The sequence below is a fragment of the Mytilus californianus genome, unplaced genomic scaffold (assembly GCF_021869535.1).
Source record: "Mytilus californianus isolate M0D057914Y unplaced genomic scaffold, xbMytCali1.0.p SCAF_9, whole genome shotgun sequence".
NCBI classification, from domain to species: domain Eukaryota; kingdom Metazoa; phylum Mollusca; class Bivalvia; order Mytilida; family Mytilidae; genus Mytilus; species Mytilus californianus.
Genome location: NW_026262745.1, coordinates 470,936 through 543,024, shown reverse-complemented (window position 1 = coordinate 543,024; position 72,089 = coordinate 470,936). Strand labels below are relative to the sequence as shown.

At 32.9% G+C, this 72,089-nt stretch overlaps 1 protein-coding gene and 6 long non-coding RNA genes across 10 annotated transcripts; 4 read left to right on the top strand and 3 right to left on the bottom strand.

The window, feature by feature from the left end:
- Positions 1–3,205: 3,205 nt before the first annotated feature.
- Positions 3,206–5,767, top strand: LOC127714907 (uncharacterized). Its single transcript, XR_007987994.1, has 2 exons — positions 3,206–3,477; positions 5,045–5,767. It is a non-coding gene; the product is annotated as an uncharacterized LOC127714907 (long non-coding RNA).
- LOC127714906 (uncharacterized) lies at positions 3,906–7,458 on the bottom strand. Its single transcript, XM_052220931.1, has 3 exons — positions 7,160–7,458; positions 5,745–5,948; positions 3,906–4,578 (listed from the first exon to the last, which is right to left on the bottom strand). Exons 1-3 carry the CDS (start codon positions 7,413–7,415, stop codon positions 4,394–4,396), a joined length of 645 nt encoding a protein of 214 aa, XP_052076891.1. The 5' UTR covers positions 7,416–7,458; the 3' UTR covers positions 3,906–4,393.
- A 10,640-nt stretch (positions 7,459–18,098) lies between these two features.
- On the bottom strand, positions 18,099–67,723 carry LOC127715825 (uncharacterized). Of its 2 annotated transcripts, none has more exons than XR_007988651.1 (6): positions 67,552–67,723; positions 59,276–65,042; positions 52,769–53,027; positions 47,597–47,663; positions 26,576–27,500; positions 18,099–18,198 (listed from the first exon to the last, which is right to left on the bottom strand). It is a non-coding gene; the product is annotated as an uncharacterized LOC127715825 (long non-coding RNA). The 2 variants fall into 2 exon arrangements; XR_007988650.1 differs by having other exon boundaries at positions 59,276–65,053; positions 67,563–67,723.
- LOC127715824 (uncharacterized) lies at positions 18,184–69,590 on the top strand. Of its 2 annotated transcripts, XR_007988649.1 has the most exons (7): positions 18,184–18,245; positions 28,636–29,292; positions 43,153–43,594; positions 47,756–48,056; positions 59,410–64,877; positions 67,387–67,527; positions 69,521–69,590. It is a non-coding gene; the product is annotated as an uncharacterized LOC127715824 (long non-coding RNA). The 2 variants fall into 2 exon arrangements; XR_007988648.1 differs by lacking the exon at positions 69,521–69,590 and having other exon boundaries at positions 67,387–67,545.
- LOC127715828 (uncharacterized) lies at positions 31,251–41,714 on the bottom strand. The gene is made up of 2 exons (XR_007988656.1): positions 40,937–41,714; positions 31,251–31,343 (listed from the first exon to the last, which is right to left on the bottom strand). It is a non-coding gene; the product is annotated as an uncharacterized LOC127715828 (long non-coding RNA).
- Positions 31,883–40,929, top strand: LOC127715827 (uncharacterized). 2 transcript variants are annotated; one of them, XR_007988655.1, is made up of 3 exons: positions 31,925–32,274; positions 34,367–36,501; positions 40,498–40,929. It is a non-coding gene; the product is annotated as an uncharacterized LOC127715827 (long non-coding RNA). The 2 variants fall into 2 exon arrangements; XR_007988653.1 differs by lacking the exon at positions 40,498–40,929 and having other exon boundaries at positions 31,883–32,274; positions 34,367–35,655.
- LOC127715826 (uncharacterized) lies at positions 53,252–56,508 on the top strand. The gene is made up of 2 exons (XR_007988652.1): positions 53,252–53,834; positions 55,909–56,508. It is a non-coding gene; the product is annotated as an uncharacterized LOC127715826 (long non-coding RNA).
- Positions 69,591–72,089: the final 2,499 nt, after the last annotated feature.

The window sequence follows — 72,089 nt, the reverse complement described above, 5'->3', positions numbered from 1 at the left end:
GGAAAGTGTGAAACTGAATACTAAAGAGTGAAAATCATAGCTGTATCAAATATAATAAGCAAAGTAACTAAATATATGACTAAAACTATATTAACTAATACTAATCATATTTGATTACCAATCAAATATGACTCTGGCACATTAATATTGAAAATGATCCACCCTTTTTCTTAAATTCCATATGCGATAACTGTCGGCCTTAACTATTAAGATCGAAAAAGACATAAATAGGAAAAATAGACTAAAATCAACATTGAACGACTGACTCTATTCAGTAGCGTACAGCAGCCGAATGTAACGAGTGAACTATTCGGGTTACTTCGTACGTATAAACGACAACAACTGGTCTATTCGTAATTTTCCGGGAACACGACAATGACCGAAAAGTGCCAGTGATTTGATCTATCACATGCCGGGAGTCAATTACCATGCCATATATTAAACCAATTAATGAGTTATCGAAAGATGGGCGGTAACGCAGATGAAATCTTTGAAGTGACGACGTTGTTATTACTTTCAATATTACTTCCATGGCATAAGTGACCTATGGTTAGTTGTCTCGTTTGAAATCGCGTGTGCACACCACGTCTTTTTATTTTGTATGACTTTAAAATACAAACTTTAAGTTAAAATATCTAAAACAGGTAAAGATATTTGGTTTTTGTCAGTGGCGGATTTACCCCCCCCCCCCCCCCCCCCTCTTTCCACAAAAAAAAAAAGTGTCATTGTCTAATATATAATCATTAATAAAACTTATTGTATGTTATAAAACATAATCTGGAACTAATACCGTAACGTTTATCTATTAGTCCAAGCATACAGTAATATATGACAGTATATTTTTCCTGTTTCAATTAACACGTACATACATGTATGAGACTAGGAATGGGTCACCATTTATGAGGATATGAATGGGGTCACTGATGGGGTTTACAGAAAGGAGAATAATGGGACCAATATACATAAATAAATATGAATAACAGAATAAAGAGGGGATTGTTGGTTGCTTAACGTCCAGTGACAAATATAATAGTACATGCATGCTTAATACAATTATAATACAGACATATTGGCAGAAGATTAAAGAATAGAGTGAAACGGTAAAAAAATAAAAGATATAGAACTATAGAAACGATGATCTGACACCTCCCCACAATTACCACCCACAATCGCATATATACATCTCTAAATAAATATTTGATTTTGGTCTTATGGTCACCCCCCCCCCCCCCCCCCAAAAAAAAAAAAAACCTCAAGGTTCTGGATCCGCCCCTGTTTGTTGTTGAAAACTACAGGTATATGAGGGTATTGATGGAGGATTCTTCATTTTTGTAAATTGTTTGCTATTTTTCTCTATTGTTTATTTGTGTTTGCCCATTATTCTCTATTATGTAAAACTGAATCACACCCTTGCTATTACATATCATGGTAGAGTTTGATATTTAATGCATAAATTCCAAATTTTATCGAAAAAGAATCACAAATAAATGAATGAATTAAATAACTGAACAATGTTTATGCACGTGCCGGTTTTTCTTTGATTTTGCCGAAAATCCGTGAACCGAATTACATAACTGGTTACACTTTTATCTTAAAAAAAAATGGAAATTTAATGATTTGCATAAGAAATAACCCAGACATTAGATTTGTTTACCATAAAAATACTTAAGGACTTATCATTGTTTTTACATCTTTGTTTTTAATTCAACATCTATAGTTTAAAATCTTAAGTATACATCGGTTAATTTTATGATAAAATATAGAAAATTGTTTATTATAGTGTTTTTTTAGTAAAGAAAAAAATGTTTACCCGAGAGAAAAAAAGGCTCCCCCCCCCCTCCTTATGATTGGTCATTACCTAAGTGGGGGCTAAAATTTGAAGACCGAGGCCTGACTGCTATAAACAACAGACGACGAACAGCAAACAGTGGATACAACATTTGATATGTATGAAAGACGACGACGGACACAAAATGATTGCACTGAATAATTTCAACTACCACATAAGGGAGCTACCCTTTGATTTTTATGGGGGGCTAGGATGAAAAATTTTGTCCTGCCTATTTATTTTTCCCTCTATTCGGTCCTGCCTTTTTATTTTTCACTCTATTCGGTCCTGCCTTTTTTTTTTAGTTTATCCTGACATTTTTTTACATAAATTGTCATCCTGCCTTTTTTTTTACTCCAAACTCCTGTCCTGCCTATTTTTTTTTCAAATTTCATCCTAGGATGGAGAGTTGACTCATTAGCACTCATACCACAACTTCTTATATCTATTTTGAGCATAGAATATAAATTTTTTTTTATTGTCGACATTTTTATTCCTTTTGTCTTGATAACTCTTTTATGTATAAACATTTTAAAAGCTGACCACATTCTAACTTAATAGTTGATGCACATCAAAGCCATGCACGCAAATAACTTTATCGGATGAGAAATAAAACAAAAACAAAATGATTTGTCCTTTTAATCTTTGTGAATAAGAACAAAACATTTGATTACACATATTTAGCACCAGTCTTTACAATTGTTAATTATCTAGAATAAAAAAAGATTATGATTGTTTAACAGTTGTTATTTTAGTTGGCTCGTGTCAATCGGTTCACTGATTTTCGGCAATATCAAAGAAAAACCGGCACGTGCCTATATATTGTTCAATGACTCATTTATTTGTGTTTTTTTTCCTATAAAATTTGGAATTTATATTTTTAATATCAATCTTTACCATAATATGAAAACAATGTACATGTAACAGCACCCCTTCTAGTCCTTAGTGGCATATTTTAAGTCCTTAGTACACAAAGGAGTCCTTAGCAGTATTTAGACGTACAGATAAATTTAGTCATAATAAGTAAAGCAGGCGAGATATTTCAGCAAGTGCACTTTTGTGCATCACATTTAAGAGATAACTGTATTGTATTTGAAGCTTTGCGGACGTCCATCGGTAGTTGTACTGTCGCAAATTGAGTTTACCTGGCGACGCGGAGCGGAGACAGGTAAACGGATATTTGCGACAGTACAACTACCGATGGACGTCCGCAAAGCTTCAAATACAATACGGTTATCTCTATTCTAATGCAAGTTCTCCTAACCTAGTGTAATTGATCCAATTTGAATGTTTACAATGTTCATTTCATCTCTATTTACATTATCCATCCGCCAAGAAATAGTTCCTTTACCTGAAGTCCAAGTTAAGCTTGCGTGAATTAATTTTTTATTTCAAAGTATGAGAGGTTAAAAACTATACTTTCAAGAAAATTCTCAATTTATTAAACAAGAAATAATAAAAGTTTTCTACGTAAATTCCAAGTCCCCTCGGATATTTTTAGAATATGATCAAGTGTCATGACCGATCACGAATTCGGACGAAGGAGATGAACAACAAAGTCTATGGCTGTGCAGCGTTCCCTGTAATGTTGTAATTGAAGACTTGGACGGTTGAATTATGGACCTCAAACTGCTTGTTATACAGAACAGGTAACGACAGTTGATTGTTAATATGTGTGTTGGTCAAATTCAAACAGTGCGCGTTGAAGGAAGGGGCTGGGTTTGGCGGCAACGGCATTGCATTGGGTTGTGTACAAATTGGCACTGGTGCGGTTGAGTCCGATTTATCACTGCAATTTTCGGAATTGCCAAGTAGAATGGCAGAATACTGCCTCTTCTGTTTCTCGGAGGAGTCCTGATAATAGGATTCCAAACTGGCCTCTGACTTGTGTCCTGTTATTTTCATTATATCTGTCTTTGGTACACCTGATTGTGCCAAAACAGTCACAGTTGTTGCCCTGACACAATGGTTGGTGTAAATCTGACTTAGCCCAGCACTTTTTGATATGTCGACCATCATGTTGTTCAAAAGTCTTTCCCCAACAGGCCTTGAGGTATACCACATCTCGTTCTCGTCATTTACTTTTACTCGAGGTTGTTGAAAGAATATACTTGATGTAGGGTTCCTCTTGAATAGATATTTTGTCAAGGCAGCAACAGGACAGTCAGGCTTTTTTGTTTCGTACATCCTAGGTTTTATAATGTTTTGATTGTCATCTAATCCCCCTTTATGATTTTTTGTTGTCTCACTCACTGCCATTTCTACAAAACGACGACCACAATCATCTGATTTAACAACAAAGGTTGTATCAGTGAAAAACCTTTGGTTTTCCCGGCCCCTCCTTCCAAAACTTAAAACTAGGTCAAACCAGATTTTTCTTTGAAGAGTCTTAGGGTTTTGAGTTGATAAGGCATCTGATGACCTCAGTTTATGCAAATCACCTTCAGAAATAGATGGGTGATGCTTGGTCCTGTCCATTCCTTCCCTCTGAACCTTCTTTATCATGGCCAAAAACATTTTATTTGATTTAAGGAAGGCAGAATCATCAGACAGGATGGAATATGTCTAACTAAAAGGTGGTGCCCTAAGGTGTCTATTAATAGATGCCCGGATACCAACTAAAGTACTCTTGGCATAATATTCTCCGTCTGTATTACGGACCTCAGCATAGAATTCAGTCAAGGCACAATTCAATTGTTCAACTGTATAATTTTCAAAGGTTGCATCTTTCTCTCTATCAGTTAACCACTCTGAAATTTAGAATTATGATACATGTATTTGTTATACTTTATATGCATGTGGCAAAAAAATCTAGGCCACACTTGTTTCCTATTTATAATAATTTAAAGCAATTTTTTCCAAATTTTATTAAGTAAAGACTGACAGGTAAACTCATTTTGCGACAGTAAAACTTCGGATGGATGTCCACAAAGCTTCAAATACAATACAGTTATCTCTTCAATTTATGTTTTCAATATTCATCTAAAAACTTGCATTTTTTACCAAAAATGTTTTTTGTTGTTAATGTTTTTCATGCGTTCTTGATTCAAGAAAACACTTTTGTTTACGTTTAACAAGGAAAATTTACATATGACATTGTATGATGTAGCATGTAAATTGTTGAAGAATTAAACATTGTGTAGTGTAATTTTCTTTTCTTTTTTTAATTTAACATAAAAAAATTGACTAAAATTAACTTCTTTATTTATTTTGCAGGTGCTAGATAAAAATGGAAGTCTCGAAAACTCCGTAAAACAAAGCAGCATGCAAATGATGTACATATAACATACAATTACAACACATGATTCAATTGGATGTGGGAAATACAAATAAAAGGCAATATTGGAAGACGAGACAGAAGAAAACATCAAAATGTTTATATCGTTTTTTTGACACAACAAAATCTGTAAATAGAATGGACCAGTTGCTCAAGATAAAGTGTTATGAAACATGTGCATATACATGTTTGCTAATTGCCATTATAATAGAAAGTGAGGAAGTTTTATAATTGGTAGTTGAATTGATTGTGGATTTCAAGGCATCTAATACTATTAGGAAGATACTTGTGCAAACATGATGTTGGGATGTATAACGGTATTTTTAATTCAGCAAATTTCATGAAATTATTAGTGAACAGAAATTTTCATCTTATGCATGCGGAAATATAAGACGAAAACATAATGTAAAATTGTACAATAAACACTCGCAATTGCACCCATTTAGCGTTTGCAATGTAAAAAATTTAGTCTTTTGGACGGGATTCCATGACCAAAATAGACAGTAAGCAGTGAAAGTGGATAGCTGGATAGATTTTGATTATGACTATATTTCATTCCTTTGTCTTATTTTTTTTTGAAGACGAAAAGAAATATAAACAAACTTTATACATCAATTTTTTTTTTATTTTAACACATACGCCTAAATATCTTCACTCCATATTTTGTGTTTTTCTTGGTTGATTTACTAAGCGCCTCATCAAGTATATTTTCTTTGTCATCAGATGATAGTTTCGGGAACCTCCCAGTTGGCTTTTCTTTGTTTTCTTCTGTTGTTATACCTTCAACAACCTCCATCATTTCAATTAAGTCTTGGTCTTTTTCTGGTTCATTCACTAGTTCCACTGTAAAAAAATATGACTAGGGTCAAATTATTAACTGGCTATTTATTTGTCAATTAACGTGTACACTTTTTTAAAAGTAATTTTTTCTATTCAAGAAGCCAGAAAACGCCTGGTTTTTATTTTGACACCGGAAGCATACTTATGACGTCACCTAGTTTAGAGACCAAAGAAAGTAACATCTTTTCACGGAATTTTCTTTAATGAAAATTTTACTCTGAAATAATGATTGAAATTTAATTATGAATTTGTTTTGCATTAGAAAAGAGATAATTGTATTCTAATGTAATTATTTTGTATCAATGGTTCTGATTGGATGACAGTAAGCGTAAAATTCTCTATCTCCCTGTCTGTAACTAAAGAAGCCAACATTTTGAATTGCGGAATGTATTGACATGTAATTTCTACAATAATAAGCAAAAAACTCGCATGTTGCACCTAGAAATCTTCTTTTTTATGAAATTTTATTACATTCTGAAGCGGTCAAGAAGCCAGAAAACGCCCGGTGTTTACGTTTGACGCCGGAAGCATACCTATGACGTCACCTAGTTTAGGGGCCAAAGAAGATAACATCTTTTCGCGGAATTTTCTTTAATGAAAATTTTACACTGAAATAATGATTGAAATTGAGTTATGTACTTGTTTTGCATTAAAATAGAGATAACTGTATTGTATTTGAAGCTTTGCGGACGTCCATTGGTAGTTTTACTGTCGCAAATACCCGTTTACCTGTCTCCGCTACGCGTCGACAGGTAAACTAAATTTGCGACAGTAAAACTACCGATGGACGTCTGCAAAGCTTCAAATACAATAGAGTTATCTCTTAATTTGAAACTTTGCGTTATCTCCTGAATAACCCCTTTAGCACCTCCCCCCTTTTTCCCCCAAAGGCAAACCCCAATTTGATTTGACATAGATCTCCCCCCCCCCTTTTTCCCTAAAGGCAAAGATCATTTTAATTTGACAGAGGAAGTAATAAAAAGGTTGAAACAACTGACAGTGATCAATTTTAGAACATGCATTTTTAAGGGAAAGTGAATTATGAAGTGCAAAAACAAAGAAAGCCTGAATGGTTCCCGTTTATTGTTACGGGATGTTGGTTGTTTAAAAATGATTGACATGCTCAAGGAAGAAATGATGGTGAAGTATAAAAGGGTCAAGGTATAAGCTGTGCAGATTAAAATCTGCTTAGAAATTGTTCATTCGAAACCTACAAGCAACTCCATCAGTTGTATCATCACCAAAAACACCACTTGTGTTTACGTCGTCTGCTGTAAATTCCTCTGGCACTGCCGTAGGTTGTTGATCAGAGTCTGACACTTCCCTATTTTTTTCGTTGGATACATTTAAATCAGTTGACTCTAAACCTTCCAGTATATCTGCTTCCAAGTCAAAATTTGGCATTAACGGTCCCAAAAGATCCAGGTCATCCAGATCTGACATGTGAAAATCGTCATCTGACGTAGCCATTGTTATTGTTGTGCGAAGTATTTATGTCACAAGATTCATACGCAAGGAATTTTGTGATGCGGCTCCGACGGGTACATTGTCATTGTACGCTTGACAAGAGCCAATGAGAAAGCGTGTTACATAAAGATTGCATTAGAATTATTCATAGTTTCTATTATGGTGGGTTGACCTATTGAGACACTAGTTTAAAATACATCTTGGGGGCACATAAAACATCAAAAGGCTTTACTTTCAATAGGGAATATTATTATGTTAGTTTCTTATTATCAAGTTTTCTTATTGGTTACACAGACATGACAGAACAAAATAGCTTGTTTCTTACTTGTGATTATGATTACACAAATAGCTTGTATTTAATTTGTGATTATGATTACACTATGACAGAAAGACACAGGACAAAACATCACAGACAAAATGTCACGGACAAACAGTCACAATACAGTTTTAAGATTATTTTCACCTATATCAAAAAAATTTAATGACGAGAGAGAGAGAGAGAGAGAGAGAGAGAGAGATATTGAGAGAGAGAGGACGACGAAAAATACGCATTTTTTACCGTAAGTGTCGATTTTCAATATTCTGTCCGCAGGACAACGTTTAATATGTTATAGTTATTGAGCAAGCAAATCGGTGTATGTCATTTAATCTGTATGGTTCGGGTGACCCTTTTAACACATGACGCCATCAATCTACATGACCGTTTGGGAAATATGCGGACGATATAATCCATGGCTAGTTCTCTTGTAGGTTAAAGAAAAGGAAAATTATGATTTGAAGTAGTAAAATATTGCTACCTTTCAAATTATTATTTTTATTTTTATATTCAGGCCTTTTTCCTAAAATTTTACATCATTTTGGAGAATTCCGTTCTGATGGCAGATCTTTAATTGTATTGGTTTTATGTATTCACAATTTTTATAGAAATTCATGACAATTTAGAACTTGACATATTGTGGAAACACCTGTTTCTTGTTGAAGACTATATATGCTGCCCTCTTGATGTTCTTATGTTGGTTTTGTTGTTCGATTGCTGTCATATTGACGTGTAACCCACATCTCCAACAGTTTGAGTTCCGTTTGATAATTTTTTAAATCAGTTTATGACAAATCATAACTGTGAATCACAACTGAAAGGGTTATCGAGTTAAATAATTGCTTTCTTTCCCTCAAGCCATGAATATACTTAGTGGAAGATATATATAGGTATAAATGTTGTCTATTATTATATGACAAGACCACAGTAGCAACAACATCCTTTTAATGTAGAATTCATTATAAAAAACTATGCCGACAATGTTCAAGCATCATCGCATACAGGTTTGTTTTATAAGACAGGTGATTGGATAAAAGTGATACATTTCCAAGCCTACATTAATCTGATGTCCAATAAAATGCATCCAGAAACTACTCTGCAAAAATTGATAAGTTATAGATTTGGTTGTGTATTCGATATTTGAAAAAAGTAAGATAGTTTCTATTCGTTCAACATTAAATTGCGAAGAACGTGTCGTGTAACAACCCTCCCCTTTTTTCCCGTTTTCACCTTCTTATTTTAACACGGTCTTTTTAAACGGAGAAATATAAAATATAACCGTACTGCAAGTTTCTGAATTTTGCAAGAATTCTTTGAAGCAACGTGTGATTCACGGAATTGTCATATTTTCAAGATGATACAGACCTCTGAAAGAAGTTAGATCATACAATTTTCATCTACCATGTGCAAAAAAAACTAAAAAACTCCAAATTATATTTGCAAATTGGAAAAGATTAAGAATATTTTTATATCCGTACTTCTGCAATTGTTTGAAATAAAACAAAAAATATGTTTCTCTCTGACTGAATGCAATTGAAAACAAATTTTCATTTTACTCTTTATCTATAATTTGCAAAAGAGGAAAAATGATCAAATTATTAAAAGACAGACTAAGGATAATATTACCATCCAGGTAAATGAGTTTTCCATAAAGTAACTTATCCTTAATTCACAACCGTCAATGTACTTGCAAAACTCTGGATTCATGTTTGATATTTACCTGATAGATAGATCATATAAAATATATCTATAAAGAACTTCGATGGCAAAAACTAAACAATGAACGTGTTGTTTTTTCTTTTGTACATGTAGACGAGTAGCAAATTGAAGAAGGAAATTTTGTTGAAAGAAAATTAAAATATATTTTTATCTTTCTAAGTAAAGTGGCAAAACACACGCATATAGATTTACGTAGATGCAACAAAATACTTATATTAATAGTAATTTATGACTATTTCAAAGATTAAAGGATTATAAGTCGAACACGACATTCGCACAATGTACATAATTTAAAACAGGTTTATTTTTTTTCTAAAGATTGCATTCTGAAGTGCACATGCTTGGCTAAGATAGTTGAATGTCCAGCGAATACTATTACATGATATGCAAATGATATCAATCAAAAGCAAAAGAGAAAGATTTAAGTTTTGAAATCAGAGCATTCCTTAAATTAAACGTTTGAAACAGTTTTTTTTAAGATTCCACTAAAGTCAGAATATAGGACACTTCATCAACATCTAAATTTTGCCTGTATTTTTCAACCTATAATGAGTAAAGTCCTAAACTATGAGAACATATGTTCATTTAAACATACTTAACATATACACACTGTGTAAATTGTAAATAAACTTGAAATTGTTATGTTTTGGCCAAACCGGTTCCTGCGGTGAACACTAAATTTTCAAAAAAATCTGGAGGCCTGCGAGACGACTTAATTTGTTTAAAATTGGTATGGACGAATACTGTTATATCTAATGCAGGGTAAGCTCATGTTGATTTTTCAGAAAATGTATTGATTTTCGAGTTTCAGTTAATTTCATGTATCTAGGTGAACAAATATCGAAGGTACAATACAGAAATTGGACAAATATGCCATTAAAACATATGTATGTGACAAATCAACATGAGCTTGCCCTGCATTAGATATAACAGTATTCGTCCATACCAATGTTAAGCAAATTAAGTCGTCTTCAGATTTTGTTGAAAATTTAGTGTTCACCCCAAGAACCGGTTTGGCCACAGCATAACAATTTCAAGTTTATTTACAATTTAGATTTTGGTATTTTTGATTTATTCAAAAAGACATATATAAATATACAGAATTTATGTATCTTTTTTGAACAGTTAAAAAATTCTAATTACAATTTCATGATCCTCCAGTTAATGATGCTTTCCGAAATAAATAAAATAATTGTTTAAGGTCTATTTTGAACAATTATACATGAATTTTGGTTAAACTGTTTCCCTTTCATAAAGTTTAGATTATTGTAACGTTATTACATTTGGCATCCATCGAAAACCAGTCAATAAACTACATGAACTAGTATTATCTGTGGTACGCATTCTGAATTGCTCTTGCTACAGATGTACAATGTATAATCATAGATATAATAGCCATAGATAAAGTACTCAGAATTTGTCACACTGAGCCCCATGTAGTTTCCTTTGAAATATCAAAAGCACGGCACTGCGCATAGTGGCCTTTGATGTAGATGATATTTGCCGACATCCTCCCAATAGACTAATTACTTATCATAATTATATTTAAATTATCGGGCACTCGTCTTATCAACCGATAATTAATATGCGTTACCTGTCTCAAGTAATAATATGCCGTGACGCGGAAGCAATAAAAAGCGTCTGGTTGTAAAAGTTGTTCGGATTGTAATTTATTTGGAGAAAATCGGTCAACAAATGAGAAGGTTATGCTGTTGTCGAAATAATAAAATAGAGAAATCATGGAAAATGGACTTAACAGGCATGTACAATTAAATTGTCATAGCACTTGCATCGGTTGCACTCGGGAAATAAGACCTGTATGATTGACAAGAGGAGACATGTCGTTTACTGATGGTATACGTGGTTAAGAGGTCGAACCTGGTCGAATTTTTCTATGGCGAGTTAAAGAAATTTCTTTTTTATCGAGATTCAAAATAGTGTAATCATATATTATGCCAGAAAGAAAAAAAGAAAAAAGATCTTTACAAGTGTTGAAACTTTCTGTCGTAACACGAAGTTTTAGAAAATAAAGAGAAAAAAATGAATACATTATAAACTAATTAAACGCCGTTTGGTGAAGAAAACGTATGTAGTGGACACACTGAATACATTAAATAATATAGAAATAGCAAAATCATATCTCTGAACTTGTTTCTTCTATATACTTTTCCGCTTACCATTTTTGTGCTTGTTTTGCTATTAAATAGATGGTGGTATAATCTGATTGTCGATTTCATTTTTGAAGTATAATGGCTATGATAAAATGAAAATATAGGAGTTTTGTCCTGTGTCATTCATGTTTTTTTCCCTTCCTTCTTACAATTGTGTTAGAGGTGTGATTTGTACTATAAATACAGCTATACATCCCTTCCGGCGCGGGACGTTTGCGCTTTTACATAGGACGTTTGTGCTTTTTTAAATGGACATTTGCGCTTCAATTCATAGGACATTTGCGCTTTTGATAAAAGGACATTTGCGCTTTTTATTTAGGACATTTGCGCTTTTACAATATTTACTTCTCATGACTTTCCTCCTATTTTATCCGAGCTTTGGACCAGGCAGAGTTAAAAAAAAAAAGTTGTTTTTTAATATGGTTAAAAGTCATTACGTAGCACATTCGTGTGTTTAAAAGTCTCCCGATTCACAATTTATTAGATATCGATCGACGGCAATTGCCAACGAAGGCTAATTAACACCAAGCGTGACATGTATATAATAAGAGGGTGATAAAATTTCGGCAAATATCATCTGCTTTTGATGTGGGTCCAGTACTTTATTTATGGCTATTATATCTATGGTATAATTATGTCAATTTTTTACTTTTACATTCAAACTGTTCATAGCCGTGATCGTCTAGTCGTTGGTACCGTAGACATAATTGTGATATTAACAGTGCCAAGTTCAAACCTTGTATCCGAATTGAAATTTTTTCATTGTAATTTTTTAAAGGTATTATATACTTCATTTTCATTTAAAGGCAATGATTTTGTTTCTGGTTTTACAATCAAAGAAGTAGTTTTACAGTCGTAGCTAATATATCACACTTTATTCAAATTAGAGTCCGTTCAATGTTGACGTGATGTATATTTGGACCATTTATAATAAAACAAAGAAAACATTATTGATAGTACGATATCATTATAAGACTAAAACCATAAGTAAGCATTTGCTATGATGAAAAGGAAAAGTCCTTGTACGTTAAAAGTGACAAGTGTAATGGGCATATGGATGTTTATTTTATTAAGGAATTGTACTAATTTATACAATTCCTTGACTCTCTAGTGTTTACAACTAGTGTGTAATAGCCACACTCGTATAAAGACCTATCGATTCACTTTAACAATGTTGAAAATCGACCAATGTTCAAATCTGACATCGTGAATAAACTCGTTTTTAAAGATATGTCCATACTGCTATATAACTATACTCAAGAACGTTCAAATGTAGAACATAATCTTCCTTGAAAAATAACGCCCAAAATAAAACAATTTAAACAAATTTAAAAAGAACACTAGTATCTCAATTGTTTGTAAAACAATTGAAAGGTCTTTCCTGTTAAAGTGATGTTTTTGTAATGTACTTTGTACGACCTTTCATTTAATATACGACAAGCATACTTTCTGAAACTTTTCGCTTTTTACACTTATTGACCCCATCCGCCTTAATTTTCGAGATCAGAAGTATGATACATGTAATGTAGAGTTGATGATCTTTCATTTGATATGCGACAACGCAATGTTCTAGAAAGTTTTATTTTTGCACTTAATAACCTCATCCAACTAATTTTTGGAGAACAGGAATTTGATATTTGAAATGAACACGTTATGACCTTTCATTTGATATACAACAACCTTATCTTAAAAGAAAATTCATGTTTTGCACTCAATGACCCCACCCAACTCATTTTTTGGGGACGTCAATTTCATATTTGAAATGTACGCTTTATATACTTTCATTTGATATGCGATAACCTAACCATCTGAGAAGTTTGATTTTTTTGCACTAAATGACCCCACCCTTCCCCATGGGATGAAAAGGGGGTTAAACATTTTCATTTTTGAGTTGAGCTCATTAAGACGTTCAATTTGATATATCAATTGACCCCATTTGGCAAAGTGCCAAAAATGATGCAATATCAATTATAGAAATAGAACTTATGAAAGGAGTATGGCCACGAAGTGCCGATATTGGCCCTGTGAGGTGACAAAAAATAAAAGAGTAATAAGGTGGATCCTTTATAGCTAAAACATATCTACGTATATCGTTATTTGTTTTTATAGTATAAAATCATATTTTTGTGACGTCATTAATGTGACGTAATACCCGGAATCAAACCGGAACGCTCAAAATGTCCAAATTCTTTAAGAATTTCACACTTCCTGGTTAAATTTCGCATTGGCCACAGGCCTCGACCAAAGTAATTTTACTCTTATTTTGATTGTTTGACACTTTGACTCAGTTTGCAACATTATTAAGCGTGGTCGAGGCCTGTGGCCACATCGAAAATTTAACTTTTGCTAACAAGCAAATCCTGATTCAACGCCGCCATTTCCGAGGTACGATAGATTCTGTGACGAAATAACTGTACCAGGATTTTGTACAATTGCTTTAAATAGAATAAATTCTATAATTTATTATTTTCTTTTTCATAACAAAAAAAAGAAGAAAATGGAATAACAAGTCTTTGTTTTTAGCGAAGCTTCGTTAACCGCCGATCCGGCGAGGTTTTTAAACACGGATAGATACGTCCTCATAACTGTTTTTATTAAAAAACAAGACAAATTGTTCGAAATAAAAATTATGAATTTGAAAATTATTTTAAAGTTCAATTCCACGTTATTTTGTAATAATTATCCCGGTCTGTGCTATGCAAACAAAAATATGACAGTTTAAATTAGAGTCGTAGTTTTTTTTCCGTAAAATTCTACTCATCCAGCAGATCGATATGGGTGTCAACATAAAAATTTGATACAAATTTCCTTTTAGATACACGTTTTTTGTATTTTAAAGACGAAATCGTCGAAATGTAACCTCCGCAGAATGTAATCTCATGTTGACGCTTTGATGAAGTGCTTTCTTTCACGTCCGCATTTTCTATCATGTATGGCATGCCAAGTTAACATTTTAAATAATTACTATGGATGGTGTAAATAAATTACAGAACTATGAACAAAAACATACATAGAAAATCGTAGGACATAAGAAGAAGCCACTTGAGAATTTTGATATCATATTGCACAGTGGTTAAATAAGCTTTTCAATATTTCTTTAATTAAAATAAAAATTACGACGCCATGAGAGGGCATGGTGTATACTGTCCGTGACATTCAACCAGAAGAAATATTTGTTTTCAATGAAAACTGAAATAAAGATGAAACAAAACTATCCGACACAATCATATAGCTTGGGTGACTTCAAATACATATCTGATATTCACGCGGGATAGCGTGCATAATTGGTCAGCATGCATACAAGGAGCAATTGTTTATTTTGTCCCTCTTTGGTGGTCTCTTTTAAATTTGAGTGAGACTATGTCACAAGCGACCAACAAAAAATGGCTGCTTACTATGAATAAATTATCTATGATATATCTTTATATTTCTGATTTTTTCGTTTCTTGTGGTGGCCCGAAGTTCGTGTTCAATCTGTAGTTACTTGTTTTTATCTTTTTGTATTGCTGTTTTTTTTGTCGCCTCTATATGTTCATGGTGTTGTATGATTTTATTGGTCTAATGATTCTTTATTGCCCCCACCCCCCTCCTTTTGGAGATTTTTCTCTTATGTTCAATAATAACACATGCAGTTTCTTGTTTCCTGTTTGAAATAGATTCTCTAAATTGCTCTCCGTCATAAATATGCATGAAGTATTTGCCACTGGACGTTCGTCAAACAACTATCAATCAGATCTCCTCTAAAGTTACAGTACGATAATGACTTTTAACATAATTAAATAAATTGATTAAAGTTTTTAAAATCTTTTGAGAAGATATTTACTTCACTTTTTGGGAAAAAAGAAAAAAAAAAGAATATTGAATATCAAATACACACACCATTTTACTACATGAGTTGTTTGTCTCATGATGATGGATGACTGTTTAACGTCCGGCGGCAAGTCAAATGCATATTCCGGACGAGAACATGTTAATTTGCGCACATTACCTCTAGACTTTGGTATCTAGGGTATACAAGACATAATCTGGACATCACACATGGAGTCCAGAATTGAGGAGCTTCTCTTGAAGCATTTATCCCACATGCCATGGATGAAAGTGGCAGTGAGCAGAGTGTAGATGAAGAATAGAATATTAATGTTATCATTGTTAGGTACCTGTGACATTGACGTTTATCTCAGCATTCCTCTTGCTCTTCTTTTTGAAACCTATTTGTTTATATCGTACTTTTTGCAACTAAGCAAACTTTTTGAAAACTCTTAACACATTTTTACAGGTTAATATAACCATGGAAGTATTATATTTTTACTTCCATGATATAACATATCCACGAGAAATAGTTCACAATTCATTTCATTTTAAAGAAAACAAACATTGTGGAGAGTTGTCTTATTGGCAATCATACCATATCTCCTTTTTATATATACTGTGAATTCATTTATTTTCGTGGATACCAATTTTCGTGGATTAAGGAAAACTTACATTTTCGTGGATATCTAATTTCGTGGTATTTGACAATGTCTGCAATCAAGCCTATAGTAAATTTGCAATTCGTTGAACATTTAATTTCGTGGTAAACCTATAACCACGAAATCCACGAAAATTGGTATCCAACGAATAATAATGAATCCAAAGTAGACGAAAATAATTGATCTTGTATATTAATTATAGTTATAGATAATCCATTACTTGGATGGACGCAGCTTACATACACTTATATCGTTACAATCAATGCCAAATAAAAAAACTGATATTCATGGATTTCTATTAGTTTTAAAATGAATCCATGCACGTCATTCGGTATCTGGTTGAAAGTTGTCTTCTTTGCAATAATATCACACATCTGCTTTTTTTCATACGGATTAAGGCATGAATCTGTTAAATTTGACCAAATGATAATAAAAATAATAAAGTACACTCGAACTTTTTTCGAGATAAGAATGATAGTTGTATGTGGAACATCGGGACACTTTAACCACGAGCAAGACTAGGTAAGATTACAAGATAAAAGCTAATTAAGAATAAATTGACAATTGTGAAAACCTTTAAAAATAATTTCAGTTTAAAACTTAAAGGGGCATTAGCCGTCAAATTCATGTTCACCGATTTGACTCAAATTCTAATATTCGACTTATAACATACTAAAACGTATATCCAAATGAAAAAAAAGTATAAAATAAACAATTTACGATGCATAGACTCGATATTATGTATCAGCATTTTGTGTGTATTTTAGTCTAGACGCCATCTAATTAACCATCGAGGTGACCATCTGAAGACTGCCGACGGTCATCTTACCCGATGTAAACATAAACAAAGATATAAAAATAGATAGCAAACTCGTGCAATTGGATTTTTCTAGGTCTGTTTGATTTGATATTACAGGTTAAAGTAATATGTTAATAATCATTTTTACCTGTATAAGAATGAGTTTTTGTAGATCGAATCAGTCAACCAAATGGTTTACCCTTATTTCACTTCCAATGTTGACATACTTTTTCTTTTAATACCTGAACACGCCTAGTTCATGCGTATACCCATCTCTAGCTAAGGGGTTCAATTGAACTTCACATGAATACGGATTTAATAAGGTCGAATTATCCACTTGCAAGTGAATAATTCATTAGCGATGTTTCTTTGCTTATTTTGACAAAACTGAACCAAAATGGCTGCTAAAAGCGAATTATTATTTCATTATTTTACTTTCATTAATGATTGAACAAAAATAAATCTCCTTTTTTTTTCTATATCTCGTAGCTAATGCCCCTTTAACGAGAACACGAATCATAAAATAATAAAAGTATTTGTACTTTTAAAACTTTGCAAAATTCGTATAGATTTAATTGAATATAGCTAAATCACTAAATGAAAAAGTCAATGCAAAACATGAAAATTTCAAATCGATTTTTTTGGGTTGTTTTTCATTGAATGTTTTTAGTATTTAGTCAAACATATAACCATGTTAAACTCTTCAATTTCTGAAAATTTCAGATTGTTTCCTGTTGTTGATTCAGAAATACATGCCGCCGCTCGCAAAATTTCAAACTGCATTATCTCCAAAACAACAACAGATATCTCAAATCTGTTAAAAGTAAAATGATCTACAGTAAAAGAACAATATTGTAAAAAGAAATTTGGGACAATTCTGAAGTTCATCAAGGTCACAATGAAACGTCAAATATATGATGCAATACCACCATTCAACTCAAGACCATATTGACCTTTCAAAAATTACAAGGTCAAGGTCATAGTAGATTTTGAAGGTCAAGGTAAAATTTCATCATGACCTGACATTGACCTCAAATTGAAGGTCTTGAATTACTGATCATCTTTGCAGTTTATAGTAGGTTGATATCTGTTACCTTTTAAAAGATATACATATGTTACTATAGTTTTAAGAATTATGTTAATGTAACTTTTGAACAGACGGTCGGACATTATTGAGCTTAGGAATAAAATGTAGAGCTTGTCGAGAGGAACATTTTATACACAGTATGTATGCAGCAAACTCTTATCGTTTTCTTAATATGCAAGCTTGAAATTGCAGCGTAATTTTTTTTTGCACTCGGTGACCTTTGACCTTGGGTGCAAATTGAAGGTCACATGAACTTAAGATTATTGGTGTAGGTCCCAAGTCTCTACGACTTCCGGTTCTCGAAATACAATTTTTCAAAAATTGTGTATATTTTTTCAAGAGAAATAACTCCTTATAACGGTAATAACAAAATTATTTTGTATGTTCATTAACATTGCTATCTGTTCTTGTACCTGTTGCTGTTTTCAAATCGATTCTATCCCTAAGACTTTCTGAGAAAAATGCAATTGAAAGAAATTGCTTTAAGGGGATATAACTTGCATAGGGGATGATGAAATCCTAATCAGCCTCATATGGTAGTACATCATGATGAGATCTACCTATTGTCCAAATAAGGTCATGATATTCTAAAAAACAACGAGTTGGGGCCATGTCGAAAAAATCCAATAAAAAGGAGATAACTTCTACAGGGGATGATGAAATCCTTAACAGTATCATCTGGTAATACTTCATGATGAGGTCTATCGATGGTCCATATTTGGTCTTGATAACTTCAACAAAAACGGGGGGAGGGCATTCCCAAAAAAATGTTGGAAGAAAAAAAAGAAAAAACTAGTATCTCAATTGTTTGTAAAACAATTGAAAGGTCTTTCCTGTTAAAGTGATGTTTTCGTAATGTACTTTGTACGACCTTTCATTTGATATACGACAAGTATACCTTCTGAAACTTTTCGCATTTTACACTTAATGACCCCATCCGCCTTAATTTTCGAGATCGGAAGTATGATATATGTGATGTAGACTTGATGATCTTTCATTTGATATGCGACAACGCCATGTTCTAGAAAGATTGATTTTAGCACTTAATAACCCCATCCAACTCATTTTTTGAGGACAGGAATCTGATATTTGAAATGTACACGTTACGACCTTTCATTTGATATACAACAACCTTACCTTAAAAGAAAATTTTATTTTTTGCACTCAATGACCCCACCCAACTCATTTTTTGGGGACGTCAATTTGATATTTGAAATGTACGCTTCATGGACTTTCATTTGATATGCGACAACCTAACCATCTGAGGAGTTTGAATTTTTTGCACTAAATGACCCTACCCTTCCCACTGGAATGAAAAAAGGGTTTAGAATTTTCATTTTTGAGTAGAGCTTATTAAGACCTTCAATTTGATATATCAAATGACCCCATTTGGCAAAGTGCCAAAAATGATGCAATATCAATTGTATAAATAGAACTTATGAAACTCACAAAGTCAATGCAAAACATAAAAATTTCAAATTGATTTTTTGGGTTTTTTTTGCGTTGAATGTTTTTGGTATTTGGTCAAACATATTACCATGTTAAACTCTTTACTTTCTGAAAATTTCAGGTGGTTACCTGTTGTTAATTCAGAAATACATGCCTCCGCTTGCAAAATTTCAAACTGCATTATCTCTAAAACGACAATAGATATCTCAAATCTGTTAAATGATAAATGATCTGCAGTTAAAGGGCAACATTGTATAAAAAAATTTGGACAATTCCAAAGTTCACCAAGGTCACAAGGAATCATCAAATATATGATGCAATACTAAACTTAAGAACCGGAAGACGTAGGGACATGGGACTACTACCATTCAACTCAGAATCACTTGACCTTTCAAATTTCATAAGGTCAAGGTCATAGTTCACTTTGAAGGTCAAAGTAAAATTTCATCATGACCTGACCTTGACCTCAAATTGAAGGTCTTGGATTACTGATCATATTTGCAGTTAATAGTAGGTTGCTATATGTTACCATTTAAAAGATATTCACACAATACTATACTTTTAAGAATTATCTTGATGTAACTTTTGAACAAACGGTCCGACATGTTTGAGCTTAATGTATAAAATGTAGAGCTTGTCGAGAGGAACATTTTATACACAGTATGTATGCAGCAAACTCTTATCGTTTTCTTAATATGCAAGCTTGAAATTGCAGCGTAAATTTTTTTTGCACTCGGTGACCTTTGACCTTGAAAGCAAATTAAAGGTCACATGAATTAAAGATTAGTGGTGAATGTTCCAAGTCTCTACGACTTCCGGTTCTTGAAATAGAATTTGTTTTAAATTGTGTAATTTTTTTAAAGGGAAATAGCTCCTTATAAGGGTTGATATCAAAATAATTGTTTATGTTTATTAACATTGCCATCTGTTCTTGTACATGCTGCAATTTTCAATTCAATTCTATCCCTTATACTTTTTAAGGAAAATGCAAATAAAAGAAATTGCTTCAAGGGGATATCACTCTCAAAGGGGATGATGAAATTCTACGCAGCCTCATATGGTAATACATCATGATGAGATCTACCTATTGTACAAATAAGGACATGATATCTTTAAAAACAACGAGGGGCGGCCATGTTGAAAAAAACCAATAAAAGGGAGATAACTTCTGAAGTGGATGATGAAATCCGTAACAGGGTCATCTGGTAATACTTCATGATGAGGTCTATCGATGGTCCATATTTGGTCTTGATAACCCTAATAGAAACGAGGGGAGGGCAGATCAAATAAATGTTGGAAGAAAAAAAAGAAAAAACTAGTATCTCAATTGTTTGTAAAACAATTGAAAGGTCTTTCCCGTAAAAGTGATGTTTTTGTAATGTACTCTTTAAGACCTTTCATTTGATATACGACAAGCATACCTTCTGAAAATTTTCACTTTTTACACTTAATGACCCCATCCGCCTACATTTTTGATATCGGAACTATGATATATGTAATGTAGACTTGATGATCTTTCATATGATATGCGACAACGCCATGTTCTAGAAAGTTTGATTTTTGCACTTAATAACCCCATCCACCTCATTTTTGGAGGACAGGAATTTGATATTTGAAATGTACACATTATGACCTTTCATTTGATATACAACAACCTTACCTTAGAACACAATTTATTTTCTGCACTCAATGACCCCACCCAACCCATTTTTTGGGGACGCCAATTTGATATTTGAAATGTACGCTTTTTGGACTTTCATTTGATATGCGACAACCTAACCATCTGAGAAGTTTGAATTTTTTGCACTAAATGACCCCACCCTTCCCACTGGGATGAAAAAGGGGTTTGAAATTTTCATTTTTGAGTAGAGCTCATTTAGACGTTCAATTTTATATACATAATGACCGCATTTGGCAAAGTGCCAAAAATGATGCAATATCAATTATATAAATAGAACTTATGAAACTCACAAAGTCAATATAAAAGATGAAAATTTCAAATTGATTTTTCTGAGGGGTTTTTCATTGAATGTTTTTGGTAATTAGTCAAACAAATCACCATGTTGAATTCTTTAATTTCTGTAAATTTCAGGTGGTAAACTGTTGTTGATTTAGAAATACATGCCTCCGCTCGAAAAATTTTAAACTGCATTATCTCTAAAACGACAACAGATATCTCAAATCTGTTAAATGATAAATGATCTGCAGTTAGAAGGCAACATTGTATAAGAAAATTTGGGACAATTTCATAGTTCATCAAGGTCACAATGAATAATCAAATATATGATGCAATATCAAACTTCAGAACCGGAAGTCGTAGAGACATAAGACTACCACTATTCAACTCAGGACCACTTGACCTTTCAAATGTCACAATGTCAAGGTCATAGCACACTCTGAAGGTCAAGGTTAAATTTCATCATGACCCGACATTAACCTCAAATTAAAGGTTTTAAAATACTGATCATTTTTTCAATTTATAGTAGGTTGATATCTGTTACCTTTAAAAAGATATACACACAATACTATACTTTTAAGAATTATCACGTCGTAACTTGTGAACAGACGGTCGGACAGTTTTCAGCTTAATGTAAAAAAGGTAGAGCTCGTCGAGAGGAACATTTTATACACAGTATGTATGCAGCAAACTCTTATCGTTTTCTTAATATGCAAGCTTGAAATTGCAGCGTAAATTTTTTTTGCACTCGGTGACCTTTGACATTGAGTGCAAATTGAATGTCACATGAACTTAAGATTATTGGTGAAGGTCCCAAGTCTCTACGACTTCCGGTTCTCGAAATACAATTTTTAAAAAATTGTGTATATTTTTTCAAAAGAAATAACTCCTTATAAGGGTCAATAACAAAATTATGTTATATGTTCATTAACATTGCCATCTGTTCTTGTACATGTTGCCGTTTTCAAATCGATTCTATCCCTAATACTTTTTGAGAAAAATGCAAAAGAAAGAAATTTCTTCAAAGGGATATAACTCGCATAGAAGATGATGAAATCCTATGCAGCCTCATATGGTAGTACATCATGATGAGATCTACCTATTGTCCAAATAAGGTCATGATATCTTTACAAACAACGAGTATGGGCTATGTCGAAAAAATCCAATAAAAGGGAGATAACTTTTACAGGGGATGGTGATATCCTTAACAGGGTCATCTGGTAATACTTCATGATGAGGTCTATCGATGGCCCATATTTGGTCTTGATAACTTCAACAGAAACGGGGGGAGGGCATTCCCAAAAAATGTTTTTTTTTTTTTTTTTTTCTTTTTTTTCTTCCAACATTTTTTTGGGAATGCCCTCCCCCCGTTTCTGTTAAAGTAATCAAGACCAAATATGGACCATCGATAGACATCATCATGAAGTATTACCACATGACCCTGTTAAGGATTTCATCATCCCCTGTAGAAGTTATCCCCCTTTTATTGGATTTTTTCAACATGGCCCCCCTTCGTTGTTTTTGAAGATATCATGACCTTATTTTGACAATAGGTTGATATCATCATGATGTACTACCATATGAGGCTGCATAGGATTTCATCATCCCCTATGCGAGTTATATCCCCTTGAAGCGATTTCTTTCCTTTGCATTTTTCTCAAAAAGTATTAGAGATAGAATCGATTTGAAAACGGCAACATATACAGTAACTGATGGCAATGTTAATGAACATATAAAATAATTTTGTTATTGACCCTTAAAGTACATTACGAAACTAGTATCTCAATTGTTTGTAAAACAATTGAAAGGTCTTTCCTGTTAAAGTGATGTTTTCGTAATGTACTTTGTACGACCTTTCATTTGATATACGACAAGCATACCTTCTGAAACTTTTCGCTTTTTACACTTAATGACCCCATCCGCCTTAATTTTCGAGATCGGAAGTATGATATATGTAATCTAGACTTTATGATCTTTCATTTTATATGCGACAACGCCATGTTCTAGAAAGTTTGATTTTTGCACTAAATAACCCCATCCAACTCATTTTTTGAGGACAGGAATCTGATATTTGAAATGTACATGTTACGACCTTTCATTTGAAATACAACAAACTTGCCTTAAAAGAAAATTATATTTTTTGCACTCAATGACCCCACCCAACCCATTTTTTGGGGACGTCAATTTGATATTTGAAATGTACGCTTTATGGACTTTCATTTGATATGCGACAACCTAACCATCTGAGAAGTTTGAATTTTTTGCACTAAATGATCCCACCCTTCCCCCTAGGATGAAAAAGGGGTTTAACATTTTCATTTTTGAGTAGAGCTCGTTAAGACCTTCAATTTGATATATCAAATGACCCCATTTGGCAAAGTGCCAAAAATGATGCAATATCAATTATATAAATAGAACTTATGAAACTTACAAAGTAAATGCAAAACATGGAAACTTCAAATTGATTATTTGGGTTTTTTTTTCATTGAATGTTTTTGGTATTTTGTCAAACATATAACCATGTTAAACTCTTCAATTTCTGAAAATATCAGGTGGTTACCTGTTGTTGATTCAGAAATACATGCCGCCGCTCGCAAAATTTCAAAGTGCATTATCTCTAAAACGACAACAGTTATCTCAAATATGTTAAAAGTAAAATGATCTACAGTAAAAGGACAACATTACAGAAAAAAGTTGGGACAATTCCGAAGTTCATCAAGGTCATAATGAATCATCAAATATATGATGCAATACCAAACTTGAGAACCGGAAGTCGTAGAGACATGGGACTACCACCATTCAACTCAGGACCATTTGACCTTTCAAATATCACAAGATCAAGGTCATATTACACTTTGAAGGTCAAGGTAATATTTCATCATGACCTGACATTGACCTCAAATTGAAGGTCTGAAAATACTGATCATTTTTCCAATTTATAGTAGGTAGATATCTGTTACCTTTAAAAAGATATAAACACAATATTATACTTTTAAGAATTATCTCGTTGCAACTTTTGAACAGACGGTCGGACAGTTTTGAGCTTTATGTATAAAATGTAGAGCTCGTCGAGAGGAACATTTTATACGCAGTATGTATGCAGCAAACTCTTATCGTTTTCTTAATATGTAAGCTTGAAATTGCAGCGTAAATTTGTTTTGCACTCAGTGACCTTTGACCTTGAATGCAAATTAAAGGTCACACAAATTAAAGATTATTGGTGAAGGTCCCAAGTCTCTACGACTTCCGGTTCTCGAAATAGAATTTTTCAAAAATTGTGTATAATTTTGAAAGGGAAATAACTCCTTATAAGGGTTGATAACAAACTAATTGTTCATGTTTATTAACATTGCCATTTGTTCTTGTTGATGCTGCCACTTTCAATTTGATTCTATGTCTAATACTTTTTAAGAAAAATGCAAATAAAAGAAATTGCTTCAAGGGGATATAACTCTCAAAGGGGATGATGAAATATTTTGCCGCCTCATATGGTAATATATCATGATGAGATCTACCTATTGTACAAATAAGGACATGATATCTTTAAAAACAACGAGGGGGGGCCATGTTGAAAAAAACCAATAAAAGGGAGATAACTTCTAAAGGGGATGATGAAATCCTTAACAGGGTCATCTGGTAAAACTTCATGATGAGGTCTACCGATGGTCCATATTTGGATTTGATAACTCCAATAGAAACAAGGGGAGGGCATGTCAAAAAAATGTTGGAAGAAAAAAAAGAAAAAAAAAAAAAAAAAAAAAAAAAAAAAAAAAGAAAAAAAAAAAAAACACTAGTATCTCAATTGTTTGTTAAACAATTGAAAGGTCTTTCCTGCAAAAGTGATGTTTTTGTAATGTACTCTTTAAGAGCTTTCATTTGATATACGACAAGCATACTTTCTGAAAATTTTCACTTTTTACACTTAATGACCCCATCCGCCTACATTTTTGATATCGGAAGTATGATATATGTAATCTAGACTTGATTATCTTTCATTTGATATGCGACAACGCCATGTTCTAGAAAGTTTGATTTTTGCACTTAATAACCCCATCCAACTAATGTTTTGAGGACGGGAATCTGATATTTGAAATGTACACGGTAAGACCTTTCATTTGATATACAACAACCTTATCTTCAAAGAAAATTTATTTTTTTTGCACTCAATGACCCCAACCAACCCATTTTTTGGGGACGTCAATTTGATATTTGAAATGTACGCTTTATGGACTTTCATTTGATATGCGACAACCTAACCATCTGAGAAGTTTTAATTTTTTGCACTAAATGACCCCACCCTTCCCCCTGGGATGAAAAGGGGGTTTTACATTTTCATTTTTGAGTAGAGCTCGTTAAGACCTTCAATTTGATATATCAAATGACCCCATTTGGCAAAGTGCCATAAATGATGCAATATCAATTATATAAATAGAACTTATGAAACTTACAAAGTCAATGCAAAACATGAAAATTTCAAATTGATTTTTAGGTTTTTTTTTTCATTGAATGTTTTTGGTATTTGGTCAAACATATAACCATGTTAAACTCTTCAATTTCTTATAATTTCAGGTGGTTACCTGTTGTTGATTCAGAAATACATGCCTCCGCTCGCAAAATTTCAAAGTGCATTATCTCTTAAACGACAACAGGTATCTCAAATTTGTTAAAAGAAAAATGATCTACAGTAAAAGGACAACATTTTAGAATAAAAATTGGACATTTCCAAAGTTCATCAAGGTCACAATGAATTATCAAATATATGATGCAATATCAAACTTGAGAACCGTAAGTCGTAGAGACATGGGACTACCACCATTCAACTCAAGACCACTTGACCTTTCAAATGTCACAAGGTCAAGGTCATAGTACACTCTGCAGGTCAAGGTTTATCTTCATCATGACCTGACATTGACCTCAAATTGAAGGCCTTGAAATACTGATCATCTTTGCAGTTTATAGTAGGTTGATATATGTTACCTTTTAAAAGATATACATATGTTACTATAGTTTTAAGAATTATGTTAATGTAACTTTTGAACAGACAGTCGGACATTTTTGAGCTTAATGTATAAAATGTAGAGCTCGTCGAGAGGAACATTTTATACACAGTATGTATGCAGCAAACTCTTATGGTTTTCTTAATATGCAAGCTTGAAATTGCAGCGTAAAGTTTGTTTGCACTCTGTGACCTTTGACCTTGGATGCAAATTGAAGGTCACATGAACTTAAGATTATTGGTGTAGGTCCCAAGTCTCTACGACTTAGGGTTCTCGAAATACAATTTTTCAAAAATTGTGTATATTTTTTTAAGAGAAATAACTCCTTATAAGGGTCAATAACAAAATTATTTTATATGTTCATTAACATTGCCATCAGTTCCTGTATATGTTGCCGTTTTCAAATCGATTCTATCTCTAATACTTTTTGAGAAAAATGCAAAGGAAAGAAATCGCTTCAAGGGGATATAACTCGCATAGGGGATGATGAAATCCTATGCAGTCACATATGGTAGTACATCATGATGAGATCAACCTATTGTCAAAATAAGGTCATGATATCTTCAAAAACAACGAAGGGGGGCCATGTTGAAAAAATCCAATAAAAGGGGGATAACTTCTACAGGGGATGATGAAATCCTTAACAGGGTCATGTGGTAATACTTCATGATGATGTCTATCGATGGTCCATATTTGGTCTTGATAACTTGAACAGAAACGGGGGGAGGGCATTCCCAAAAAAATGTTGGAAGAAAAAAAAGAAAAAAAAAAAAAAAAAAAAAAAAGAAAAAGAAAAAAAAAAAAAACTAGTATCTCAATTGTTTGAAAAACAATTGAAAGGTCTTTCCTGCAAAAGTGATGTTTTTGTAATGTACTCTTTAAGACCTTTCATTTGATATACGACAAGCATACCTTCTAAAAATTTTCACTTTTTACACTTAATGACCCCATCCGCCTACATTTTTGATATCGGAAGTATGATATATGTAATGTAGACTTGATTATCTTTCATTTGATATGCGACAACGCCATGTTCTAGAAAGTTTGATTTCTGCACTTTATAACCCCATCCAACTTATTTTTTGAGGACAGGAATCTGATATTTGAAATGTACACGTTACGACCTTTCATTTGAAATACAACAACCTTACCTTAAAAGAAAATTATATTTTTTGCACTCAAGGACCCCAACCAACCCATTTTTTTGGGACGTCAATTTGATATTTGAAATGTACGCTTTATGGACTTTCATTTGATATGCGACAACCTAACCATCTGAGAAGTTTTAATTTTTTGCACTAAATGACCCCACCCTTCCCCCTTGGATGAAAAGGGGGTTTTACATTTTCATTTTTGAGTAGAGCTCGTTAAGACCTTCAATTTGATATATCAAATGACCCTATTTGGTAAAGTGCCAAAAATGATGCAATATCAATTATATAAATAGAACTTATGAAACTTACAAAGTCAATGCAAAACATGAAAATTTCAAATTAATTTTTTGGTTTTTTTTTTCATTGAATGTTTTTGGTATTTGGTCAAACATATAACCATGTTAAACTCTTCAATTTCTTATAATTTCAGGTGGTTACCTGTTGTTGATTCAGAAATACATGCCTCCGCTCGCAAAATTTCAAAGTGCATTATCTCTTAAACGACAACAGGTATCTCAAATTTGTTAAAAGAAAAATGATCTACAGTAAAAGGACAACATTTTAGAAAAAAAATTGGACAATTCCAAAGTTCATCAAGGTCACAATGAATTATCAAATATATAATGCAATATCAAACTCGAGAACCGGAAGTCGTAGAGACATGGGACTACCACCATTCAACTCAAGACCACTTAACCTTTCAAATGTAACAAGGTCAAGGTCATAGTACACTCTGAAGGTCAAGGTTAAATTTCATCATGACCTGACATTGACCTCAAATTGAAGGCCTTGAATTACTGATCATCTTTGCAGTTTATAGTAGGTTGATATCTGTTACCTTTTAAAAGATATACATATGTTACTATAGTTTTAAGAATTATGTTAATGTAACTTTTGAACAGACGGTCGGACATTTTTGAGCTTAATGTATAAAATGTAGAGCTCGTCGAGAGGAACATTTTATACACAGTATGTATGCAGCAAACTCTTATCGTTTTCTTAATATGCAAGCTTGAAATTGCAGCGTAAATTTTTTTTTGCACTCTGTGACCTTTGACCTTGGGTGCAAATTGTAGGTCACATGAACTTAAGATTATTGGTGTAGGTCCCAAGTCTCTACGACTTACGGTTCTCGAAATACAATTTTTCAAAAATTGTGTATATTTTTTTAAGAGAAATAACTCCTTATAAGGGTCAATAACAAAATTATTTTATATGTTCATTAACATTGCCATCAGTTCCTGTATATGTTGCCATTTTCAAATCGATTCTATCTCTAATACTTTTTGAGAAAAATGCAAAGGAAAGAAATCGCTTCAAGGGGATATAACTCGCATAGGGGATGATGAAATCCTATGCAGCCTCATATGGTAGTACATCATGATGAGATCAACCTATTGTCAAAATAAGGTCATGATATCTTTAAAAACAACGAAGGGGGGCCATGTTGAAAAAATCCAATAAAAGGGGGATAACTTCTACAGGGGATGATGAAATCCTTAACAGGGTCATGTGGTAATACTTCATGATGATGTCTATCGATGGTCCATATTTGGTCTTGATAACTTTAACAGAAACGGGGGGAGGGCATTCCCAAAAAAATGTTGGAAGAAAAAAAAGAAAAAAAAAAACAAAAAAAAAAAGAAAAAGAAAAAAAAAAAAAAAAAGAAAAAAAAAAAACATTAGAAAAACAATAAGGTCTTTCCTAACGGAGTGGAAAGACCTTAACTAGTATCTCAATTGTTTGTAAAACAATTGAAAGGTCTTTCCCGTAAAAGTGATGTTTTCGTAATGTACTTTTTACGACCTTTCATTTGATATACGACAAGCATACCTTCTGAAACTTTTCGCTTTTTACACTTAATGACCCCATCCACCTAATTTTCTAGATCGGAAGTATGATATATGTAAAGTAGACTTGATGATATTTCATTTGATATGCGACAACGCCATCTTCTAGAAAGTTTGATTTTTGCACTTAATAACCCCATCCAACTAGTTTTTGGAGAACAGGAATTTGATATATGAAATGTACACGTTATGACCTTTCATTTGATATACAACAACCTTATCTTAAAAGAAAATTTATGTTTTTTGAACTCAATGACCCCACCCAACCCATTTTTTGGGGACGTCAACTTGTTATTTGAAATGTACGCTTTATGGACTTTCATTTGATATGCGACAACCTAACCATCTGAGAAGTTTGAATTGTTTGCACTAAATGACCCCACCCTTCCCCCTGGGATGTAAAAGGGGTTTAACATTTTCATTTTTGAGTAGAGCTCGTTAAGACCTTCAATTTGATATATCAAATGACCCCATTTGGCAAAGTGCCAAAAATGGTGCAATATCAATTGTATAAATAGAAATTATGAAACTTACAAAGTAAATGCAAAACATGAAAATTTCAAATTGATTTTTTGGGGTTTTTTTTCATTGAAAGTTTTTGGTATTTGATCAAACATATAACCATGTTGAACTCTTTAATTTCTGAAAATTTCAGGCGCAAAGCTGTTGTTCATTTAGAAATACATGCCTCCGCTCGCAAAATTTCAAACTGCATTATCTCTTAAACGACAACAGATATCTCAAATCTGTCGAAAGAAAAATGATCTGCAGTAAAAGGACAACATTTGAGACATTTTTTTTTGACAATTCCGAAGTTCATCAAGGTCACAATGAATTATCAAATATATGATGCAATATCAAACTTGAGAACCGGAAGTCGTAGAGACATACGACTACCACCATTCAACTCAGGACCACTTGACCTTTCAATTGTCACAAGGTCAAGGTCATAGTAGACTCTGAAGGTCAAGGTTAAATTTCATCATGGCCTGACATTGACCTCAAATTGAAGGTCTTGAATTACTGATCATCTTTCCAGTTTATAGAAGGTTGATATCTGTTACCTTTAAAAAGATATACATATGTTACTATAGTTTTAAGAATTATGTTAGTGTAACTTTTGAACAGAAGGTCGGACATTTTTGAGCTTAATGTATAAAATGTAGAGCTCGTCGAGAGGAACATTTTATACACAGTATGTATGCAGCAAACTCTTATCGTTTTCTTAATATGCAAGCTTGAAATTGCAGCGTAATTTTTTTTTGCACTCGGTGACCTTTGACCTTGGGTGCAAATTGAAGGTCACATCAACTTAAGATTATTGGTGTAGGTCTCAAGTCTCTACTACTTCCGGTTCTCGAAATACAATTTTTCAAAAATTGTGTATATTTTTTCAAGAGAAATAACTCCTTATAAGGTTCAATAACACAATTATTTTATATGTTCATTAACATTGCCATCTGTTCCTGTACATGTTGCTGTTTTCAAATCGATTCTATCCCTAATACTTTTTGAGAAAAATGCAAAAGAAAGAAATTGTTTCAAGGGGATATAACTCGCATAGGGGATGATGAAATCCTATGCAGCCTCATATGGTAGTACATCATGATGAGATCTACCAATTGTCCAAATAAGGTCATGATATCTTTAAAAACAACGAGGGGGAACCATGTCGAAAAAATCCAATAAAAGGGAGATAACTTCTACAGGGGATGATGAAATCCTTAACAGGGTCATGTGGTAATACTTCAAGATGAGGTCTATCGATGGTCCATATTTGGTCTTGATAACTTCAACAGAAACGGGGGGAGGGCATTCCCAAAAAAATGTTGGAAGAAAAAAAAGAAAAAAAAAACATTAGAAAAACAATAAGGTCTTTCCTAACGGAGTGGAAAGACCTTAAAAAGAAGAAAAAAAAACATTAGAAAAACAATAAGGTCTTTCCTAACGGAGTGGAAAGACCTTAAACATCACTTTAACAGGAAAGACCTTTCAATTGTTTTACAAACAATTGAGATACTAGTTTTTTTTTTTTTTCTTTTTTTTCTTCCAACATTTTTTTGACATCCCCTCCCCTCGTTTCTATTAGAGTTATCAAGACCAAATATGGACCATCGATACACCTTATCATGAAGTATTACCAGATGACCCTGTTAAGGATTTCATCATCCACTTTAGAAGTTATCTCCCTTTTATTGTTTTTTTTCAACATGGCCCCCCTTCGTTGTTTTTTAAGACATCATGACCTTATTTGTACATTAGGTAGATCTCATCATGATGTATTACCATATGAGGCTGCGTAGCATTTCATGATCCTCTTTGAGAGTTATATCCCCTTGAAGCAATTTCTTTTATTTGCATTTTTCTTAAAAAGTATTAGAGATAGAATCGAATTAAAAATGGCAGCATGTACAAGAACAGATGGCAATGTAAATAAACATAAACAATTAGTTTGTTATCAACCCTTATAAGGAGTTATTTCCCTTGAAAAATTATACACAATTTTTTGAAAAATTGTATTTCGAGAACCTTAAGTCGTAGAGACTTATGACCTTCACCAATAATCTTTAATTCATGTGACCTTTAATTTGCACCTAAGGTCAAAGGTCACTGAGTGCAAAAAAAATTTACGCTGCAATTTCAAGCTTACATATTAAGAAAACGATAAGAGTTTGCTGCATACATACTGTGTATAAAATGTTCCTCTCGACGAGCTCTACATTTTATACATTACGCTCAAAACTGTCCGACCGTCTGTTCACAAGTTACGACGAGATAATTCTTAAAAGTATAGTATTGTGTGTATATCTTTTTAAAGGTAACAGATATCAACCTACTATAAATTGCAAAAATGATCAGTATTTTAAAACCTTCAATTTGAGGTCAATGTCAGGTCATGATGAAATTTAACCTTGACCTTAAGAGTGTGCTATGACCTTGACATTGTAACATTTGAAAGGTCAAGTGGTCCTGAGTTGAATAGTGGTAGTCTCATGTCTCTACGACTTCCGGTTCTGAAGTTTGATATTGCATCATATATTTGATAATTCATTGTGACCTTGATGAACTATGGAATTGTCCCAAATATTTTTATACGATGTTGCTTTTTAACTGCAGATCATTTATCATTTAACAGATTTGAGATATCTGTTGTCGTTTAAGAGAAAATGCAGTTTTAAATTTTTCGAGCGGAGGCATGTATTTCTAAATTAACAAAAGTTTACCACCTGAAATTTTAAGAAATTAAAGAATTCAACATGGTTGTATGTTTGACTAAAAAACAAAAACATTCTAAGAAAAAAAACCCCAAAAAATCAATTTGAAATTTTCATGTTTTGCATTTACTTTGTAAGTTTCATAAGTTCTATTTATATAATTGATATTGCATCATTTTTGGCACTTTGCCAAATGGGGTTATTTGATATATCAAATTGAAGGTCTTAACGAGCTCTACTCAAAAATGAAAATGTTAAACCTCCTTTTCATTCCAGGGGCAAGGGTGGGGTCATTTAGTGCAACAAATTCAAACTTCTCAGATGGTTAGGTTGTCGCATATCAAATGAAAGTCCATAAAGCGTACATTTCAAATATCAAATTGACGTCCCCAAAAAATGGGTTGGTTGGGTCATTGAGTGCAAAAAATATAATTTTCTTTTAAGGTAAGGTTGTTGTATTTCAAATGAAAGGTCGTAACGTGTACATTTCAAATATCAGATTCCTGTCCTCAATAAATTAGCTGGATGGGGTTATTCAGTGCAGAAATCAAACTTTCTAGAACATGGCGTTGTCGCATATCAAATGAAAGATAATCAAGTCTAGATTACATATATCATACTTCCGATATCAAAAATGTAGGCGTATGGGGTCATTAAGTGTAAAAAGTGAAAATTTTCAGAAGGTATGCTTGTCGTATATCAAATGAAAGGTCTTAAAGAGTACATTACAAAAACATCACTTTTGCAGGAAAGACCTTTCAATTGTTTTTCAAACAATTGAGATACTTTCCACTCCGTTAGGAAAGACCTTATTGTTTTTCTAATTAAGGTCTTTCCACTCCGTTAGGAAAGACCTTATTGTTTTTCTAATGTTTTTTTTTCTTTTTCTTTTTCTTTTTCTTTTTTTTTTTTTTCTTTTTTTTCTTCCAACATTTTTTTTGACATGCCCTCCCCTCGTTTCTATTAAAGTTATCAAGACCAAATTTGAACCATCGATAGACCTCATTGTGAAGTATTACCAGATGACTCTGTTAAAGATTTCATCATCCCCTTTGGAAGTTATCTCCCTTTTATTGGTTTTTTTCAACATGGTCCCCCCTCGTTGTTTTTTAAGATATCATGACCATATTTGTACTATCGGTAGATCTCATCATGATGTATTTCCATATTAGGCTGCGTAGGATTTAATCGACTCCTTTGAGAGTTGCATCCCCTTGAAGCAATTTCTTTTATTTGCATTTATCTTAAAAAGTATAAGAGATAGAATCAAATTGAAAATGGCAGCATCTACAGGAACAAAGGGCAATGTCAATAAACATAAACAATTAGTATGTTATCAATCCTTATAAAGAGTTATTTCCCTTGAAAAAAACTACTCAATTTTAAAAAAATTGTATTTCGAGAACCGGAAGTCGTAGAGACTTAGGACCTTCACCAATAATCTTTAATTCATGCGACCTTTAATTTGCATCCAAGGTCAAAGGTCAGTGAGTGCAAAAAAAATTTACGCTGCAATTTCAGGCTTACATATTAAGAAAACGATAAGAGTTTGCTGCATACATACTGTGTATAAAATGTTCCTCTCGACCAGCTCTACATTTTATACATAAAGCTCAAACATGTCCGACCGTCTGTTCAAAAGTTGCAACGAGATAATTCTTAAAAGTATAATATTGTGTTTATATCTTTTTAAAGGTAACAGATATCTACCTACTATTAAGTGGAAAAATGATCAGTATTTTGAGACCTTCAATTTGAGGTCAATGTGAGGTCATGATGAAATTTTACCTTGACCTTCAAAGTGTAATATGACCTTGATCTTGTGATATTTGAAAGGTCAAGTGGTCCTGAGTTGAATGGTGGTAATCCCATGTCTCTACGACTTCCGGTTCTCAAGTTTGCTATTGCATCATATATTTGATGATTCATTATGACCTTGATGAACTTCGGAATTGTCCCAAATTTTTTTCTGTAATGTTGTCCTTTTACTGTAGATCATTTTACTTTTAACATAGTTGAGATAACTGTTGTCGTTTTAGAGATAATGCACTTTGAAATTTTGCGAGCGGCGGCATGTATTTCTGAATCAACAACAGGTAACCACCTGATATTTTCACAAATTGAAGAGTTTAACATGGTTATATGTTTGACAAAATACCAAAAACATTCAATGAAAAAAAAACCCAAAAAATCAATTTGAAGTTTTCATGTTTTGCATTTACTTTGTAAGTTTCATAAGTTCTATTTATATAATTGATATTGCATCATTTTTGGCACTTTGCCAAATGGGGTCATTTGATATATCAAATTGAAGGTCTTAACGAGCTCTACTCAAAAATGAAAATGTTAAACCCCTTTTTCATCCCAGGGGGAAGGGTGGGGTCATTTAGTGCAAAAAATTCAAACTTCTCAGATGGTTAGGTTGTCGCATATCAAATGAAAGTCCATAAAGCGTACATTTCAAATATCAAATTGACGTCCCCAAAAAATGGGTTGGGTGGGGTCATTGAGTGCAAAAAATAAAATTTTCTTTTAAGGCAAGTTTGTTGTATTTCAAATGAAATGTCGTAACATGTACATTTCAAATATCAGATTCCTGTCCTCAAAAAATGAGTTGGATGGGGTTATTTAGTGCAAAAATCAAACTTTCTAGAACATGGCGTTGTCGCATATCAAATGAAAGATCATAAAGTCTAAATTACATATATCATACTTCCGATCTCGAAAATTAAGGCGGATGGGGTCATTAAGTGTAAAAAGCGAAAAGTTTCAGAAGGAATGCTTGTCGTATATCAAATGAAAGGTCGTACAAAGTACATTACGAAAACATCACTTTAACAGGAAAGACCTTTCAATTGTTTTACAAACAATTGAGATACTAGTTTTTAAGGTCTTTCCACTCCGTTAGGAAAGACCTTATTGTTTTTCTAATGTTTTTTTTTTTTTCTTTTTTTAAGGTCTTTCCACTCCATTAGGAAAGACCTTATTGTTTTTCTAATGTTTTTTTTTTTTCTTTTTTTTTTTTTTTTTTCTTTTTCTTTTTTTTTTTTTTTTTTTTTTCTTTTTTTTCTTCCAACATTTTTTTGGGAATGCCCTCCCACCGTTTCTGTTGAAGTTATCAAGACCAAATATGGACGATCGATAGACCTCATCTTGAAGTATTACCACATGACCCTGTTAAGGATTTCATCATCCCCTGTAGAAGTTATCTCCCTTTTATTGGATTTTTTCGACATAGTTCCCCCTCGTTGTTTTTAAAGATATCATGACCTTATTTGGACAATAGGTAGATCTCATCATGATGTACTACCATATGAGGCTGCATAGGATTTCATCATCCCCTATGCGAGTTATATCCCCTTGAAACAATTTCTTTCTTTTGCATTTTTCTCAAAAAGTATTAGGGATAGAATCGATTTGAAAACAGCAACATGTACAAGAACAAATGGCAATGTTAATGAACATATAAAATAATTTTGTTATTGACCCTTATAAGGAGTTATTTCTCTTGAAAAAATATACACAATTTTTGAAAAATTGTATTTCGAGAACCGGAAGTAGTAGAGACTTGAGACCTACACCAATAATCTTAAGTTTATGTGACCTTCAATTTGCACCCAAGGTCAAAGGTCACCGAGTGCAAAAAAAAATTACGCTGCAATTTTAAGCTTGCATATTAAGAAAACGATAAGAGTTTGCTGCATACATACTGTGTATAAAATGTTCCTCTCGACGAGCTGTACATTTTATACATTAAGCTCAAAAATGTCCGACCTTCTGTTCAAAAGTTACACTAACATAATTCTTAAAACTATAGTAACATATGTATATCTTTTTAAAGGTAACAGATATCAACCTTCTATAAACTGGAAAGATGATCAGTAATTCAAGACCTTCAATTTGAGGTCAATGTCAGGCCATGATGAAATTTAACCTTGACCTTCAGATTGTACTATGACCTTGACCTTGTGACAATTGAAAGGTCAAGTGGTCCTGAGTTGAATGGTGGTAGTCGTATGTCTCTACGACTTCCGGTTCTCAAGTTTGATATTGCATCATATATTTGATAATTCATTGTGACCTTGATGAACTTCGGAATTGTCAAAAAAAAATGTCTCAAATGTTGTCCTTTTATTGCAGATCATTTTTCTTTCGACAGATTTGAGATATCTGTTGTCGTTTAAGAGATAATGCAGTTTGAAATTTTGCGAGCGGAGGCATGTATTTCTAAATGAACAACAGCTTTGCGCCTGAAATTTTCAGAAATTAAAGAGTTCAACATGGTTATATGTTTGATCAAATACCAAAAACTTTCAATGAAAAAAAACCCCAAAAAATCAATTTGAAATTTTCATGTTTTGCATTTACTTTGTAAGTTTCATAATTTCTATTTATACAATTGATATTGCACCATTTTTGGCACTTTGCCAAATGGGGTCATTTGATATATCAAATTGAAGGTCTTAACGAGCTCTACTCAAAAATGAAAATGTTAAACCCCTTTTACATCCCAGGGGGAAGGGTGGGGTCATTTAGTGCAAACAATTCAAACTTCTCAGATGGTTAGGTTGTCGCATATCAAATGAAAGTCCATAAAGCGTACATTTCAAATAACAAGTTGACGTCCCCAAAAAATGGGTTGGGTGGGGTCATTGAGTTCAAAAAACATAAATTTTCTTTTAAGATAAGGTTGTTGTATATCAAATGAAAGGTCATAACGTGTACATTTCATATATCAAATTCCTGTTCTCCAAAAACTAGTTGGATGGGGTTATTAAGTGCAAAAATCAAACTTTCTAGAAGATGGCGTTGTCGCATATCAAATGAAATATCATCAAGTCTACTTTACATATATCATACTTCCGATCTAGAAAATTAGGTGGATGGGATCATTAAGTGTAAAAAGCGAAAAGTTTCAGAAGGTATGCTTGTCGTATATCAAATGAAAGGTCGTAAAAAGTACATTACGAAAACATCACTTTTACGGGAAAGACCTTTCAATTGTTTTACAAACAATTGAGATACTAGTTTTTTTTTTTTTCTTTTTCTTTTTTTTTTTTTTCTTTTTTTTCTTCCAACATTTTTTTGACATGCCCTACCCTCGTTTCTATTAAAGTTATCAAGACCAAATTTGAACCACCGATAAACCTCATCATGAAGTATTACCAGATGACCCTGTTTAGGATTTCATCATCTCCTTTGGAAGTTATCTCCCTTTTATTGGGTTTTTTCAACATGGTCCTCCCTCGTTGTTTTTAAAGATATCATGATTTTATTTGTACTATAGGTAGATCTCATCATGATGTATTACCATATGAGGCTGCGTAGGATTTCATCAACTCCTTTGAGAGTTGCATCCCCTTGAAGCAATTTCTTTAATTTTATTTTTTTCTTAAAAAGTATAAGAGATAGAATCGAATTGAAAATAGCAGCATCTACAAGAACAAATGGCAATGTTAATAAACATAAACAATTAGTATGTTATCAATCCTTATACGGAGTGATTTCCCTTGAAAAAATTTACTCAATTTAAAAAAAATTGTATTTCGAGAACCGGAAGTCGTAGAGACTTGGGACCTTCACCAATAATCTTTATTTCATGTGACCTTTAACTTCCACCCAAGGTCAAAGGTCACTGAGTGCAAACAAAATTTACACTGCAATTTCAAGCTTACATATTAGGAAAACGATAAGAGTTTGCTGCATACATACTGTGTATAAAATGTTCCTCTCAACGAGCTCTACATTTTATACTTTAAGCTCAAAAATGTCCGACCGTCTGTTCACAAGTTACGACGAGATAATTCTTAAAAGTATAGTATTGTGTGTATATCTTTTTAAAGGTAACAGAAATCAACCTACTATAAATTGCAAAAATGATCAGTATTTTAAAACCTTCAATTTGAGGTCAATGTCAGGTCATGATGAAATTTAACCTTGACCTTCAGAGTGTGCTATGACCTTGACATTGTGGAATTTGAAAGGTCAAGTGGTCCTGAGTTGAATAGTGGTAGTCCAATGTCTCTACGACTTCCGGTTCTGAAGTTTAATATTGCATCATATATTTGATAATTCATTGTGACCTTGATGAACTATGGAATTGTCCCAAATTTTTTTATACAATGTTGCCTTCCAACGGCAGATCATTTATCATTTAACAGATTTGAGATATCTGTTGTCGTTTAAGAGATAATGCAGTTTGAATTTTTTCGAGCGGAGGCATGTATTTCTGAATCAATAACAGTTTACCACCTGAAATTTTCAGAAATTAAAGAATTCAACATGGTTATATGTTTGACTAAATACCAAAAATATTCAATGAAAAAAAACCCCCAAAAAATCAATTTGAAATTTTCATGTTTTGCATTTACTTTGTAAGTTTCATAAGTTCTATTTATATAATTGATATTGCATCATTTTTGGCACTTTGCCAAATGGGGTCATTTGATATATCAAATTGAAGGTCTTAACGAGCTCTACTCAAAAATGAAAATGTTAAACCCCCTTTTCATCCCAGGGGGAAGGGTGGGGTCATTTAGTGCAAAAAATTCAAACTTCTCAGATGGTTAGGTTGTCGCATATCAAATTAAAGTCCATAAAGCGTACATTTCAAATATCAAATTGACGTTCCCAAAAATGGGTTGGGTGGGGTCATTGAGTGCAAAAAATAAAATTTTCTTTTAAGGTAAGGTTGTTGTATTTCAAATGAAAGGTCGTAACGTGTACATTTCAAATATCAGATTCTTGTCCTCAAAAAATTAGTTGGATGGGGTTATTAAGTGCAAAAATAAAACTTTCTAGAACATAACGTTGTCGCATATCAAATGAAAGATAATCAAGTCTAGATTACATATATCATACTTCCGATATCAAAACTGTAGGCGGATGGGGTCATTAAGTGTAAAAAGTGAAAATTTTCAAAAGGTATGCTTGTCGTATATCAAATGAAAGGTCTTAAAGAGTACATTACAAAAACATCACTTTTGCAGGAAAGACCTTTCAATTGTTTTACAAACAATTGAGATACTAGTCTTTTTCTTTTTCTTTTTTTTTTTTTCTTTTTTTTCTTCCAACATTTTTTTGACATGCTCTACCCTCGTTTCTATTAAAGTTATCAAGACCAAATTTGAACCACCGATAGACCTCATCATGAAGTATTACCAGATGACCCTGTTTTGGATTTCATCATCTCCTTTGGAAGTTATCTCCCTTTTATTGGGTTTTTTCAACATGGTCCCCCCTCGTTGTTTTTAAAGATATCATGATTTTATTTGTACTAAAGGTAGATCTCATCATGATGTATTACCATATGAGGCTGCGTAGGATTTCATCAACTCCTTTGAGAGTTGCATCCCCTTGAAACAATTTCTTTTATTTGCATTTTTCTTAAAAAGTATAAGAGATAGAATCGAATTGAAAATTGCAGCATCTACAAGAACAAATGGCAATGTTAATAAACATAAACAATTAGTATGTTATCAACCCTTATACGGAGTTATTTCCCTTTAAAAATTTTACTCAATTTTATAAAAATTGTATTTCGAGAACCGGAAGTCGTAGAGACTTGGGACCTTCACCAATAATCTTTATTTCATGTGACCTTTAACTTCCACCCAAGGTCAAAGGTCACTGAGTGCAAAAAAAATTTACACTGCAATTTCAAGCTTACATATTAAGAAAACGATAAGAGTTTGCTGCATACATACTGTGTATATAATGTTCCTCTCGACGAGCTCTACATTTTATTCATTAAGCTCAAAACTGTCCGACCGTCTGTTCACAAGTTACGACGAGATAATTCTTAAAAGTACAGTACTGTGTGTATATCTTTTTAAAGGTAACAGATATCAACCTACTATAAATTGCAAAAATGATCAGTATTTTAAAACCTTCAATTTGAGGTCAATGTCAGGTCATGATGAAATTTTACCTTGACCTTCAAAGTGTACTATGACCGTGACCTCGTGACATTTGAAAGGTCAAGTAGTCCTGAGTTGAATGGTGGTAGTCTTATGTCTCTACGACTTCCGGTTCTCAAGTTTGGTATTGCATCATATATTTGATGATTCCTTGTGACCTTGATGAACTTTCGAATTGTCCAAATTTTTTCTGCAATGTTGCCCTTTAACTGCAGATCATTTATCATTTAACAAATTTGAGATATCTGTTGTCGTTTAAGAGATAATGCAGTTTAAAATTTTGCGAGCGGAGGCATGTACTTCTGAATCAACAACAGTTTACCACCTGAAATTTTCAGAAATAAAAGAATTCAACATTGTTATAATTTTGACAAAATACTAAAAACATTCAATGAAAAAAAAACAACCAAAAAATCAAGACCTTAAAAAAAAAAAGAAAAAAAAAAAAACATTAGAAAAACAATAAGGTCTTTCCTAACGGAGTGGAAAGACCTTAAAAAAAGAAAGAAAAAAAAAACATTAGAAAAACAATAAGGTCTTTCCTAACGGAGTGGAAAGACCTTAAAAAAAAAAAAAAAGAAAAACAATAAGGTCTTTCCTAACGGAGTGGAAAGACCTTAAATATACGACAAGCATACCTTCTGAAACTTTTCGCTTATTACACTTAATGACCCCATCCGCCTATATTTTCGAGATTGGAAGTATGATATATGTAATTTAGACTTGATCTTTCATTTGATATGCGACAGCACCATGTTCTAGAAAGTTTGATTTTTGCACTAAATAACCCTATCCAACTCATTTTTGGAGGACAGGAATTTGATATTTGAAATGTACACGTTAAGACCTTTCATTTGATATACAACAACCTTATCTTAAAAGAAAATTTATTTTTTGCACTCAATGACCCCATCCAACCCATTTTTTGGGGACGTCAATTTCATATTTGAAATGTACGCTTTATGGACTTTCATTTGATATGCGACAACCTAACCATCTGAGAAGTTTGAATTTTTTGCACTAAATGACCCCATCCTTCCCACTGGGATGAAAAAGGGGTTTGAAATTTTTATTTTGAAGTAGAGCTCATTTAGACTTTCAATTTGATATACATAATGACCACATTTTACAAAGTGCCAAAAATGATGCAATATCAATTATATAAATAGAACTTATGAAACTTACAAAGTCAATGTAAAAGATGATAATTTCAAATTGATGTCTTTTTTAAGTTTTTCATTGAAAGTTTCTGGTAATTATTCAAACATATAATCATGTTAAACTCTTCACATTCTGAAAGGTTCTGGTGGAAAGCGGTTGTTGATACAGAAATACATGCCTCCGCTTGCAAAATTTCAAAGTGCATTATCTCTAAAACGATAACAGTTATCTCAGATATGTTAAAAGAAAAATGATCTACAGTAAAGGGACAACATTACAGAAAAAAATTTGGGACAATTCCGAAATTCATCAAGGTCATAATGAATCATCAAATATATGATGCAATACCAAACTTGAGAACCGGAAGTCGTAGAGACATGGGACTACCACCATTCAACTCAGGACCACTTGACCTTTCAAATGTCACAAGATCAAGGTCATATAACACTTTGAAGGTCAAGGTAAAATTTCATCATGACCTGATATTGACCTCAAATTGAAGGTCTGAAAATACTGATCATTTTTCCAATTTATAGTAGGTAGATATCTGTTACCTTTAAAAAGATATAAACACAATATTATACTTTTAAGAATTATCTCGTTGCAACTTTTGAACAGATGGTCGGACAGTTTTGAGCTTAATGTATAAAATGTAGAGCTCGTCGAGAGGAACATTTTATACACAGTATGTATGCAGCAAACTCTTATCGTTTTCTTAATATGCAAGCTTGAAATTGCAGCGTAATTTTTTTTTTGCACTCGGTGACCTTTGACCTTGGGTGCAAATTGAAGGTCACATAAACTTAAGATTATTGGTGTAGGTCTCAAGTCTCTACTACTTCCGGTTCTCGAAATACAATTTTTCAAAAATTGTGTATATTTTTTCAAGAGAAATAACTCCTTATAAGGGTCAATAAAAAAATTATTTTATATGTTCATTAACATTGCCATCTGTTCCTGTACATGTTGCTGTTTTCAAATCGATTCTATTCCTAATACTTTTTGAGAAAAATGCAAAAGAAAGAAATTGTTTCAAGGGGATATAACTCGCATAGGGGATGATGAAATCCTATGCAGCCTCATATGGTAGTACATCATGATGAGATCTACCTATTGTCCAAATAAGGTCATGATATCTTTAAAAACAACGAGGGGGAACCATGTCGAAAAAATCCAATAAAAGGGAGATAACTTCTACAGGGGATGATGAAATCCTTAACAGGGTCATGTGGTAATACTTCAAGATGAGGTCTATCGATGGTCCATATTTGGTCTTGATAACTTCAACAGAAACGGGGGGAGGGCATTCCCAAAAAAATGTTGGAAGAAAAAAAAGAAAAAAAAAAAAAAAAAAAAAAAAGAAAAAGAAAAAAAAAAAAAAAGAAAAAAAAAAACATTAGAAAAACAATAAGGTCTTTCCTAACGGAGTGGAAAGACCTTAACTAGTATCGCAATTGTTTGTAAAACAATTGAAAGGTCTTTCCTGTTAAAGTGATGTTTTCGTAATGTACTTTGTACGACCTTTCATTTGATATACGACAAGCATACCTTCTGAAACTTTTCGCATTTTACACTTAATAACCCCATCCGCCTTTATTTTCGAGATCGGAAGTATGATATATGTAATGTAGATTTGATGATCTTTCATTTGATATGCGACAACGCCATGTTCTAGAAAGTTTGATTTTAGCACTTAATAACCCCATCCAACTCATTTTTTGAGGACAGGAATCTGATATTTGAAATGTACACGTTACGACCTTTCATTTGATATACAACAACCTTACCTTAAAAGAAAATTTTATTTTTTGCACTCAATGACCCCACCCAACTCATTTTTTGGGGACGTCAATTTGATATTTGAAATGTACGCTTCATGGACTTTCATTTGATATGCGACAACTTAACCATCTGAGAAGTTTGAATTTTTTGCACTAAATGACCCCACCCTTCCCACTCGAATGAAAAAGGGGTTTAGAATTTTCATTTTTGAGTAGAGCTTATTAAGACCTTCAATTTGATATATCAAATGACCCCATTTGGCAAAGTGCAAAAAATGATGCAATATCAATTGTATAAATAGAACTTATGAAACTCACAAAGTCAATGCAAAACATGAAAATTTCAAATTGATTTTTTGGGGTTTTTTTTCGTTGAATTTTTTTGGTATTTGGTCAAACATATAACCATGTTAAAGTCTTCAATTTCTGAAAATTTCAGGTGGTAACCTGTTGTTAATTAAGAAATACATGCCTCCGCTCGCAAAATTTTAAACTACATTATCTCTAAAACGACAATAGATATCTCAAATCTGTTAAATAATAAATGATCTGCAGTTGAAGGCCAACATTGTATAAAAATTTGGGACAATTCCAAAGTTCATCAAGGTCACAAGGAATCATCAAATATATGATGCAATACCAAACTTGAGAACCGGAAGTCGTAGAGCCATGGCACTACCACCATTCAACTCAGGACCACTTGACCTTTCAAATATCACGAGGTCAAGGTCATAGTACATTTTGAAGGTCAAGGTAAAATTTCATCATGACCTGACATTGACCTCAAACTGAAGGTCTTAAAATACTGATCATTTTTCCAATTTATAGTAGGTTGATATCTGTTACCTTTAAAAAGATATACACACAATACTATACTTTTAGGAATCATCTCATCGTAACTTTTGAACAGACGGTCGGACAGTTTTGAGCTTTCTGTATAAAATGTAGAGCTCGTCGAGAGGAACATTTTATACACAGTATGTATGCAGCAAACTCTTATCATTTTCTTAATATGCAAGCTTGAAATTGCAGCGTAAATTTTTTTTGCACTCGGTGACCTTTGACATTGGGTGCAAATTGAAGGTCACATTAACTTAAGATTATTGGTGAAGGTCCCAAGTCTCTACGACTTCCGGTTCTCGAAATACAATTTTTAAAAAATTGTGTATATTTTTTCAAGAGAAATAACTCCTTATAAGGGTCAATAACAAAATTATCTTATATGTTCATTAACATTGCCATCTGTTCTTGTACATGTTGCCGTTTTCAAATCGATTCTATCCCTAATACTTTTTGAGAAAAATGCAAAAGAAAGAAATTTTTTCAAGGGGATATAACTCGCATAGAAGATGATGAAATCCTATGCAGCCTCATATGGTAGTACATCATGATGAGATCTACCTATTGTCCAAATAAGGTCATGATATCTTTCCAAACAACGAGTAGGGGCCATGTCGAAAAAATCCAATAAAAGGGAGATAACTTTTACAGGGGATGATGAAATCCTTAACAGGGTCATCTGGTAATACTTCATGATGAGGTCTATCGATGGCCCATATTTGGTCTTGATAACTTCAACAGAAACGGGGGGAGGGCATTCCCAAAAAAATGTTGGAAGAAAAAAAAGAAAAAAAAAAAAAGAAAAAGAAAAAGAAAAAGAAAGAAAAACATTAGAAAAACAATAAGGTCTTTCCTAACGGAGTGGAAAGACCTTAAAAAAAAAAAAGAAAAAAAAAAAAAACATTAGAAAAACAATAAGGTCTTTCCTAACGGAGTGGAAAGACCTTAAAAAAAGAAAGAAAAAAAAAACATAAGAAAAACAATAAGGTCTTTCCTAACGGAGTGGAAAGACCTTAAAAAAAAAAAAAAGAAAAACAATAAGGTCTTTCCTAACGGAGTGGAAAGACCTTAAATATACGACAAGCATACCTTCTGAAACTTTTCGCTTATTACACTTAATGACCCCATCCGCCTATATTTTCGAGATTGGAAGTATGATATATGTAATGTAGACTTGATCTTTCATTTGATATGCGACAGCACCATGTTCTAGAAAGTTTGATTTTTGCACTAAGTAACCCTATCCAACTCATTTTTTGAGGACAGGAATTTGATATTTGAAATGTACACGTTAAGACCTTTCGTTTGATATACAACAACCTTATCTTAAAAGAAAATTTATTTTTTGCACTCAATGACCCCATCCAACCCATTTTTTGGGGACGTCAATTTCATATTTGAAATGTACGCTTTATGGACTTTCATTTGATTTGCGACAACCTAACCATCTGAGAAGTTTGAATTTTTTGCACTAAATGACCCCATCCTTCCCACTGGGATGAAAAAGGGGTTTGAAATTTTTATTTTGAAGTAGAGCTCATTTAGACTTTCAATTTGATATACATAATGACCACATTTTACAAAGTGCCAAAAATGATGCAATATCAATTATATAAATAGAACTTATGAAACTTACAAAGTCAATGTAAAAGATGAAAATTTCAAATTGATGTCTTTTTTAAGTTTTTCATTGAAAGTTTCTGGTAATTATTCAAACATATAATCATGTTAAACTCTTCACATTCTGAAAGGTTCTGGTGGAAAGCGGTTGTTGATACAGAAATACATGCCTCCGCTTGCAAAATTTCAAAGTGCATTATCTCTAAAACGATAACAGTTATCTCAGATATGTTAAAAGAAAAATGATCTACAGTAAAATGACAACATTACAGAAAAAAATTTGGGACAATTCCGAAATTCATCAAGGTCATAATGAATCATCAAATATATGATGCAATACCAAACTTGAGAACCGGAAGTCGTAGAGACATGGGACTACCACCATTCAACTCATGACCACTTGACCTTTCAAATGTCACAAGATCAAGGTCATATTACACTTTGAAGGTCAAGGTAAAATTTCATCATGACCTGATATTGACCTCAAATTGAAGGTCTGAAAATACTGATCATTTTTCCAATTTATAGTAGGTAGATATCTGTTACCTTTAAAAAGATATAAACACAATATTATACTTTTAAGAATTATCTCGTTGCAACTTTTGAACAGACGGTCGGACAGTTTTGAGCTTAATGTATAAAATGTAGAGCTCGTCGAGAGGAACATTTTATACGCAGTATGTATGCAGCAAACTCTTATCGTTTTCTTAATATGTTAGCTTGAAATTGCAGCGTAAATTTTTTTTGCACTCAGTGACCTTTGACCTTGGGTGCAAATTAAAGGTCACACAAATTAAAGATTATTGGTGAAGGTCCCAAGTCTCTACGACTTCCGGTTCTCGAAATAGAATTTTTCAAAAATTGTGTATAATTTTGAAAGGGAAATAACTCCTTATAAGGGTTAATAACAAACTAATTGTTCATGTTTATTAACATTGCCATTTGTTCTTGTTGATGCTGCCACTTTCAATTTGATTCTATGTCTAATACTTTTTAAGAAAAATGCAAATAAAAGAAATTGCTTCAAGGGGATATAACTCTCAAATGGGATGATGAAATATTTTGCCGCCTCATATGGTAATATATCATGATGAGATTTATCTATTGTACAAATAAGGACATGATATCTTTAAAAACAACGAAGGGGAGCCATGTTGAAAAAAACCAATAAAAGGGAGATAACTTCTAAAGGGGATGATGAAATCCTTAACAGGGTCATCTGGTAAAACTTCATGATGAGGTCTACCGATGGTCCATATTTGGTCTTGATAACTCCAATAGAAACAAGGGGAGGGCATGTCAAAAAAATGTTGGAAGAAAAAAAAGAAAAAAAAAAAAAAAAAAAAGAAAAAAAAAAAAAACTAGTATCTCAATTGTTTGTAAAACAATTGAAAGGTCTTTCCTGTTAAAGTGATGTTTTCGTAATGTACTTTGTACGACCTTTCATTTGATATACGACAAGCATACCTTCTGAAACTTTTCGCATTTTACACCTAATGACCCCATCCGCCTTAATTTTCGAGATCGGATGTATGATATATGTAATGTAGACTTGATGATCTTTCATCTGATATGCGACAACGCCATGTTCTAGAAAGTTTGATTTCAGCACTTAATAACCCCATCCAACTCATTTTTTGAGGACAGGAATCTGATATTTTAAATGTACACGTTGCGACCTTTCATTTGATATACAACAACCTTACCTTAAAAGAAAATTTTATTTTTTGCACTCAATGACCCCACCTAACTCATTTTTTGGGGACGTCAATTTGATATTTGAAATGTACGCTTCATGGACTTTCATTTGATATGCGACAACCTAACCATCTGAGAAGTTTGAATTTTTTGCACTAAATGACCCTACCCTTCCCACTGGAATGAAAAAGGGGTTTAGAATTTTCATTTTTGAGTAGAGCTTATTAAGACCTTCAATTTGATATATCAAATGACCCCATTTGGCAAAGTGCCAAAAATGATGCAATATCAATTGTATAAATAGAACTTATGAAACTCACAAAGTGAATGCAAAACATGAAAATTTCAAATTGATTTTTTGGGTTTTTTTTTCGTTGAATGTTTTTGGTAATAAGTCAAACATATCACCATGTTAAACTCTTCACTTTCTGAAAATTTCAGGTGGTTACTTGTTGTTAATTCAGAAATACATGCCTCCGCTCGCAAAATTTCAAACTGCATTATCTCTAAAACGACAATAGATATCTCAAATCTGTTAAATGATAAATAATCTGCAGTTGATGGGCAACATTGTATAAAAATTTGACACAATTCCAAAGTTCATCAAGGTCACAAGAAATCATCAAATATATGATGCAATACCAAACTTGAGAACCGGAAGTCGTAGAGACATAAGACTACCACCATTCAACTCAATACTACTTGACCTTTCAAATATCACGAGGTCAAGGTCATAGTACACTTTGAAGGTCAAGGTAAAATTTCATCATGACCTGACATTGACCTCAAATTGATCATTTTTTCAATTTATAGTAGGTTGATATCTGTTACCTTCAAAAAGATATACACACAGTACTGTTCTTTTAAGAATTATCTCGTCGTAACTTGTGAACAGACGGTCGGACAGTTTTGAGCTTAATGAATAAAATGTAGAGCTCGTCGAGAGGAACATTTTATACACAGTATGTATGCAGGAAACTCTTATCGTTTTCTTAATATGTAAGCTTGAAATTGCAGTGTAAATTTTTTTTGCACTCAGTGACCTTTGACCTTGGGCGGAAGTTAAAGGTCACATGAAATAAAGATAATTGGTGAAGGTTCCAAGTCTCTACGACTTCCGGTTCTCGAAATACAATTTTTATAAAATTGAGTAAAATTTTTCAAGGGAAATAACTCCGTATAAGGGTTAATAAGGGTTAATAACTACGACTTCCGGTTCTCGAAATACAATTTTTATAAAATTGAGTAAAATTTTTCAAGGGAAATAACTCCGTATAAGGGTTAATAACATACTAATTGTTTATGTTTATTAACATTGCCATTTGTTCTTGTAGATACTGCAATTTTCAATTCGATTCTATCTCTTATACTTTTTAAGAAAAATGCAAATAAAAGAAATTGCTTCAAGGGGATGCAACTCTCAAAGGAGTTGATGAAATCCTAAGCAGCCTCATATGTTAATACATCATGATGAGATCTACCTTTAGTACAAATAAAATCATGATATCTTTAAAAACAACGAGGGAGGGCCATGTCGAAAAAATCCAATAAAAGGGAGATAACTTCTACAGGGGATGATGAAATCTTTAACAGGGTCATGTGGTAATACTTCATGATGAGGTCTATCGATGGTCCATATTTGGTCTTGATAACTTCAACAGAAACGGGGGGAGGGCATTCCCAAAAAAATGTTGGAAGAAAAAAAAGAAAAAAAAAAAAAAAAAAAAAAAAGAAAAAGAAAAAAAAAAAAAAAAAGAAAAAAAAAAAACATTAGAAAAACAATAAGGTCTTTCCTAACGGAGTGGAAAGACCTTAACAATAAGGTCTTTCCTAACGGAGTGGAAAGACCTTAAACATTAGAAAAACAATAAGGTCTTTCCTAACGGAGTGGAAAGACCTTAAACATTAGAAACACAATAAGGTCTTTCCTAACGGAGTGAAAAGACCTTAAAAACATTAGAAAAACTATAAGGTCTTTCCTAACGGAGTGGAAAGACCTTAAAAAAAAAAAAAGAAAAAAAAAAACATTAGAAAAACAATAAGGTCTTTCCTAACGGAGTGGAAAGACCTTAAAAAGAAAAAGAAAAAACATTAGAAAAACAATAAGGTCTTTCCTAACGGAGTGGAAAGACCTTAAATATAAATCAATTGTAAACGATATTTCCCCTTTGAAACATGATTGATTGCACTGTTTGTTTGTTTGTTTGTTTGTTTGTTTGTGTTGCTGTTTGTGTTTGTTTGTTTGTTTCCTTGTTTGTTTCTTTGTTTATTTGATTTGTTCAATGGATGTCTTAACTTCTACCAGTCAATTGTTCACATTACAAGGAGAAAAAAAAACCACGAGTAAAACACACACATCAGATTTACCGTCCAGTGAGAGATATTTCTTTATTTATTAGGATACAGTTACAGAAAGAAACAGGTTTGAGTACCCCCCCCCCCCCCCCCCCCCTCCTAAATTAAAAGAGGGGCGGTACCCAAGTTTACATTTTCATACAAGTGTCCGTATCCTTGATTTGGTTAAGTTTCTATATTTAGATTGGAAAGTTTTTATTCTATTTCAGGTCCCGCGCGCATCTCTCGAGCGGATAGTGACGTCACGAGGCTTGTTGATATTAGCGAAAACTTAGCAAATTTCTTTCTTTTTAGGTGGAGATGTTGGACAGACAACATGTATATCGACGGAATAACACATAACGTATTTCTTTTGTTACTGTAGATAATTGATGTTTTGATCGGAGTTCACGAGCAGTGCATGCTTTTGATTTATTTTATCCTGTGTACTTTTAAAACACGTTTATCGATTATTTTCATACAATGTACATATTTCAGCAGCAGTTTGTAACACAGATTTGTATTTCTATCTATGAGCAGACATTTTATTGTAGGATTTCACTGATATTTACGGAACTCGAAAGCGATTGCTACGGCATTGACATTTGTTTTCTCTACGAAAATTCTTGGGAGGTAGCTGCACAACGTTGTTATAATTAGATGGAATACATGTATACCCTGCTGGCTGCAAAGTTAGAGGTCAATTGGACATGTAGTTTCAGCGAAGTACCGCACATAAGAATTTGGTCCGTGTTTTCCGAGAAAAATTGTCATAACAATAATATACGACAACCTTATCTTAGAAGACAATTAATTTTTTCCACTCAATGACCTGACCCCACCCAACCCATTTTTGGGGGACGTAAATTTGATATTTTAAAAAATACGCTTTATGGACTTTCATTTGATATTCGACAACCTAACCATGTAAGAAGTTCTATTTTTGCACTAAATGACCCAACCCTTCTAATGGGATGAAAAAGGGGGGTTGAAATTTTCATTTTTGAGTAGAGGTCATTTAGACGTTCAATTTGATATACAAAATGACCCCGTTTGACAAAGTACCAAAAATGATGCAATATCAATTGTATAAATAGAACTTATGAAACTTACAAAGTCAATGTAAAACATGAAAATTTCAAATAGATTTTTTTTTTTTCGTTTTTCATTGAATGTGTTTAATAATTAGTCAAACATATAACCATGTTAAACTCTTCAATTTCTGAAAATTTCAGGTGGTAAGCTGTTGTTGATTCAGAAATACCTGCCTCCGCTCGCAAAATTTCAAACTTGATTATCTCTAAAACGACAACAGATATCTCAAATCTGCTAAGTGAAAAATGATCTGCATTTAAAGTACAACATTGTAGAAAAAAAATTGGAACAATTTCAAAGTTCATAAAGGTCACAAGGAATAATCAAATATATGATGCAATACCAAACTTGAGAACCGTAAGTCGTAGAGACATGGGACTACCACCATTGAACTAAGGACCACTTGACCTTTCAAATGTCATAAGGTAAAGGTCATAGTACACTTTGAAGGTCAAGGTAAAATTTCATCATGACCGGACATTGACCTCAAATTGAAGGTCTTGAATTACTGATCATCTTTGCAGTTTATAGTAGTTTGATATCTGTTGCCTTTTAAAAGATATACATATGTTACTATAGTTTTAAGAATTATGTTAATGTAACTTTTGAACAGACGGTCGGACATTTTTGAGCTAAAAGTATAAAATGTAGAGCTCGTCGAGAGGAACATTTTATACACAGTATGTATGCAGCAAACTCTTATCGTTTTCTTAATATGCAAGCTTGAAATTGCAGCGTAATTTTTTTTTGCACTCGGTGTCCTTTGACCTTAGGTGCAAATTGAAGGTCACATAAACTTAAGATTATTGGTGTAGGTCCCAAGTCTCTACGACTTCCGGTTCTCGAAATACAATTTTTTAAAAATTGTGTATATTTTTTCAATAGAAATAACTTTTTATAAGGGTCAATAACAAAATTATTTTATATTTTCATTAACATTGTCATCTGTTCTTGTACATGTTGCCGTTTTCAAATCGATTCTATCCCTAATACTTTTTGAGAAAAATGCAAAAGAAAGAAATTTCTTCAAGGGGATATAACTCGCATAGAAGATGATGAAATCCTATGCAGCCTCATATGGTAGTACATCATGATGAGATCTACCTATTGTCCAAATAAGGTCATGATATCTTTACAAACAACGAGTGGGGGCCATGTCGAAAAAATCCAATAAAAGGGAGATAACTTTTACAGGGGATGATGAAATCCTTAACAGGGTCATCTGGTAATACTTCATGATGAGGTCTATCGATGGCCCATATTTGGTCTTGATAACTTTAACACAAACGGGGGGAGGGCATTCCCAAAAAAATGTTGGAAGAAAAAAAAGAAAAAACTAGTATCTCAATTGTTTGTAAAACAATTGAAAGGTCTTTCCTGCAAAAGTGATGTTTTTGTAATGTACTCTTTAAGACCTTTCATTTGATATACGACAAGCATACCTTCTAAAAATTTTCACTTTTTACACTTAATGACCCCATCCGCCTACATTTTTGATATCGGAAGTATGATATATGTAATCTAGACGACTTGATTATCTTTCATTTGATATGCAACAACGCCATGTTCTAGAAAGTTTGATTTCTGCACTTAATAACCCCATCCAACTTATTTTTGGAGGACAGGAATCTGATATTTGAAATGTACACGTTACGAGCTTTCATTTGAAATACAACAACCTTACCTTAAAAGAAAATTATATTTTTTGCACTCAATGACCCCACCCAACCAATTTTTTGGGGACGTCAATGTGATATTTGAAATGTACGCTTTATGGACTTTCATTTGATATGCGACAACCTAACCATCTGAGAAGTTTGAATTTTTTGCACTAAATGACCCCACCCTTCCCCCTGGGATGAAAAGGGGGTTTTACATTTTCATTTTTGAGTAGAGCTCGTTAAGACCGTCAATTTGATATATCAAATGACCCCATTTGGCAAAGTGCCAAAAATGATGCAATATCAATTATATAAATAGAACCTATGAAACTTACAAAGTCAATGCAAAACATGAAAATTTCAAATTGATTTTTTGGTTTTTTTTTTCATTGAATGTTTTTGGTATTATGTCAAACACATAACCATGTTAAACTCTTCAATTTCTTATAATTTCAGGTGGTTACCTGTTGTTGATTCAGAAATACATGCCTCCGCTCGCAAAATTTCAAAGTGCATTATCTCTTAAACGACAACAGGTATCTCAAATTTGTTTAAAGAAAAATGATCTACAGTAAAAGGACAACATTTTAGAAAAAAATTGGACAATTCCAAAGTTCATCAAGGTCACAATGAATTATCAAATATATGATGCAATATCAAACTTGAGAACCGGAAGTCGTAGAGACATGGGACTACCACCATTCAACTCAAGACCACTTGACCTTTCAAATGTCACAAGGTCAAGGTCATAGTACACTCTGAAGGTCAAGGTTAAATTTCATCATGACCGGACATTGACCTCAAATTGAAGGCCTTGAATTACTGATCATCTTTGCAGTATATAGTAGGTTGATATCTGTTACCTTTCAAAAGATATACATATGTTACTATAGTTTTAAGAATTATGTTAATGTAACTTTTGAACAGACGGTCGGACATTTTTGAGCTTAATGTATAAAATGTAGAGCTCGTCGAGAGAAACATTTTATGCACAGTGTGTATACAGCAAACTCTTATCGTTTTCTTAATATGCAAGCTTGAAATTGCAGCGTAAATTTTTTTTGCACTCTGTGACCTTTGACCTTGGGTGCAAATTGAAGGTCACATGAACTTAAGATTATTGGTGTAGGTCCCAAGTCTCTACGACTTACGGTTCTCGAAATACAATTTTTCAAAAATTGTGTATATTTTTTTAGGAGAATTAACTCCTTATAAGGGTCAATAACAAAATTATTTTATATGTTCATTAACATTGCCATCTGTTCCTGTATATGTTGCCGTTTTCAAATCGATTCTATCCCTAATACTTTTTGAGAAAAATGCAAAGGAAAGAAATCGCTTTAAGGGGATATAACTCGCATAGGGGATGATGAAATCCTATGCAGCCTCATATGGTAGTACATCATGATGAGTACAACCTATTGTCAAAATAAGGTCATGATATCTTTAAAAACAACGAAGGGGGGCCATGTTGAAAAAATCTAATAAAAGGGGGATAACTTCTACAGGGGATGATGAAATCCTTAACAGGGTCATGTGGTAATACTTCATGATGATGTCTATCGATGGTCCATATTTGGTCTTGATAACTTTAACAGAAACTGGGGGAGGGCATTCCCAAAAAAATGTTGGAAGAAAAAAAAGAAAAAAAAAAAAAAAAAAAAAAAGAAAAAGAAAAAGAAAAAAAAAAAAGAAAAAAAAAAAACATTAGAAAAACAATAAGGTCTTTCCTAACGGAGTGGAAAGACCTTAACTAGTATGTCAATTGTTTGTAAAACAATTGAAAGGTCTTTCCTGTAAAAGTGATGTTTTTGTAATGTACTCTTTAAGACCTTTCATTTGATATACGACAAGCATACCTTCTGAAAATTTTCCCTTTTTACACTTAATGACCCCATCCGCCTACATTTTTGATATCGGAAGTACGATATTTGTAATTTAGACTTGATTATCTTTCATTTGATATGCGACAACGCCATGTTCTAGAAAGTTTGATTTTTGCACTTAATAACCCCATCCAACTCATTTTTTGAGGACAGGAATCTGATATTTGAAATGTACACGTTACGACCTTTCATTTGAAATACAACAACCTTACCTTAAAAGAAAATTATATTTTTTGCACTCAATGATCCCACCCAACCCATTTTTTGGGGACGTCAATTTGATATTTGAAATGTACGCTTTATTGACTTTCATTTGATATGCGACAACCTAACCATCTGAGAAGTTTGAATTTTTTGCACTAAATGACCCCACCCTTCCCCCTGGGATGAAAAGGGGGTTTAACATTTTCATTTTTGAGTACAGCTCGTTAAGACCTTCAATTTGATATATCAAATGACCCCATTTGGCAAAGTGCCAAAAATGATGCAATATCAATTATATAAATAGAACTTATGAAACTTACAAAGTAAATGCAAAACATGAAAATTTCAAATTGATTTTTTGTTTTTTTTTTCATTGAATGTTTTTGGTATTTTGTCAAAATTATAACAATGTTGAATTCTTTTATTTCTGAAAATTTCAGGTGGTAAACTGTTGTTGATTCAGAAGTACATGCCTCCGCTCGCAAAATTTTAAACTGCATTATCTCTTAAACGACAACAGATATCTCAAATTTGTTAAATGATAAATGATCTGCAGGTAAAGGGCAACATTGCAGAAAAAATTTGGACAATTCGAAAGTTCATCAAGGTCACAAGGAATCATCAAATATATGATGCAATACCAAACTTGAGAACCGGAAGTCGTAGAGACATAAGACTACCACCATTCAACTCAGGACTACTTGACCTTTCAAATGTCACGAGGTCACGGTCATAGTACACTTTGAAGGTCAAGGTAAAATTTCATCATGACCTGACATTGACCTCAAATTGAAGGTTTTAAAATACTGATCATTTTTGCAATTTATAGTAGGTTGATATCTGTTACCTTTAAAAAGATATACACACAGTACTGTACTTTTAAGAATTATCTCGTCGTAACTTGTGAACAGACAGTCGGACAGTTTTGAGCTTAATGAATAAAATGTAGAGCTCGTCGAGAGGAATATTTTATACACAGTATGTATGCAGCAAACTCTTATCGTTTTCTTAATATGTAAGCTTGAAATTGCAGTGTAAATTTTTTTTGCACTCGGTAACCTTTGACCTTGGATGGAAGTTAAAGGTCACATGCAATAAAGATTATTGGTGAAGGTCCCAAGTCTCTACGACTTCCGGTTCTCGAAATACAATTTTTATAAAATTGAGTAAAATTTTTCAAGGGAAATAACTCCGTATAAGGGTTGATAACATACTAATTGTTTATGTTTATTAACATTGCCATTTGTTCTTGTAGATGCTGCAATTTTCAATTCGATTCTATCTTTTATACTTTTTAAGAAAAATGCAAATAAAAGAAATTGCTTCAAGGGGATGCAACTCTCAAAGGAGTTGATGAAATCCTACGCAGCCTCATATGGTAATACATCATGATGAGATCTACCTTTAGTACATATAAAATCATGATATCTTTAAAAACAACGAGGGGGGACCATGTTGAAAAAACCCAGTAAAAGGGAGATAACTTCCAAAGGAGATGATGAAATCCTAAACAGGGTCATCTGGTAATACTTCATGATGAGGTCTATCGGTGGTTCAAATTTGGTCTTGATAACTTTAATAGAAACGAGGGTAGGGCATGTCAAAAAAATGTTGGAAGAAAAAAAAGAAAAAAAAAAAAAAGAAAAAGAAAAGAAAAAAAAACATTAGAAAAACAATAAGGTCTTTCCTAACGGAGTGGAAAGACCTTAAAAACTAGTATCACAATTGTTTGTAAAACAATTGAAAGGTCTTTCCTGTTAAAGTGATGTTTTTGTAATGTACTTTGTACGACCTTTCATTTGATATACGACAAGCATACCTTCTGAAACTTTTCGCATTTTACACTTAATGACCCCATCCGCCTTAATTTTCGAGATCGGAAGTATGATATATGTAATGTAGACTTGATGATATTTCATTTGATATGCGACAACGCCATGTTCTAGAAAGTTTGATTTTAGCACTTAATAACCCCATCCAACTCATTTTTTGAGGACAGGAATCTGATATTTGAAATGTCCACGTTACGACCTTTCATTTGATATACAACAACCTTACCTTAAAAGAAAATTTTATTTTTTGCACTCAATGACCCCATCCAACTCATTTTTTGAGGACAGGAATCTGATATTTGAAATGTCCACGTTACGACCTTTCATTTGATATACAACAACCTTACCTTAAAAGAAAATTTTATTTTTTGCACTCAATGACCCCACCCAACTCATTTTTTGGGGACGTCAATTTGATATTTGAAATGTACGCTTAATGGACTTTCATTTGATATGCGACAACCTAACCATCTGAGAAGTTTGAAGTTTTTGCACTAAATGACCCTACCCTTCCCACTGGAATGAAAAAGGGGTTTAGAATTTTCATTTTTGAGTAGAGCTTATTAAGACCTTCAATTTGATATATCAAATGAATCCATTTGGCAAAGTGCCAAAAATGATGCAATATCAATTGTATAAATAGAACTTATGAAACTCACAAAGTCAATGCAAAACATGAAAATTTCAAATTGATTTTTTGGGGTTTTTTTTCGTTGAATGTTTTTGGTATTTGGTCAAACATATAACCATGTTAAACTCTTCACTTTCTGAAAATTTCAGGTGGTTACCTGTTGTTAAGTCAGAAATACATGCCTCCGCTCGCAAAATTTTAAACTGCATTATCTCTAAAACGACAATAGATATCTCAAATCTGTTAAATGATAAATGATCTGCAGTTGAAGGGCAACATTGTATAAAAATTTGGGACAATTCCAAAGTTCATCAAGGTCACAAGGAATCATCAAATATATGGTGCAATACCAAACTTGAGAACCGGAAGTCGTAGAGACATAAGACTACCACCATTCAACTCAGGACCACTTGACCTTTCAAATATCACAAGGCCAAGGTCATAGTACACTTTGAAGGTCAAGGTAAAATTTCATCATGACCTGACATTGACCTCAAACTGAAGGTCTTAAAATACTGATCATTTTTGCAGTTTATAGTAGGTTGATATCTGTTACCTTTTAAAAGATATGCACAAAAAACTATACTTTAAAGAATTTTCTCGTCGTAACTTTTGAACAGACGGTCGGACATTTTTGAGCTTAATGTATAAAATGTAGAGCTCGTCGGGAGGAACATTTTATACACAGTATGTATGCAGCAAACACTTATCGTTTTCTTAATATGCAAGCTTGAAATTGCAGCGTATTTTTTTTTTGCACTCAGTGACCTTTGACTTTGGGTGCAAGTTAAAGGTCACAGGAATTAAAGATTATTGGCGAAGGTCCCAAGTCTCTACGACTTCCGGTTCTCGAAGTAGAATTTTTCCAAAAATGTAGATAATTTTTCAAGAGAAATAACTCCTTATATGGGTTAATAACACAATAATTGTTTATGTCTATTAACATTGCCATCTGTTCTTGTACATGCTGCCATTTTCAAATTGATTCTATCTGTAATACTTTTTAAGAAAAATGCAAATAAAAGAAATTGCTTCAAGGGGATATAACTCTCAAAGGGGATGATGAAATTCTACGCAGCCTCATATGGTAATACATCATGATGAGATCTACCTATTGTCCACATAAAGTCATGATATCTTTAAAAACAACGACGGGGGGCCATGTCGAAAAAAAACAATAAAAGGGAGATAACTTCTCAAGGGGATGATGAAATCCTCAACAGGGTCATCTAGGTAATACTTCATGATGAGGTCTATCAATGGTCCATATTTGGTCTTGATAATTTCAACAGAAACGGCGGGAGGGCATGTCAAAAAAAATGTTGGAAGAAAAAAAAGAAAAAAAAAAAAAAAAGAAAAAACATTAGAAAAACTAGTATCTCAATTGTTTGTAAAACAATTGAAAGGTCTTTCCTGCAAAAGTGATGTTTTTGTAATGTACTCTTTAAGAGCTTTCATTTGATATACGACAAGCATACTTTCTGAAAATTTTCACTTTTTACACTTAATGACCCCATCCGCCTACATTTTTGATATCGGAAGTATGATATATGTAATCTAGACTTGATTATCTTTCATTTGATATGCGACAACGCCATGTTCTAGAAAGTTTGATTTTTGCACTTAATAACCCCATCCAACTAATGTTTTGAGGACGGGAATCTGATATTTGAAATGTACACGGTAAGACCTTTCATTTGATATACAACAACCTTATCTTAAAAGAAAATTTATTTTTTTTGCACTCAATGACCCCAACCAACCCATTTTTTGGGGACGTCAATTTGATATTTGAAATGTACGCTTTATGGACTTTCATTTGATATGCGACAACCTAACCATCTGAGAAGTTTTAATTTTTTGCACTAAATGACCCCACCCTTCCCCCTGGGATGAAAAGGGGGTTTTACATTTTCATTTTTTAGTAGAGCTCGTTAAGACCTTCAATTTGATATATCAAATGACCCCATTTGGCAAAGTGCCATAAATGATGCAATATCAATTGTATAAATAGAACTTATGAAACTTACAAAGTCAATGCAAAACATGAAAATTTCAAATTGATTTTTTGGTTTTTTTTTTCATTGAATGTTTTTGGTATTTGGTCAAACATATAACCATGTTAAACTCTTCAATTTCTTATAATTTCAGGTGGTTACCTGTTGTTGATTCAGAAATACATGCCTCCGCTCGCAAAATTTCAAAGTGCATTATCTCTTAAACGACAACAGGTATCTCAAATTTGTTAAAAGAAAAATGATCTACAGTAAAAGGACAACATTTTAGAAAAAAAATTGGACATTTCCAAAGTTCATCAAGGTCACAATGAATTATCAAATATATGATGCAATATCAAACTTGAGAACCGTAAGTCGTAGAGACATGGGACTACCACCATTCAACTCAAGACCACTTGACCTTTCAAATGTCACAAGGTCAAGGTCATAGTACACTCTGAAGGTCAAGGTTAAATTTCATCATGACCTGACATTGACCTCAAATTGAAGGCCTTGAATTACTGATCATCTTTGCAGTTTATAGTAGGTTGATATCTGTTACCTTTTAAAAGATATACATATGTTACTATAGTTTTAAGAATTATGTTAATGTAACTTTTGAACAGACAGTCGGACATTTTTGAGCTTAATGTATAAAATGTAGAGCTCGTCGAGAGGAACATTTTATACACAGTATGTATGCAGCAAACTCTTATGGTTTTCTTAATATGCAAGCTTGAAATTGCAGCGTAAAGTTTTTTTGCACTCTGTGACCTTTGACCTTAGATGCAAATTGAAGGTCACATGAACTTAAGATTATTGGTGTAGGTCCCAAGTCTCTACGACTTAGGGTTCTCGAAATACAATTTTTCAAAAATTGTGTATATTTTTTTAAGAGAAATAACTCCTTATAAGGGTCAATAACAAAATTATTTTATATGTTCATTAACATTGCCATCAGTTCCTGTATATGTTGCCGTTTTCAAATCGATTCTATCTCTAATACTTTTTGAGAAAAATGCAAAGGAAAGAAATCGCTTCAAGGGGATATAACTCGCATAGGGGATGATGAAATCCTATGCAGTCACATATGGTAGTACATCATGATGAGATCAACCTATTGTCAAAATAAGGTCATGATATCTTCAAAAACAACGAAGGGGGGCCATGTTGAAAAAATCCAATAAAAGGGGGATAACTTCTACAGGGGATGATGAAATCCTTAACAGGGTCATGTGGTAATACTTCATGATGATGTCTATCGATGGTCCATATTTGGTCTTGATAACTTGAACAGAAACGGGGGGAGGGCATTCCCAAAAAAATGTTGGAAGAAAAAAAAGAAAAAAAAAAAAAAAAAAAAAAAGAAAAAGAAAAAAAAAAAAAAAAAGAAAAAAAAAAAAAAAACATTAGAAAAACAATAAGGTCTTTCCTAACGGAGTGGAAAGACCTTAACAATAAGGTCTTTCCTAACGGAGTGGAAAGACCTTAACTAGTATCTCAATTGTTTGTAAAACAATTGAAAGGTCTTTCTGTAAAAGTGATGTTTTCGTAATGTACTTTCTACAACCTTTCGATTGATATACGACAAGCATACCTTCTCAAACTTTTCGCTTATTACACTTAATGACCCCATCCGCCTATATTTTCGAAATTGGAAGTATGATATATGTAATGTAGACTTGATTATCTTTCATTTGATATGCGACAGCAACATGTTCTAGAAAGTTTGATTTTTGCACTAAATAACCCCATCCAACTCATTTTTGGAGGACATGAATTTGATATTTGAAATGTACACGGTCAGACCTTTCATTTGATATACAACAGCCTTATCTTAAAAGAACATTTATTTTTTGCACTCAATGACCCCACCCAACCCATTTTTTGGGGACGTCAATTTGATATTTGAAATGTACGCTTTATGGACTTTCATTTGATATGCGACAACCTAACCATCTGAGAAGTTTGTTTTGTTTGCACTAAATGACCCCACCCTTCCCACTGGGATGAAAAAGGGGTTTGAAATTTTCATTTTTGAGTACAGCTCATTTAGGCGTTCAATTTGATATACATAATGACTGCATTTGGCAAAGTGCCAAAAATGATGCAACATCAATTATATAAATATAACTTATGAAACTTACAAAGTCAATGTAAAAGATGAAAATTTCAAATTGACTTTTTTTTTTAAAGTTTTTCATTGAAAGTTTTTGGTAATTTGTCAACCATATAGCCATGTTAAACTCAAATGTTCTAGGAAGTTTGATTTTTGCACTAAATAACCCCACCCAACTCTTTTTTTGAGGACAGGAATCTGATATTTGAAATGTACACGTTACGAGCTTTCATTTGAAATACAACAACCTTACCTTAAAAGAAAATTATATTTTTTGCACTCAATGACCCCACCCAACCCATTTTTTGGGGACGTCAATTTGATATTTGAAATGTACGCTTTATGGACTTTCATTTGATATGCGACAACCTAACCATCTGAGAAGTTTTAATTTTTTGCACTAAACGACCCCACCCTTCCCCCTGGGATGAAAAGGGGGTTTTACATTTTCATTTTTGAGTAGAGCTCGTTAAGACCTTCAATTTGATTTATCAAATGAGCCCATTTGGCAAAGTGCCAAAAATGATGCAATATCAATTGTATAAATAGAAATTATGAAACTTACAAAGTCAATGCAAAACATAAAAATTTCAAATTGATTTTTTGGTTTTTTTTTTTCATTGAATGTTTTTGGTATTATGTCAAACATATAACCATGTTAAACTCTTCAATTTCTGAAAATTTCAGGTGGTAAACTGTTGTTGATTCAGAAATTCATGCCTCCGCTCGCAAAATTTCAAAGTGCATTATCTCTTAAACGACAACAGGTATCTCAAATTTGTTAAAAGAAAAATGATCTACAGTAAAAGGACAACATTTAAGAAAAAAAATTGGACAATTCCAAAGTTCATCAAGGTCACAATGAATTATCAAATATATAATGCAATATCAAACTTGAGAACCGGAAGTCGTAGAGACATAAGACTACCACCATTCAACTCAAGATCACTTGACCTTTCAAATGTCACAAGGTCAAGGTCATAGTACACTCTGAAGGTCAAGGTTAAATTTCATCATGACCTGACATTGACCTCAAATTGAAGGCCTTGAATTACTGATCATCTTTGCAGTTTATAGTAGGTTGATATCTGTTACCTTTTAAAAGATATACATATGTTACTATAGTTTTAAGAATTATGTTAATGTAACTTTTGAACAGACAGTCGGACATTTTTGAGCTTAATGTATAAAATGTAGAGCTCGTCGAGAGGAACATTTTATACACAGTATGTATGCAGCAAACTCTTATGGTTTTCTTAATATGCAAGCTTGAAATTGCAGCGTAAAGTTTTTTTGCACTCTGTGACCTTTGACCTTAGATGCAAATTGAAGGTCACATGAACTTAAGATTATTGGTGTAGGTCCCAAGTCTCTACGACTTAGGGTTCTCGAAATACAATTTTTCAAAAATTGTGTATATTTTTTTAAGAGAAATAACTCCTTATAAGGGTCAATAACAAAATTATTTTATATGTTCATTAACATTGCCATCAGTTCCTGTATATGTTGCCGTTTTCAAATCGATTCTATCTCTAATACTTTTTGAGAAAAATGCAAAGGAAAGAAATCGCTTCAAGGGGATATAACTCGCATAGGGGATGATGAAATCCTATGCAGTCACATATGGTAGTACATCATGATGAGATCAACCTATTGTCAAAATAAGGTCATGATATCTTCAAAAACAACGAAGGGGGGCCATGTTGAAAAAATCCAATAAAAGGGGGATAACTTCTACAGGGGATGATGAAATCCTTAACAGGGTCATGTGGTAATACTTCATGATGATGTCTATCGATGGTCCATATTTGGTCTTGATAACTTGAACAGAAACGGGGGGAGGGCATTCCCAAAAAAATGTTGGAAGAAAAAAAAGAAAAAAAAAAAAAAAAAAAAAAAGAAAAAGAAAAAAAAAAAAAAAAAGAAAAAAAAAAAACATTAGAAAAACAATAAGGTCTTTCCTAACGGAGTGGAAAGACCTTAACAATAAGGTCTTTCCTAACGGAGTGGAAAGACCTTAACTAGTATCTCAATTGTTTGTAAAACAATTGAAAGGTCTTTCTGTAAAAGTGATGTTTTCGTAATGTACTTTCTACAACCTTTCGATTGATATACGACAAGCATACCTTCTCAAACTTTTCGCTTATTACACTTAATGACCCCATCCGCCTATATTTTCGAAATTGGAAGTATGATATATGTAATGTAGACTTGATTATCTTTCATTTGATATGCGACAGCAACATGTTCTAGAAAGTTTGATTTTTGCACTAAATAACCCCATCCAACTCATTTTTGGAGGACATGAATTTGATATTTGAAATGTACACGGTCAGACCTTTCATTTGATATACAACAGCCTTATCTTAAAAGAACATTTATTTTTTGCACTCAATGACCCCACCCAACCCATTTTTTGGGGACGTCAATTTGATATTTGAAATGTACGCTTTATGGACTTTCATTTGATATGCGACAACCTAACCATCTGAGAAGTTTGTTTTTTTTGCACTAAATGACCCCACCCTTCCCACTGGGATGAAAAAGGGGTTTGAAATTTTCATTTTTGAGTACAGCTCATTTAGGCGTTCAATTTGATATACATAATGACTGCATTTGGCAAAGTGCCAAAAATGATGCAACATCAATTATATAAATATAACTTATGAAACTTACAAAGTCAATGTAAAAGATGAAAATTTCAAATTGACTTTTTTTTTTTAAGTTTTTCATTGAAAGTTTTTGGTAATTTGTCAACCATATAGCCATGTTAAACTCAAATGTTCTAGGAAGTTTGATTTTTGCACTAAATAACCCCACCCAACTCTTTTTTTGAGGACAGGAATCTGATATTTGAAATGTACACGTTACGAGCTTTCATTTGAAATACAACAACCTTACCTTAAAAGAAAATTATATTTTTTGCACTCAATGACCCCACCCAACCCATTTTTTGGGGACGTCAATTTGATATTTGAAATGTACGCTTTATGGACTTTCATTTGATATGCGACAACCTAACCATCTGAGAAGTTTTAATTTTTTGCACTAAACGACCCCACCCTTCCCCCTGGGATGAAAAGGGGGTTTTACATTTTCATTTTTGAGTAGAGCTCGTTAAGACCTTCAATTTGATATATCAAATGAGCCCATTTGGCAAAGTGCCAAAAATGATGCAATATCAATTGTATAAATAGAAATTATGAAACTTACAAAGTCAATGCAAAACATAAAAATTTCAAATTGATTTTTTGGTTTTTTTTTTTCATTGAATGTTTTTGGTATTATGTCAAACATATAACCATGTTAAACTCTTCAATTTCTGAAAATTTCAGGTGGTAAACTGTTGTTGATTCAGAAATTCATGCCTCCGCTCGCAAAATTTCAAAGTGCATTATCTCTTAAACGACAACAGGTATCTCAAATTTGTTAAAAGAAAAATGATCTACAGTAAAAGGACAACATTTAAGAAAAAAAATTGGACAATTCCAAAGTTCATCAAGGTCACAATGAATTATCAAATATATAATGCAATATCAAACTTGAGAACCGGAAGTCGTAGAGACATAAGACTACCACCATTCAACTCAAGATCACTTGACCTTTCAAATGTCACAAGGTCAAGGTCATAGTACACTCTGAAGGTCAAGGTTAAATTTCATCATGACCTGACATTGACCTCAAATTGAAGGCCTTGAATTACTGATCATCTTTGCAGTATATAGTAGGTTGATATCTGTTACCTTTCAAAAGATATACATATGTTACTATAGTTTTAAGAATTATGTTAATGTAACTTTTGAACAGACGGTCGGACATTTTTGAGCTTAATGTATAAAATGTAGAGCTCGTCGAGAGAAACATTTTATGCACAGTGTGTATGCAGCAAACTCTTATCGTTTTCTTAATATGCAAGCTTGAAATTGCAGCGTAAATTTTTTTTGCACTCTGTGACCTTTGACTTTGGGTGTAAATTGAAGGTCACATGAACTTAAGATTGTTGGTGTAGGTCCCAAGTCTCTACGACTTACGGTTCGCGAAATACAATTTTTCAAAAATTGTATATATTTTTTCAAGAGAATTAACTCCTTATAAGGGTCAATAACAAAATTATTTTATACGTTTATTAACATTGCCATCTGTTCCTGTATATGTTGCCGTATTCAAATCGATTCTATCCCTAACATTAGAAAAACAATAAGGTCTTTCCTAACGGAGTGGAAAGACCTTAATTAGAAAAACAATAAGGTCTTTCCTAACGGAGTGGAAAGACCTTAACAATAAGGTCTTTCCTAACGGAGTGGAAAGACCTTAAAAAAAACATTAGAAAAACAATAAGGTCTTTCCTAACGGAGTGGAAAGACCTTAAAAAGAAAAAGAAAAAAAAACATTAGAAAAACAATAAGGTCTTTCCTAACGGAGTGGAAAGACCTTAAATATAAATCAATTGTAAACGATATTTCTCCTTTGAAACATGATTGATTGAACTGTTTGTGTGTTTGTTTGTTTGTTTGTTTGTTTGTTTTTGTTTGATTCCTTGTTTGTTTCTTTGTTTATTTGATTTGTTCAATGGATGTCTTAACTTCTACCAGTCAATTGTTCACATTACAAGGAGAAAAAAAACCACGAGTAAAACACACACAACAGATTTACCGTCCAGTGAGAGGTATTTCTTTATTTATTAGGATATAGTTACAGAAAGAAACAGGTTTGAGTACCCCCCCCCCCCCCCCCCTAAATTAAAAGAGGGGCGGTACCCAAGTTTACATTTTCATACAGGTGTACATATCCTTGATTTGGTTAAGTTTCTATATTTAGATTGGAAAGTTTTTATTCTATTTCAGGTCCCGCGCGCATCTCTCGAGCGGATTGTGACGTCACGAGGCTTGTTGATATTAGCGAAAACTTAGCAAATTTCTTTCTTTTTAGGTGGAGATGTTGTACAGACAACATGTATATCGACGGAATAACACATAACGTATTTCTTTTGTTACTGTAGGTAATTGATGTTTTGATCGGAGTTCACGAGCAGTGCAGGCTTTTGATTTATTTTATCCTGTGTACTTTTAAAACACGTTTATCGATTATTTTCATACAATGTACATATTTCAGCAGCAGTTTGTAACACAGATTTGTATTTCAATCTATGAGCAGACATTTTATTGTAGGATTTCACTGATATTTACGGAACTCGAAAGCGATTGCTACGGCATTGACATTTGTTTTCTCTACGAAAATTCTTCGGAGGTAGCTGCACAACGTTGTTATAATTAGATGGAATACATGTATACCCTGCTGGCTGCAAAGTTAGAGGTCAATTGGACATGTCGTTTCAGCGAAGTACCGCACATAAGAATTAGGTCCGTGTTTTCCGAGAATAATTGTCATAACAATAATATACGACAACCTTAACTTAGAAGACAATTTATTTGTTGCACTCAATGACCCCACCCAACCCATTTTTGGGGGACGTAAATTTGATATTTTAAAAAATACGCTTTATGGACTTTCATTTGATATTCGACAACCTAACCATGTAAGAAGTTCTATTTTTGCACTAAATGACCCAACCCTTCTAATGGGATGAAAAAGGGGGGTTGAAATTTTCATTTTTGAGTAGAGGTCATTTAGACGTTCAATTTGATATACAAAATGACCCCGTTTGACAAAGTACCAAAAATGATGCAATATCAATTGTATAAATAGAACTTATGAAACTTACAAAGTCAATGTTAAACATGAAAATTTCAAATTGATTTTTTTTCTGGTTTTTCATTGAATGTGTTTGGTAATTAGTCAAACATATAACCATGTTAAACTCTTCAATTTCTGAAAATTTCAGGTGGTAAGCTGTTGTTGATTCAGAAAAACATGCCTCCGCTCGCAAAATTTCAAACTTGATTATCTCTAAAACGACAACAGATATCTCAAATCTGCTAAGTGAAAAATGATCTGCATTTAAAGTACAACATTGTAGAAAAAAAAATTGGGACAATTTCAAAGTTCATAAAGGTCACAATGAATAATCAAATATATGATGCAATACCAAACTTGAGAACCGTAAGTCGTAGAGACATGGGACTACCACCATTCAACTGGGGACCACTTGACCTTTCAAATGTCACAAGGTCAAGGTCATAGTACACTTTGAAGGTCAAGGTAAAATTTCATCATGACCGGACATTGACCTCAAATTGAAGGTCTTGAATTACTGATCATCTTTGCAGTTTATAGTAGGTTGATATCTGTTACCTTTTAAAAGATATACATATGTTACTATAGTTTTAAGAATTATGTTAATGTAACTTTTGAACAGACGGTCTGACATTTTTGAGCTTAAAGTATAAAATGTAGAGCTCGTCGAGAGGAACATTTTATACACAGTATGTATGCAGCAAACTCTTATCGTTTTCTTAATATGCAAGCTTGAAAATGCAGCGTAATTTTTTTTTGCACTCGGTGTCCTTTGACATTGGGTGCAAATTGAAGGTCACATAAACTTAAGATTATTGGTGTAAGTCTTAAGTCTCTACGACTTCCGGTTCTCGAAATACAATTTTTCAAAAATTGTGTATATTTTTTCAAGAGAAATAACTCCTTATAAGGGTCAATAACAAAATTATTTTATATGTTCATTAACATTGCCATTTCTTCTTGTACATGTTGCTGTTCTCAAATCGATTCTATCCCTAATACTTTTTGAGAAAGATGCAAAAGAAAGAAATTGCGTCAAGGGGATATAACTCGCATAGGGGATGATGAAATCCTATGTAGCCTGCTATGGTAGTACATCATGATGAGATCTACCTATTGTTCAAATAAGGTCATGATATCTTTAAAAACAACGAGTTGGGGCCATGTCGAAAAAATCCAATAAAAGGGAGATAACTTCTACAGGGGATGACAAAATCCTTAACAGGGTCATCTGGTAATACTTCATGATGAGGTCTATCGATGGTCCATATTTGGCAATGATAATTTCAACAGAAACGGGGGGAGGGCATTCCCAAAAAAATGTTGGAAGAAAAAAAAGAAAAAAAAGAAAAAGAAAAAAAAACACTAGTATCTCAATTGTTTGTAAAACAATTGAAAGGTCTTTCCTGTAAAAGTAATGTTTTCGTAATGTACTTTTTACGACCTTTCATTTGATATACGACAAGCATACCTTTTAAAACTTTTCGCTTTTTACACTTAATGACCCCATCCGCCTTAATTTTCGAGATCGGAAGTATGATATATGTAATGTAGACTTGATGATCTTTCATTTGATATGCGACAACGCCATCTTCTAGAAAGTTTGATTTTTGCACTAAATAACCTCATCCAACTAGTTTTTCTAGAGCAGGAATTTGAGATTTGAAATGTATACGTTCTGACCTTTCATTTGATATACAACAACCTTATCTTAAAAGAAAATCTATGTTTTGCACTCAATGACCCCACCCAACCCATTTTTGGGGACGTCAATTTGATATTTGAAATGTACGCTTTATGGACTTTCATTTGATATGCGACAACCTAACCATCTGAGAAGTTTGAATTGTTTGCACTTAATGACCCCACCCTTCCCACTGGGATGGAAAAGGGGTTTGAAATTTTCATTTTTGAGTAGAGCTCATTTAGACATTCAATTTGATATACATAATGACTGCATTTGGCAAAGAGCCAAAAATGATGCAATATCAATTATATAAATAGAACTTATGAAACTTACAAAGTCAAAGTAAAAGATGAAAATTTCAAATTGATTTTTTTTTTTTATTTTTCTATTGAAAGTTTTTGGTAATTAGTCAAACATATGACCATGTTAAACTCTTCAATTTCTGAAAATTTCAGGTGGAAAGCTGTTGTTGATTCAGAAATACATGCCTCCGCTCGCAAAACTTGAGACTGCATTATCTCTAAAACGACAATAGATATCTCAGATCTGTTAAAAGATAAATGATTTGCTGTTAAAGATCAACGTTGCATAAAAAAATTTAGGACAATTCCAAAGTTCATCAAGGTCACAATGAATCATCAAATATATGATGCAATACCAAACTTCAGAACCGGAAATCGTAGAGACATGGGACTACCACCATTCAACTCAGGACCACTTGACCTTTCAAATATCACAAGGTCAAGGTCATATTACACTTTGAAGGTCAGGGTAAAATTTCATCATGACCTGACATTGACCTCAAATTGAAGGTCTGGAAATACTGATCAATTTTTCCAATTTATAGTAGGTTGATATATGTTACCTTTAAAAAGATATACACACAATACTATACTTTTAAGAATTATCTCGTTGCAACTTTTGAACAGACGGCCGGACATAATTGAGCTTAACATATAAAATGTAGAGCTCGTCGAGAGGATCATTTTATACACTGTATGTATGCAGCAAACTAGTATCGTTTTCTTAATATGTAAGATTGAAATTGCAGCGTAAATTTGTTTTGCACTTAGTGACTTTTGACCTTGGGTGCAAATTAAAGGTCACATGAAATAAAGATTATTGGTGAAGGTCCCAAGTCTCTACGACTTCCGGTACTCGAAATAGAATTTTTCAAAAATTCTGTATAATTTTGAAAGGGAAATAACTCCTTATAAGGGTTGATAACAAAGTAATTGTTCATGTTTATTAACATTGTAATCTGTTCTTGTTGATGCTGCCACTTTCAATTCGATTCTATGTCTAATACTTTTTAGGAAAAATGCAAATAAAATAAATTGCTTTAAGGGGATATAACTCTCAAAGGGGATGATGAAATATTACGCCGCCTCATATGGTAATACATCATGATGAGATCTACCTATTGTACAAAAAAGGTCATGATATCTTTAAAAACAACGAGGGGGGCCATGTTGAACAAAATCAATAAAAGGGAGATAACTTCTAAAGGGGATGATGAAATCCTTAACAGGGTCATCTGGTAAAACTTCATGATGAGGTCTATCGATGGTCCATATTTGGTCTTGATAACTCCAATAGAAACGAGGGGAGGGCATGTCAAAAAAATGTTGGAAGAAAAAAAAGAAAAAAAGAAAAAAAAAAAAAAAAGAAAAAAAAAAAAAAACATTAGAAAAACAATAAGGTCTTTCCTAACGGAGTGGAAAGACCTTAACAATAAGGTCTTTCCTAACGGAGTGGAAAGACCTTAATGAACAATTCAGACATAGTATATATATTTTATTATATAACAAAAGCGAATTATCTCTGACACAGAAATACAGTTTATTGACATGTATTGACAGTTGTGCGCTTTAAGAGTTTTATTTAAATATTGATTTATGTCAGCACTGGTGGTATAGAGGTATCATGCATAGACTGAAGACCCTACTGATTATGAAGAAAATACGCGCGAGTTCGAACCCTTCATATGCCACTCGTTTTTGAGAGGATAAAAAATCGTCAGTTAAAAGTTTAAAGTTATAAAATAAGTTATCGTAAGTTAACGAAGTGGTCGGTGGGTTCTTGAAAAATAATCTACTGTAAAATAAAATAGACTAACGTCAGAGAAATGGATTAATCGTTTATTAGTTCTTGCTAAAAAAGACTTGATGCTAAAAAAAAAAGGTCAGAGAAATATCAAAATTGGGTTTTATAGGTACCTATACTAAATATAAACTGTTACCTAGATCTTTGAAATATACTTGCATACTTGTTGCATTCATTTTGAAATAATGTTTTAAAATTAGTAAATGTAATAATTTTATTCGGTGTATCCTTATATATGATAAAACATGGAAATATTTTTCACTTATTTTCCATGGATAAAACAGCTACAGCGTTGCACGGGTATTTATAATTATTAAGATAGTGTTTGACAACCCGTTTCGGTTGACTGCTCAGATAATCCGTATATTGAAATGTAAATAACCTTCACCAAACATCTGTCATCTGTCAAAAATTAGACAAATACAAAGTAAATAAGATACTCAGAATATATTTTCCATGACAAATTTTATATGGTTAAGAACAATTATTTTAAATCACAGACGAAAATTTGTTTAAGAACATTTTTGATATTTATTACTAATCATTATATCTTTACAGACGGAGTGAATAAATAATAAATTACTTAATGCCAGAAAGCACGACTGCGAAGTTTTTATGACTTACACACTTTTCCGATTACAACAATTATTCTTTTCTTATATAACCAATTAAATGTTGACTTGAAATAACATCGGAAAAAAATTAATTGCAAGTTTGCAAACGTTATTTAATTAAACTAATAGACATACAATATAACATTAGAAGACCACAAAAGAATACCCTCCATTCTTTGCCGATTTTATTCATAAAGGGGGGACAACCCCTGATAAACACAAAGAAAGTGTCGCCCGTTTTGCATGCAAATATTTAAAATCTTAACACGACTGAACACGATCTTACAAAATCTACCTTTGGTCTGATTTGATCTGAACATAGTCTGATCAAGTCTTAATCGGACGCAAGAACAATCTGTCTTGTTTATCTTGACATGACTGAACAGACTTAACACGGTATATCGTGACAGCGTCTGAAAGTCTGAAAAAGTCTTGACGTTTTTCTTTAGCAGTAAATCCAGTCGATTAAGACTTGATCAGACCAAAATGACCGTTTCAGACTTATATATTGCTACTAGTAACGCATTTGACTAACAGGTCGAACAACTGATGTTCTTAAACCCTGCTGACTGCCATTGGCGATTGCTAAATAAACAGATCACAAGATGTAACAA

Bases quoted from the DNA above. Each gene is read 5' to 3' on its own strand.
- LOC127714906 (XM_052220931.1), bottom strand. From the start codon at position 7,415: ATGGCTACGTCAGATGACGATTTTCACATGTCAGATCTGGATGACCTG. The intron at 5,949-7,159 runs GTAGGTTTCGAA...ATTTTTTTACAG, and splicing joins TACAACTGATGGAGTTGCTT to TGGAACTAGTGAATGAACCA. The intron at 4,579-5,744 runs GTATGTGTTAAA...TCTAAATTTCAG, and splicing joins TGGAGTGAAGATATTTAGGC to AGTGGTTAACTGATAGAGAG.